General features: G+C 43.7%; 1 protein-coding gene across 2 annotated transcripts; it reads right to left on the bottom strand.

Moving 5' to 3' along the window:
• Positions 1-57,248: 57,248 nt before the first annotated feature.
• Positions 57,249-65,827, bottom strand: TFAP2C (transcription factor AP-2 gamma). Of its 2 annotated transcripts, none has more exons than XM_075438620.1 (7): positions 65,778-65,827; positions 63,886-64,390; positions 63,454-63,505; positions 61,796-62,018; positions 61,006-61,124; positions 59,467-59,608; positions 57,249-57,618 (listed from the first exon to the last, which is right to left on the bottom strand). In XM_075438620.1, exons 1-7 carry the CDS (start codon positions 65,825-65,827, stop codon positions 57,333-57,335), a joined length of 1,377 nt encoding a protein of 458 aa, XP_075294735.1. In that variant the 3' UTR covers positions 57,249-57,332. The 2 variants fall into 2 exon arrangements, with proteins under 2 accessions (XP_075294735.1, XP_075294736.1); XM_075438621.1 differs by having other exon boundaries at positions 63,886-64,362; positions 65,780-65,827.
• Between the last annotated feature and the right edge of the window lie 6,262 nt (positions 65,828-72,089).

Genomic DNA, 72,089 nt, shown 5'->3' with positions numbered 1-72,089 from the left:
TACATTGGTTCCTCTAGCACTGAAATGTGTTTGTGTTACAAAAGCATGTTCTGATTTCTGTGATATGAAGAAATTTATCCATAAGAAATAAATGTAGTTCAGAACACACTTCCATACTACATTTATTTCTGCAAATTTTAAGATATTACAGCTCTTCACTGACTTGATAGCTTAGTAATCTCAGAAGTGTCTCTGTTGAACTGTCTACACTGTTAGGGAATCTTCAGGAGCAAATGTAAGGGATAATATTAAATTGCAGTAAGCACTGAAGGGCTTGTACTTTAGCCCATGTAGAGTCATGTGTGGGAATGAATGTGCTCAACTTTTCAGCTCTTTGATGCATTGTGTGAAAGATACCCACAAAACTTAACCAAAAGTTTCCTACATTGAAAGCACAGCCAAGCAGAGGAGTCTGGTCTTCCGGCTGTGGAGTTTTGCCTGAATATATCCCCATGTGAATACACTGCTTTGAATGATGTAACATGAAAGGACTGTCTGCATTGTGCAGAAATTTGATGTTTTCCATTACTCATACTTCTAAACGTATCTGTTTTACAGCTCCCTAAGAAGCGAGCAAGTCTTTGCATCAGAAATATTCCTAACACATTTTTAGGCAAAACAAAGCCAGCGAGTCATTCCATGGTATTAAGTAATTCTTTCACACTTCGCAAAGGCTCACAATCCTATAGAACATTTGGATGCATATATGCAATTCCCTAGATTCCCCACACAGGCACAATTAGCTTTTTTCCCACTCTGATGCTTTTCCCTGGAAGCTCCATAAACTCTGCTGCTGACAGCAGTACAGTAGTGGAAACAGAGACATGCAAGTGCCTCAGATGCTGGAACAAGAAAGAGGTATTTCCAGCATTTAGCACCTGGGACTCCTGCTTAGCAAATAATCCACACCCCAGCTGTGGTATGGAAAAATTGCAATCTTTTTACATCTTTTACAAATTATAAACGACGAACAAATTTAAAAATTAATATATATTAAAAATAAAAAACAAGCAAAAAGGAATTGTACTAAGGTGTAACTTAGTTCTTAGACTCAGGTTTGACCTCAGACCAGTATCACTGTTGCCTGCAGAAGATTTTGATCTGATTGAGAGATTACTGTAGGATCCCTGCTCTGATCACATCTCAGGAGCTACAGCTTGGGTGAAGAAATACTATGCACCGTATTTTGCCAAAGACCATTAAAAAAAAACAAAACTGCATGGCCCTGTGTGTAAGTTCATGTTTATAATAGCAGTTTTCGCTAGCTGAGGATGTGAAACAGAAGGTGGTGATTTTTACATGACATTTTTATGCTTATTAAAATACCGTATGCACTTTTAACAGTAACAAAGCTACACCAGCCACAGAAACAGCCTTGTCTTGGACCTGATCTACTTCAAATATAGCTTTTAAAGAGAATTATAAGGAAGGAGTTATAGTGGCAAATCTTGAAATTACTATAGACTAAGCAATTCTTCCTAAATGGCTTCCTTTGGGTCTTTCTGCTGAAAGGAACAAGACTCTAGAAAGCTTCAGCGATCTGGTATCCTGCAGACTGGCCACCGCCTTTCTTCCTCTCAAAGCTGACAGGAACCAGCAAAAAAGGCAGTGACAAAGACATTCCCCAACAATGAGGTGTCCCTTAGACACACATACACAGGATCCAGAATGCAAATGTGGTGTGGCAATCTGGAAAAATCTAACCACAAGGCAGCAATTTCTACGCTTGACAAAAGATTTCAACACCAAATCCATATAAGCAAGGAAAGACAAATCTTCAACCTCCTCTCCTTTGCAATGGATCTGTACTGAAACCTCTAGATGTGATGCCAGATTCCCTTTTATAAGCATGGGATTCCACTTGCACCCTGCAGTACCTCACATGCATAGGATTGTGTTTCCTTTTTTATCCATAGGAAAGTGTAAAGACTCCACCCTTATCATCCTGTCCACTCTTTATCTTGCCAACGCTCATGCCCCTCAGCAACTGGGCAAAAACTCTCTACTTTCTTGACCAGTAAAGCAGTATCTGCTGTTTCCTGCCTGTGAGACTTTGCTATTTTGGAGCAGTTCCTGATTTCTCCTGCAACAGCTTACCTTCTTGTTGTCCTTCGGGGTTCAGACTCAAAACTATTTGTAATGAATCCTAGTAAACGGCTCCAGCTGCTTGTGATGATATAAATCAATAAGGGAAGCACAGTTTAAGGTGAAGTTTCATAAGGAAGCATGATACCTGTATTTCTGCCCTATCCCATCTCACATCAATCAAAAGAAAATTCCCCTTCACTCCATTGCTTTGCCAGCAGTGGTAAGGTTCTTTTCCATATAATGCAGCTTCCTAGACTTCATCAGCCAAACAAGGGGAAGAAAAGGAGTCCTAAGCTCTGCAAGGCTGCCTTAAGGGGTAACGCACTGCCAGCAGTTATCACCCATACCACGGACATCTTTCTCCTCTCTGCAGAGATCTCAGCATTGCAAGGCTGAAGGGGAACAGCGAATACCCGGTGAAATTAGGGAGTGCTGGACTGGCAAGCCCTCAAGAATTGAACCTTGCACTCATCCCCATAAGCAGCACAGCCTGGGAGTGGCTCCCAGGGAGCCTTAGTGTGAATACACCTCTCCCGGCATGCATCGCTGTGTGCAGATGGATCAGTCATTCTCCATACATGACTCACTGCAAGACCTACACTGAGCATCTGTTACCTCTGCCAGTAGATTGATGAAGACAGAGGCAAACTGTAACCCACCAACAGGCCTTCCAGAGAAAAAGCTGAACATATAGACTCTAGTAGCTACCTGGGTCGTCTGCCCTTACACCAGAAATTAAAAGCTGTACATCTCACAGCATAATCTCATTTGTTAATAACCTGGAAAGCTACAGCATATCATGGAAAACAAAGTTAAAATAAGCCTTGGTGACCTTTAAGTCTCATTTTCACCATAAATAATATTAGAAGAGTGAAGAGAACTGCATAAAGGAAGTATGCCCAATGAGAGGAAAAACATCTTAAAAAGCCAAGAACACCAGTCTTCTGACTATCAAAGATGGTGTGCAGCTTCTCCTGTTAATGCAGTTTAAAAGGACACGTTCTGTTTGGTTTCTAGGACCAAATACAGTCACAGAGCCTGTAATACAGTCACAGACCCTTTAATACATTTAGATCTGAATGGCATCAAGATCAATGAAACCTAAATACTGGAATAAAACAAAAAGATGTGTCATTTCTCCCATACTGCCCTTGCTAATTAGTACACCATCTCTTAAGTTTGTCTGCTGAATTTGATATTCTATGTACTTTTCCAATTTTCTTCCTTGTCACTACTTTTCAGTAGCAGTGGCTTACCATGAAACACTGCTCACAACAGGGGCTGACAACTGTTTCGAGCTTGGTTTGATCTATGTTTTCTATAGCAGTTGTGTTTTTATTTTAAATGGAAGCCATAAGATAGTTGTAACTGGCACATCCACAGTAAAAGGGGGTCACACTAAACATGCCAGACCTGTCTGGGCAGGTCTAATTTAAACACCAGCCTTTTAAGAATGGGACTGTCTTTGAATGAGATTTCTTTGTACTTCTGAAGACAGCACACGCCCTTTTCCTGCTGCTTGATTAAACAGCACTTGCCCAATGAATAGATCTTGATCAGGAACAGAAAATGCATGGAGCTGTCCTGGGGAAAATGTGCTCGATCCTTTCCCAGACTCACCTGTGGGAAGACACGTACAGTGATACTGAACACACTGACCTTTCAAATCAGTCCTCTCACATATGGACCTCGGCTCTGTCAAATGTCTGTGAATTTAAAGTATTTATTTTATGCATTTGAATACAATTAAACATTCATGGCAGCAGAAGCCTCTCACAGGAAAGCTGTACTTTTAGATTTGGCTTTGCCCTGTGTCTGTTCTGAAGGGCAAGCACAAATCGATACATGTAGTGTCTCATGAGCTATTGCAGCCCAAGATCCACCATTACAATCACAGCAGAAGTCCTGAAGTGTGTATGTATATCACTAGTCTGTCTTGCAGAAATGGATCCTTCCTTGCTAAAAATAACCTTGTCTTTGCTGCATGAATAATCATCCCCCATCTTGTTCCCACTCACCCATAAGGGCACCAGTCAAAGACAGTAAGGCAGGCAAGTGCTAAGGAGGAGCTGATTTTCAAAAAAAAGGTGAATATTGAAATCATAGGTTGTAAAACACTTGAGCACATCAGTTATGCATGTGCTTGTACGTACTATCCATGGGCAATAGCTAGGTCAGGCTGGCCCCCATCTCCAGGGTGACTCATTTCCAGGACAAGGTGCTTGCATTCATTTGGAAGGACAACAAGGCATGACTCAGTGGATCAAAGCAATTTATCAGTACTGAAATCAGCACCTAATGTTAAATTCTGAAGTCCTTTCTGCCAGTTCATTTACATATTAGAGCTTGACATGGCTAGTATTAGCTGAAACTAGACCCGCTTGACAGCCAGAATAGTTAATTAAGTAATTACGAAATATCTGCAGTTGCTCTGTTAAACATTCTACAAAATGGAAGTTGTTTTTAGAACTAATTCCTTTTTTATTTTGTAGTGAATTTATATTCTCTATTTTTGGAAGGCCTAAAGAGATAACTTTGGGAGGATGGGAGGCACTCTTCCACAGTGCTCTCTTCAGCCAGGCACTCAGCTCTCTAGGGAGTAGGGGACAGAAAGGTTGACCATGCTGTAAGAGAAAGGATTTTAACTAGTCCTCATAAATTTATATCCTGCTATATAGGCATCTGCCTGCCTCTTCGGATGGCAAATATGGATTGTTCTGCAAAAAGAATTCTTTAGCGCACTTTATCCAGCTAGGCCCTTGTCTCCTGGTGCTTAGACAAACACTTTTCGGTTTATGTAAATAGTTGGTGGATCATATTTCCCCAGCTGCCACACCCAGCCAGCCTGAATCACCCAGAGAAACATACAGAGAGTCAATCTATATGCATTGCTTTTTTACCAAAGTACACAAGAGTTGCTACGTTACCCTTTTCCCACCAGCAAACAGATTTTTCATTCTGAAAGAATTTTTCTGTGTATCAATCCCCTGCATAATGTTTGTTGAAGTCTGATCTGATTAAGAGGAGGAGTGGTGGGTGTGAGACAAAGCAAAATACACGCTCCAAGTGTGCCTTTACTTCTGGACTTCATGTTTGTTGCTCTTCTCAAGGAGCCAAGCTCTTACCACCAAGCACTTCAGGGGCACCTGCTCTTCCTGCAATGGCCTTGCACACCCTAAGTGCAGGACAGGAGGACTAAGCCAGATACTTGCATGGGCAAACATAAAGATCATTCAGAAAATCTGTATGAATCCCATGAGTTCGTCTACATGTACTTGCTGTCTGTCATTATCTGCATTTGATTTTCTAGAAAGATCAATACAAGGCAAGGCCAACTAGATCAATTTTACTTACACCTCTACAGTGAATAATTATGGAACAAAACGCAGCCCTATGGCCCCTCTCTATCCATGCTATCACTGGCCTGCGCTCCAAGCCCCTGACAACACTGTTATTGGTACAACACAGCCTAACATGCGTGGTGTTTGGCACCAACTCTGCCCTATATGCTTCCCTCCTCCAGGAGCCAAGAGACCTGTCCTGCTGCTTGTTTTACGCTAGAGGAAAACTCCCTCCCAAGGCTGATGGTCACAGTTGCAGTCCTGGCGATGCAAGGATACAAACACAGCAAGGCTTCGGAGGAGATGCAAATCTTCTGTTTGGCCAGCTGGTACCCTGGGAAATCCAGAAACAATTTCTAAAGCAAAACCCTGTTTTCAGGCTCAAAGCAGAAACTAGAAGGAGAGATGATTTTGGATGTTTCTTTCAGCATTGTGATGTCTCAAAAAGCCTCAGTTCTAGTCTTAATAATTGTTTATTAGCCTCTATGCACTCAGACTAGCATAAAACTACTTTTAGCTACTGACAAGCAAATCCAGACTAAGACGAGAAGTGTTCCAAGAGATCACCATTCTCTGGCTCAGTTCATCTGGACCCTTGCCCACACCCCAAACGTACCCTTAATCCTACCCCCAGCCCAACCTCCGCTGCGCAGCTGCTGTAGGAATTCAAAAGGACTCTGAAAAACAAAGCACCAAGGTCTGAATTCTCTATGGAAACCTGAACCCAATCCCTGTTATGTCAGTAATTTACCTAAAGTTTCCAACTTTCACATCCATAAAACTCAAGGAGTAAAACCCAGCTATCAGTTTCATTGATGAGACGGAGGGAAATTTTACTGGTAGCGTTAGTCCTACTTATGGGCCATTAGAAATAAAGTGATGTACATTAATTATTTTGTAAGGGTTTGATTTATTGCAGGTGATCGATTTATTGTTGAGACAGCTTACTTCTTACCACAGTGTATATACTGAAATATTTTCTGTTTGTTTAAACTCTTTATAGAAATTCTTACATAGCTTTAAATAGTTGTGGTTAAACAGTTGTAAATGCATATGCATTTCCAACTGTGTTACTCTCTCTTTTTCATTGCTCTTCTAATATTTTGGGTGACCTTTACTAATGATTTTTTTAACTCTAAGTATTATATGAATTTGTCTCAAGATGTCTCTGAAATTTTTGTTTCATACGTTTTCTTGTTATATTACTAACACTGGTTTTCACCATGTCATAGTGCTCATGAGCAATGAAGAGTATAAAAATGTGTTGTGTGGATCATAAATCACTGCAGCATGGATTTTAGTGTTCATTGAAGGTACAAACCCCAGCTTTTTCTACATGATTTCTAGAAGAGAATGTATTATGAATATATAAATAAATAGAATATTATGCTTTGAAACATTGCAATGAGCAGAAAACAACGCTTCTAAATCTCAACAAATTAAAAAAAAAGAAGAAAAGCAAGGTATTCGGTCATTGTCTTTTCTTCATGTGAAGGACCACGCTCATTAAAGAGCTTAGATCTCAATTTCACAAAGTAGTAGCCACAACTAAAACATCTAGGAAGCTTTTTTTTTTTTCCTGCTTTTTATTTTGTGCTTTTTAAGACTACTTCAGTTTTTGTGAAATGTGCTTAAGACAACAAAGACTTCTACAGGTGGCACCTAAATACACTTGCCAAATGTTTTTTAAATGGACAACATATTTCAGGAAGCAGCACCACAGTGAAACATCATATACAGATTAAAGTCAGAAAGTCATAGCAACAGCCATACTTTAGGATAGGCAAAAGGTTGTGGCAGTGTATAAGTCTTTCGGCTATCGCCCTCTTTAGAGAAAGAGGCATGAACTCCTTCAAAAACAAAGACAAGAAACCAAAACAAAAAAGAAGAAAACATCTCCAGGTAGATCCTGACTACAAAGCCAATGGTGACCCATGCCTGGAATCACCTGGACTTTGCGGTATGCTTTGCAGCATTTTGGGTAGCAGGAAGCTGACCTTCTCTGAGACTCTTTCCTTGCTGCACGTTGAGAAATCAGGGAAGTAATCGGGGAAAGAGCAATAAAAGGGAAGGGTGTGCCGGGGGAAGAGGAGACGTGCAAAGAGAGAAGTGTAAACAGAGCAGAGAGTGTAAGGTGGGCAGGGGCCTGGACGAGCGCACATGGCTGCTGGGAAGCTCATGATGGAGGCTGCCGGTGTGGTGCACGCTATGGGAGTGGGCACAGGCTGTAAATTAACTAATGTGATACATAAATCCCCAGCAAAAATTGACTGAACACACCCAGCTGAAAAATGTAAGTAAACAATAATTCCTGTCCTTTTTATATCTATTACTTCAAGCTCAAGCATGCTTTAATCCTTCATTTTATTTGATATCATTTACCTTATCCAACACATATAAAAGGATATGTCTTCTCCTTAGACTGACTTCTAAACTAGCTTCCTAAACTAGCTTTAAGGAGTAGGCCAATATTTGTATAGCAGATAATACCTAAAAGGAGGCTCCCCTGTCTAGATAGGCAGAGAAAAATCCCATTTTAGGCCTTCAGTATAGAATTAAACATTGTATGCTTAGAGACGCACAGTCTGGCTTCAGCCATGTATTTTATATTCCTTGCATGTGTCCCTTGTGTCTGAAAACTAAGGACTACATGCCAAAAGTCATTCACTTTTCAGATGTGACATGTCTAGAAACGCCCCCATCTTTGAACAAAAACAATCAGGAGTATTGCACTTTTGTAGAGCTTTCAAACAGTTGTAAGAAATACAGGGTTATAAAGTCCCCTATACTTCAAACAAGAATAGAGGGACTGACAGGGAACAGAAAAGAGGTGGAAAACAGGAAAATCAGTTAAACAAACAAGCCTGGAGAACTGGGTTCTGTTCCTGACTCCACCTCAGGTGCTTTGTTTGGCCTTTGGCAAGTTATTTATCTTTTCTGTCTCTGTTTCCTTAATGTTTTTAAGGAAAACTCAAAGATAAAATGATGAGCTTATAGAAGTTGGAGACCAGCACTGAGTGTAGTAAAAGCATCTTTGGGTTACAGTTTTTTTCTTTCTTCTGAGAAAGAAAAGTGGTGAATGGAATGATGGTATAGACATTTAATGAGGGAAGTTTCAGCTCTTGCTCCTAGCATTTGACATTGCTCCTTTATTGCAAAGTCATCAAAAGAAGCCTATATCACTTTGCCTCTAAAGGCCTTATTTTATCTTCTCACCTGCTCTTCTGTGAGTAACACTTCCAGTCTCATAAGCTTGCATAATAGTGCATAATGGCAATCAAAGTACGACACACTGCTAACTGGCACCTTTGCCCCTCTATCCAGTTATCACCATATTATCTCAACATGTCCCTAATTTTCTGGTTTTACTTCCTGCAGGCTGAGTTGGGAGTGTGGACTGCATGTGTTTTAAATGAATATCTCTCTACCGACTATCTGACTATTGTTATTTTACAGCTCTTTGTGCTGCATTTCAAGGTTCATTTCTGATTATGGTCTTTGTTAGCAATAGTGTTATATATATTCAAATGAAGCTTACATGTATAGCTAGAAGATGCACAGTAGATGTTTTAAGTACTTTAAGCCCCTTAATAAATTCATACTTCATAAATATTTTCATGCCCCAGAATGGATCTGTAATATGTGCTTTCTTTCATCACAGCAGTATTCAAGTTTCTGAAATAGTCACAGTTGCTTACTTTTTCGTCCCATCTTATAAAACCAGAAATATTTGTAATACACTATAAAAAACAGTTGCCTGTGGAATGGAAGACTGTAGACTTGAGCCAGCCTACTTTAATATGACATAAAATCCCAATGCAAATGACATTACAAAGATTTCCATTTTAATGAAAGAAGCTATCTCCGTGAATTAGTGTTGTCTACACAGCTGGAAAGCTATGCTGCCTCCTGGGCAGATATACTGGAGAAATAACTTTTAAAGTTAATTCCTGCAAAGGATCCAGTAGTCTGCTTGACTGAATTCTGGGAGGTATTACTCTAACTTCTCAGCATTCATTTGCCCAATACTCCTAACCCTGCAAGGAAGCAGAATTCCTAATATCTTTGCAGTGTTTCTAATGGTAGTACTGAAGGATCATTTGGTGGAAAAAAAGAAAAAAAAAGTCCTAATTAAATTTAAAACAACATTTTCTAGAGAAAACTCACATGGTGCAGTACCTTCAAGATCAGAATACTGAACAGAATGACCATGATGCCCCTGCTGACGTCCAGTGTGCAGATCTGACAAAATACGTTCTACCTTGTAACTAATTGCTTTAAATTTAAAAGCAGCAAGTCCTGATGCAGGAAAATACAGACTAGAGCTAAAGAAACGTATTATCAGACATGTGAAGATGTAGCCAAATTCTCTTTCTTCACCTGAACACTAAGCCTCCTACACCAGTGTCTGACTTCCCAGTAACATCTAACTCCTTGTTCTCCTATTTATGCTGAGTAGTGGAGCACAGATGGTAGTAAGTACCAGAAATAACAATTAATGAAAAGCAGGAAAGTGCTTTCTGACGCCTAAAGCTCAAATGCTTATCAAAACTACCTTCATATGATCTAAACCCCATGTTTCCTGAGGTTACCCAGACAACACTGTTCTGGCCATAGAAAGTATAGGAGGGAGATAACAAGAGAGAAATACCTTTCTGAAGACGAGACACCAACAATTACAAATTAAGCTTTAATACGTGGACTAAGACCACTCATAGCTGTCCAAAATGGTACCACAACCCTGCATTTTTATAACTACATCCAGTGAAAAGAATATACTATCTTTTACAGGCGTTAACAGTGATTTGTAGAACCCTGGTGTGCAGGTAGGCATTGCTATCCTCGTTTTACAGATGGGGTCTTTTTTTTTATGACCTGTACTGGAGCTAGGCCATGGGTCCTTGTTTGTGTTTCAAGCATAGGGCAGCTCACCCACCTTTAAGAGCTTTTGCACACAGCTTCCTGCCCTTAGTATAGGTGAGATACTTAAAGGTATTTACTACACAAATTTCTGTATCATATTGAGATGGGGTGAAAAGTCTGTTTGGTGGGAAATCCTATTATTCAGTGCTGGAATTGGGCAAGGTACGGGCACAGGCACTGGAACATTCTTGGTGTTCATCTCAGCAGTATGGAGAGCAAACAATTTGCTACAGGAGCATTTTATGCTCTCTAACAATGTTTGCGTGTGTCTGCATATATAAAATAACCCCACTTCATACTGCTGCTGAATGACTTTTTTTCTCCCTCCCTATTTGGATTAGCTCCAAAGCCAGGATTCTAACTGCTCTTTGCTAAGCAACACATATTAACTATTGCTACTTCACCAAAATACTGCACCAATGCATTTAACCAGTTTATCAGGCAAGATGACCATATTTTCATATTTGCTAGCCTGGAGCTTCACTAAAATTAAGATAAACTGAATAAAACTATAACAATTATCAATTTTCATTCCTGGATAACAGCTTGAAATTGCCTTCAGGAAAATGGAGGGTCCTTTGCTTGGGATGAAAAAAAAAATTAGATATAAAATTAACTACTCTCTCTTCCTCAGGCTAAACATGTGGTTAAGCTCACTAAAATTATTCAACAACTTTACAGGACGCATCCCTATTTGCTTTAGCTTTTAGGTTGATAAATTACTAAGTAAAAAAAAAGCTGTCAGGTACATTAAAGGGCATTCTCAGCCTGCACTTCTACTTATCCTATATTAAATCACTTCCTGCAGCCAAATGAAACTGTACTGAATGGCGGAAATTTGAAGCACCTCTGAAAAAAAGCCTTCAAAACTCCTGAGGGCAGTGTCACCCACTGGATATAATACATTTTGAATCCTGATGTAAGCACGCTGTTGGTCACAGTGGAGGATCCTCTTTGTCAAAGTAGTTTAATGTTAATTGAGGAGACACCAGTTTTACTTAAACAACATGATAAAGGCAGAACTATTATAGTATCCTTTGCTGAATGCTTGGTGATCACAGAAATTAAGAGTTTGATCACATGAAATTACTGGCAAACTGAGAAGTCTCCTACAAGCTTCTGGACTCTGTTTCTTTAGATGGGCCTGACAAATGTCAAGAAGCTCTGGTGGCTTCATCCCTCAGCAAACTTCTGGCTGGGCATTTTCGTGATTCTTCAAGAAAACAGAAGAAAGCTTTTTGTGTATTTTTTTTAAGAGCACTCCCAAAGGCAAAGAAAATTAGCTATGTAAGCAGTCAAAATAGAGGAGTAAACAAACAATAGAATTGTCCCTTTTTCCTCCCCTCTTTCTTCTACTTTTTTTTCTGCTGAAAAATGACAGATCATTTATTTATTTCAACACAAAATGAGGTTTCTTATGTCACTGGAGAAAACAACAGGGTTTTTTTAAAAACTTATTTTTCTTTTTAAAGATTTTTCCATTGAACACATACATACCATTTTTTAATGGATCCTGCCAACCACAGTGAAGTAAACACATGCAACCCCGTACTGAAGTAATGTCGTCTCTGGATTGCTTAAAGCTGTACAAAGATTAAAGCACCCCAGTTCCACCTTGCTCAATCTGCAAGATTGCAAACTCCTACTTTAAGGCACGTGTGGTGCTGCGTTGCATGGGACTGCGTATCCCAGGAAAAGGTCAAAGGGACTGATATCCTGTCAAGCAACATTTTCTACGACCGAGACAAATGGAGCATCAGATCAGAAGGGAGTAGGTTTAGTAAAGGATCACTTGCTATCAATTTGAAGGCAGAAGAAAGACAAAGCAATTTTGTCAAGAAAAATTAACCCATGTAGATAAGAGATAGATGGTGAAACTGTTTCAAGATACATTGATAAAACTACTCCATCAAAGTGGTAAATTGTCTATAAAATTAAATCTCTTAGTGGATTTAGACAACTTTTTTTCCCAGTGAAAACATTTTCACAATGAAGTCTACTGTGTCTAATTTCCAGACCTAAACATTTACAGATTTTTATGTTTGTAACAGATTTTCTTTCTGAAGTTTTTTTAACTGAGTTTGAAACAGTTTAAATTGAAACAATATCTTAAAGCATTTTAATTATGTCAAAATAACTGCTTTCAGGGTTTTCGTTTTTAACCATTTCACATTTCCACTTTTCCACCAATTTAAAAAAAAAACCAGAACCACCACCTAATTTAATTGTCTTCTACTGTCTTGCACACTGCACTAATGCACAGACATTGCAGGCAGGCATGACCATTTCTATTTTACCTCTGTGCCTATGGAAGAGACCAATGTGCACCTCTAAAGAACCTAACAGAAAAGCAGAAAGCTTTCTTAAAGGCTGGGGTGCCCCATGTCAGCAACTGCATGAATCTGTGCCCCAAGTTTTCAGCTTACGTGGTTGAAAAATGAGATTTTCTACAATTTGGAGGTGGGAGACAACTTAAAATCAAAAACTCCAGTTCTTTCTGATACTAAATTCTGGATACAGACAGCAACCAAAGGAGTTGTCTAGATCTACAGACCTAACTGTTTATTTATCTTGGCAGCTACGCCCCTGCTAGTGGCAGAGAGCAGTTTCCTTCCCAACAATATGCCAAATGCACTTCTTGCTGATTAAGCTGCATGGGTGAGAATAATTCCACCATGCTCCACTAGAAGAATGAGTGGCACCTCCGAGAAGATTATTCATAAGGGTAGCTGTTAAGCTGTAGCCCAGCAGGGCTTTCCCTCCCCTATTTCGCTTTAATCAAGAGTACAGGGCAGCAATTAGAGGCACCCTCAACAGCTGCTCCCGTACCATTGAGAAGCCACCATCCTGCTGGGGCTCTGAAACACAGCTCTCCGATTGCAATTAACACACCGCTAACAGCTCTCTTCTAGACCAACAAGCTATGACCATACTCAGAAAAAGACACTGGCCAGGTTCATTTTCAGTCACAAGGAGAAGTTGCAGCAAGCCAAAGCAACAGTGTGCTTGGCAGAGAATTTCTTGGGAATCTGTCTTTAAGGACAAGGATACCACTTTTGCCTTCATGTGTCCCCACTGGTAGTTCGCTAAAGTTTAGCAGTGCTGACATTAAGGAACCATCTGGATAAAACTCTGGAAGTCATTACACCTGTTATGGTATACCTGACGGAACGATAAGATGTTCAGATACTAAATAATCCACGATTCATTCCCTTGCTGGGGCAAAGTTGGCCTATTCTGCAGATGAGTTAGTAAGAGGTAATACGCACCCATTCATCAATACCTTATTTAAGACTCTCCTCTCCAATTTTAGTAGGAATCAATCAACTGAATGTTCAGCTACTGTGGACACCTTGACCATGGGAGATCCGGGCATAACAACTAAAATGCATTCTACAAAGGAGTGCCTTTACATGACAGTAGTTTCCCAGGAACTTTCAAACTTTTATTTTGTCCTCAAGTCATCTGTGTCTGGAAACACAGACACACTCAAACTTTTGTAGATTAATGTAAACAGTGTACAAAATTGAGCACAGTATTAGGATTCAGGCCCCTCTAGCTACCTGCAAATGTACAGGAAGTTCAGGATTACTAGCACATAATTGTGGAGTTGGGGGAGCCAGCCCAACGTTTGACTTTTCCCTTGGTTCAGATTTCCCTGTATATAGAAAGAGTGGGTGGATATGGCAAGACATACAGTATTTATATATCAGCTGATGTCACATCTGAATGCAATTCTAGATTTACTATTACAACTCTTCCTTCATCTAGGCAATAACCACCTGCCTGCTAAAAGGCATCAGATTCTTTTATTGTTAAAATGAAACCGGACCTGGTACCCTGGGGCAACTGATTTCAATCTCCAAGTTCATATGGTTTTTCTTGCTGACAAGACTGGTTTGAAGGAGAGCCAAAATGCCAGCAGCAGTTGCCCTTGCTAAGAAGAACCTTGAAAGACGTTATGATGATTGTTAATAGAGTACGCACACACATGCACACAATTTTCTACAATAAACTGACAGATTATAACTGGTTCCCCCAATACCGCACATGGGAATGATGTGAGGAGGATACAGGAGACAGTTTGTGTCCTATTGTGGAGGAGACAAGAAATCTTGAGTTTACAAGAAGTCTAAGCGTCTCCCAGGTGTCGCACTGCACTGCCAACTGATCATCCCTCAAACGTAGGAGGTGCCAACTGGTCATTTACAGGTACAAATACCAGGTTTTTCCTGTGGTCAAAGGGCTCTCTTACCCAAAAACAATAGTAACTTTGTGCGCCTTGCTGGTGTACGTGCCGTTGGCTGACCAGTCTTTTGAATATCAGGCCTGATGCTTTAAGGATAGAAAGCATGCAAGAAAGTCATCCATTCTAAAGTGACTGAAAAGCTGGAAACTGTGTTATTCAATACTTTTAGGAAATTTCAGAATAGCAGTATTGCACTGTTGGTGTTCCTATAGATGTTTCCACACACTTGTGCTACATTGCTGTGTAACGTGCTATAATAACACAAACACCTAACTCTGCTATACAGGGTATGATTATAAATTTTCCAGACAACATATGTGATCCTGGAGGAGTATCTTTCTTAGCTAGTCTCCTCTGCTTTCCCTGCATTTAATGGAATTGTGTTCTCTATGGGTCTCTGCAGTTTTCATAAAGAAACTGCATACCATGTTTACCTTAAATCAGGCTTGTATTATATTACAGGGAGGATTACAGTTATTAAAAAAAATAATTTTTTCTCACAATTCAATTGTTACATTTGGAGCGCTTTCTAGGCAGAGGTTTAATATGGTAGGTTTGTCTATGCTAAGCAGTTGCTCTGAATAATTGCACAAAACAGTTCCAGTTTTTCTGGACCAACTGCATTTTTTTGACATTTTGCAAACACTTTAGAAAAAAAGAAAAAGAAAAGCAGTGACAGCTACTGAAACCCTTAGGCTGCTGGGCAGCTCAAGGAGGTCCTGGCCCATGGCATCTACCAGGGGCCTATGTGTCTGCATAATTGTCTCTGTCCACTCTAAAACTATTCACCCAGTATCCCCTTCTGCCGGGGCCAGAGAATCACACAGACGCAACTCCTTGGCCACCCAAAGCAGTTACTATGCTTAGCTGAAAGAAATTTCAACCATTTTGACTCCAGAATGAAACTACGCTTAGGAAAACTTAAGCTGACTCCATTGGTTTTCATTCATAACTTCTGCTACGCTGGTGCACGTGTGCGTGTGCAGACTAGTCTCCGCCAGGCAGAGGGACTCTGTCCAAACTAGCAGTAGGAGGCAGGGAGGCCAGCACAGTGCACGGCAGCTTGTGGCTCTCCCTGGCCCTGATCCAACGCTGCAGCCCATAACGCTGCAGGAGTGTTGGGGCACGCTGCATGGGCAGAGTGGGGCCTGGGCTCTGCATCCAAGCACTCACTGAGGCAAGGGAAAACCACTGAGGACAACGTCACCATTGCAAATGGAACCAGCATCAGCTGCAGTTCCAGAAGTGTTTTGTCCTGTGTGAGCGAAAGGCTACAGTCATGGCTGCAGTCATATTCCTGGCCACAAGGTCCCAAGAGCTCTCCAACAACTTATTGCAATAAGAAGTCACTGTTCCCCAGTCAGCTAACTGGATACAAATTTTGGTTCAAGGGTACCCACATATACTGCAGCATATTCCTTGGAAGTCTCCATACCCACTTCCAGAACTCAGTTCAACAGCATATTTATTGTTATTGTTTTTTTCCTTTAAAATAGACTATGATTTTTGATACTGAAGCTTAGATCTACAAGATTTTGTCACTTGAATGAAATACTAAGTTAGCTGCTTAGGAGTGAATGATGTAAAAGAAAGGACCAAAGCAAGAGGAAGATCACCCTTACCCCCTTTTACCATATCTAGAGAAAAAAGTTCCATGTGATCGTTCCACAGATACAGCTTTTGGTTCTTGATTTTGACTTGTAACTGAGTATGTTTACTTTCCCCAACATTATTAAACCACTGTAAAATGGATGTCTGGGAACTGTTAGCAGTGCGCGTAACAGATAGGGACCGCATGTCACTTCTGACTTCTCTTTTATTTCACTGTATTTTGTTCTAGCACTTCCTAGACAGAAGAAATTAAGAGCCTTCCAGATATGCTCTGTATAAGATGCAGACACCAGATGTGAGACAACATACCTACCAACAGCAGACAATACCAGAGAAAGGCGATAGTCACAAGCATTCCCTGCACATTAGCAGGTTTTTTGTGTTTCTGGATGATCAGGTTAAACATTTTGGCTGAATGGTGTTTCTTAGGCAGTCTTAGTTTCTTCAGCAGTCTTAGAAGAACAAATACAGCTTTTGTGCCTACTCTCACTAGAATTCATACATCTTCTCACTCTATTGTTCCATAAACAAGACAAAACCCCAGTCTGTTAGATTCAGAGATTTAATGCAGTCTGTTCCAGCCCAGCATATGATTCTTTGCCTGCTAACCACACTTTCGTAACAAACTCCCTTGGAGTTCCCGACCTGTGGAATATCTGCCCACCGAGTCAGTGCAAACCTGGAGTTTAGTCCTCCTAGCTCACCACAGAGCCTCTTTTCACCTTTCATTATGAGGATCTGGGAGGAGGAAAGAGCTGCTAAGCAATGTGGGATTCAGACAGAAAAGACAATTCTTATTACCAGAGTATTTTGGATCTGCATATATATAAATAGTCTCCTAATAGATAGCAACAAAGGGCTCTTAACAACGGCATAAGTATAGCAAGTCTTATTTGATCTGATTTGTGGTGGTTGATGAAGCCATTTGTTTACGAGTGCATTTTTTAAATAGGACCATCCGCAGTGCCCAGAGCACTGTCTGGGTGCTCTTTTATTACAGTTTGTAGAACTCCAAATAAAAATAGGAGGCGAGGTGATCATTTTTGGAGCTTTGTCTGTGCAACAATAGGGCTCTGGTTGCATCACCAAGTATTCAAAACAAAGCAAAAAAATCAAAATAGCAAGTTTTCACAGCTATGAATTTGAAATTGTGCTCATCCACATACAAAGATGACACAGCTTGCATGTGTTTTCACTACTTTTGTTCACTTAACTGAGGGTAAAGTGACAAGTAGGCAACTAAGAGGATGCACTTGGAGACACGCCTTTTGGAGTAGTCTCACACTGTTACACCCACCTTCCTCTCAAGTACATTAAGATAATGACAAAAAAAGTCAGAGTTTTATATGTGCTGGCAACCCTAGATGGCCTTATCTTACCTATTACTCTCACCAGAACAGGATCATAAATAAGCAGTAAATTTGTAATAGAACATTTTGAAAGAGGTGGAAGACCATCAGTGGATGTCAAGGCTTCTTTCTCACAGCAGTCCAAAACTATGTGGAACTGATTTACAATTCTGACCTGTAAATTCCTCCCTCATTTCTCCAATTACTTACTGCATTTGTAAGAGTCAGGCAGAAGCAGATCCTCCTGTGTTGTTGGCCCCATATACACATGCACAGTCATTCCTTCCGCTAACAGTTGTCACTACCACACACACGCTGAGACACTGCCCCAGGGCACAGTATAACTATCTTACTTCTAACAGGCGCAGACAGAGCAGACAGAGCAACTTGTATACCCCCCAATACAAATACGATAAACACAACACCCACAACAGTGGTTTGTGGAGCAAAGCAAGAGGATGAAGAACTAGTCTGGACCACACTGGCAGTCAGATATTGGTATATATGCTCCTCTGAAGATTAAAACAGATATTAAACACAATTATAGCACAGGTAGACTTGCAAAAACAGCCTTCCTTCCCTACCGTATGCAACATTTTAATCTAAATGCTACTAAGAGCGTATACATGCAGACAGCATGGGCACCCCCACTCACAGACTCCATTACTGAAGCTACCATATGCAGTTAGCTTTGCAAGGTAAGACTTTGCATGCACTGAAGACAGTTGTGCAAACAAATGAAAGCAGAGTCACTGCAGCTGGAGGGGACATAGTCACAGCAGCCTCAGACTGAGTTTAGCTGCTTAGTTTTGTTGGCATCTCAAGAACGTTTAGCAACACTGTTCTCCCTCTGTCAGCAGCACTGTGGGAGCAGCCCAACACAGCTCCCTCCCAGCCTCTGTGAGGGTGTGCTCCAAGCTACCAACTTTCTCACAATTTGTTCATTAAATCTAGCATGACTGAAATAAGAAATTAAAAAAAAATCAGGGACCACAGTACTCTAAACAGTCCCTTGGATTTTCTGTTTACCAGCTATCGTGAAAATATGTCAGCCAAGAGTTTGGTCATCCCATCAACTTTCAAATGATTTCTGCTTCAAAATATGTCCTTAATCCTTTTTTAAGGTTTGCTGTGATCTAAATTTCCATTTAATGAAGACTTGCAGAAAGAAAAGAGAAACCTGTAACTTCCCAGCATGGGAAGGAAACAAACCAACCTATCCTCGTTTTTCTCAGAGGAGGAGATTACAGCAGAGTGCATTTGTGCTGCAGCGTGGTCAGCTGATGGAGGAAGCTCTCCCAGACTTACTTGGCACATTTAGAAGAGAACAACCTGTTCAAGAAAATTCACTCCTTTCTTCACATATCTCTCAGCATCTTTTGGTTTAAAATGTTCTCATTTACAGCATGCAGGATAGGCTGGTTGGTTGACACATCATGTACGTACTTCAGTTTCGGTCAAAGTGTTGAGTGGTGCTCTGACTTCCTAATTTGAAATTTTCAAAGAAGTTTTCTTTTGGAATAGTTTATTTTTAAAGAAAAAAAAAATTACCTTGCTTGCTTTATTTCTTTAAAGAAAAAGAGACAAGAAACTAAAAGGAAACTGTGTGGAAAGTTTTTTAAAAATAAGCTTTCGAGTGACAGAAAAGGGCCTAAGAAGCTTGAAAACAAACTGAAACGAGACTTTGCCTTGTAATTTCAAAAACAATGATACTTGCATTTCTTCCCTACATTTTTAACACTGCAAATTTTGTCCAGTGAAATACTGAAAACATTGTTCCTCATCAAGAATTTTCTTTCCCACATCTGTGCAGCTGAGGGCAGAACAGCAGAACACATCAGCCAGCCCACTTCTGAATGGTATATCTGGCTTGCTTTTAGTTGGATTTCACATAGAAACCAGGTTCGTGAATACGTGGGGTGTATGTGTGAGCTCTCCTTGCTGCCTCAACATCATCTGAATCTGTTGACCAAGTTTAACTTGGAGAGAAAAAACAAAGTGCGATCTCACTCTTTAAAATGTACCAGAAAATCAGCAGGGAGAGGGACACCTGATATATGTTCGGCCACAAGAGAGCATCAGCTAGACCTTTCACCTTCTCCATCACCAAAGCTCATCAGCCATAGCACCCCCGTGGAGCCAAACTTTATTAGTGGCACAGAGGTATTTGTTTTTACCAAAAAAAACACAAAGTTTTTGTCTGGCTGTAGGATTGATTTACAGGAAAATACAGGAAGATTGAAGTAGGAAAATGCTGAGCCTTCACACCGCACACTCTACAGCTTAAAAGAAACAGTAAAAATATTTATCCTCTTCTTCAAACAGTGAAAATTTAACTAAAATTGAGAAAAGGAAATATTCATCCTCTTTAAGTTAATCCAGAAGCTACGAAAGCCCAATCAGCAGCCTTGCAACACTCATGAACTCAAGCCCATTCCAAATGTCCTAACTTCAGTGCTACAAATAAACTCTTGTTCTTCACTCACTTTAAAGAAAGACTGAACCACGGCTTCAGCGGCTCTCCAGCTTACTGCTCTCCCCTTAGTGCACTTTTCTGATTATCCTTCAGAGTAACAGACACATCTCGGAGACATCTCTCCCCCATTTCAGCCCTGCACTTTTCATAGGCAACACCAGAACAACTGCGTGGACCACTCCATGCTCTGCTCCTTCAGAGCTATCTGTCCTTGGTGCAGTGACATTGACAGCTGTATTTCAGATGCCAATGGGGATGGATGTCCCCTTACAGCAAGACAAATTGGAAGTGGCATGTGGAGGATGATTGACACAACATGTAAGTTCTTATTCTGTCAAAGCTTTACAATGTTGTTAGTTGTCAAACCCAACCACCCTGCCATTGCTTTGCTACAATCCTACGTGATGCCCCATGTCTACCATGCTTTTCATCTGCTCACAACAACGTTTGAAAATTCCTTTCTCAGGGTTGTACATCTACCTTCTGCATAGCCTAAAGTCATGCAGTCTTGTGAAGGTTCATTTGCTTTGTAGAGGATGCCGTAAAAATATTTTTGCTTGCTAGACTTCTAAAAAAGAGATTCTTTTATATTCGGGTGGAGTTAAACTAAAAAAAATAAAGAACAGATGTAGGGCAAAAATTGCTCATGCACTACCAAACTCTGTGTTTAATGGCTGAGACTAGGGTGAAAAAAGTATTTTAAAAAATTAAAAATTCAGACTTGGAATTCTCCCTTTGCAGTGTTCAGCAAATTCACCTCAAAGTTTAGCCAACACAGGAACTGCCAGACCAGTTCAGCTGATGATAGCAACAGTCCTGCATCCTGACACCCACACAGCCCAACTCTGGCTAAGCACAGAAAGACACCTCACAGTACTTAGCTACAGAATCACCTCTCTGCAATGGGTCGGGGGTGGGGGTAGGGGGGTGGGGGGGGTGAGAATCTCTTTCATTCATCGGTTAAGCAAAGTTTTACTTCTGGCCTGGAGCAGAAAGATTTCCATTCTTCCACAAAACCAACTGGTTTTTTAGGGGGAGGTTCCCTTTTTTGGTTAATTTTTAATGTGACAAATTTGAATGCTTACATTATCCAGAGAACCATTGCAGAGATAAGGACTGAAGCATATTGGCAATTCTCTGGCTTGCAAAAAAAATTTCTTTATGATCTTGCAAGGTTTGTTTCATGCTCATTGAGCCAGCTCCTACCATCACTGCTGACTTCAACACTCTTGTGAATTCAGTAAGTTGTCAGACGTTATTTCCAATAGTGAAAATCTACAGAGCCAGAAACTGCTAGGTACCCAAATCACTGATGAACTCACTAAAATTTTGTATGCCAGATTATCGTACAATGATACAAAACAAAAACTAACAAACACAGAAATGACACACCTGTATTGGAATATCTTGTCAATGAGCACTTTCCTGCTCATTTTTTTTTGTACCACATTGTCAGGAAACCATTTCAAACAATTTTAAGCAAGAGAATTTTAAGATATTCAGAGATTTATCTAACTCAAAGAAACACGGAATGTGGCTGTTACTTTAGATCTGAGAATTTGTTCAGGTATTAAAATGCAAAACAAATAAAAAAACCAAAACTACAATATACCATGTACAGCAGTATAAGAGCAAATGTAGCTCAATGGAGATTCAATTCCTTCCTTGGACTACTAGCGTGTTTACAGTTCCTGTCATGCCCATTATGCTGGGATGCACCTCCCTGTCCTCACTGAGGGCTCAGTCTCAGGCGTTTGACAGGAGTTTAATTTCTAATCACGTTTCCAGCCATCACGTACTGCAGAGCAAAACTTTCTTCAGAGAAACAAGAAAGATCTTTTTCTACCGAAAGAGTCAGCTGAATCCTCATGATCTTCTCAGGTCTGCAACGTTGAAAGAAGCATGTTTCATACCTCAGATGCCCTTTGCTTATGGTTTTTCCTGTGAAATTCAGTTTAGGTTACAGAATCACAGAATAGTAGGGGTTGGAAGGGACCTCTGTGGGTCATCTAGTCCAACCCCCCTGCCGAAGCAGGGTCACCTACAGTAGGCTGCACAGGATCTTGTCCAGGCGGGTCTTGAATATCTCCAGAGAAGGAGACTCCACAACCTCCCTGGGCAGCCTGTTCCGGTGCTCCGTCACCCTCAGAGGGAAGAAGTTCCTCCTCATGTTCAGACAGAACTTCCTGTGCCTCAGTTTGTGCCCATTGCCCCTTGTCCTGTCACTGGGCACCACTGAAAAGAGCTTGGCCCCATCCTCCTGACACCCACCCTTCAGATATTTGTAGGCATTTATAAGGTCCCCTCGCAGCCTTCTCTTCTTCAGGCTGAACAAGCCCAGTTCCCTCAACCTCTCCTCGTAGGGGAGATGCTCCCGTCCCCTCACCATCCTTGTAGCCCTCCGCTGGACTCTCTCCAGTAGCTCTTCATCCTTCTTGAACTGGGGAGCCCAGAACTGGACACAGTACTCTAGATGAGGCCTCACCAGGGCAGTGTAGAGGGGAAGGAGAACCTCCCTTGTCCTGCTGGCCACACTCTTCTTGATGCACCCCAGGATCCCATTGACTTTCTTGGCAGCCAGGGCACACTGCTGGTTCATGGTTAACCTGTCGTCCACCAGGACACCCAGGTCCCTCTCCGCAGAGCTGCTCTCCAGCAGGTCCACCCCAAGCCTGTACTGGTGCATGAGGTTGTTCCTCCCCAGGTGCAGGACCCTGCACTTGCCCTTGTTGAACCTCATCAGGTTCCTCTCTGCCCAGCTTTCCAGCCTGTCCAGGTCACGCTGAATGGCAGCACAGCCTTCTGGTGTATCTACCACACCTCCCAGTTTGGTGTCATCAGCAAACTTGCTGAGGGTACATTCTAACTCTTCATCCAGGTCGTTGATGAAGAAGTTGAACAAGACTGGGCCCAGTACTGACCCCTGAGGGACACCACTTGTCACCAGCCTCCAACTAGACTCAGCGCCGCTGATGACAACCCTCTGAGTTCTGCCATTCAGCCAGTTCTCTATCCACTTCACCGACCACTCATCCAGCCCACACAGTTGAGGGTAGAAGAGGGAGAACAGAGCCTTGGAGAGGCATTGACAGAGGAGATCTCCTGTATCGAGTTTTCTCTTCTGGAATCAAAATGCACGTCTAGCAGGCTGTCACTCAAAAGGTGACTCCTTTGTATGACAGCATGAACTGAACCATGCCTGTTCCGTGCTTGCTGTACAGTAAATGTTATGTAAACACCACGGATGTCTTCATGCATGGATTAGGAGAAGGATTGCACAAGTTTAAGGTGCTATGTTGCTTAGTTTGGGAGAACTCATCATGACGCAGGGCAAGCTGCATGTGGTACTCCCTTGCCAGTATCTGCTAAACCGTGAGATATCGAGTGATATCGCGGGGTTGGGCATTTATCCACACCCCATTCACAACTGCACCCATCTAGCTTCCAGTGTAGCAGCAAAGAAAAACAAACAAACCATGGCCATCACATTACGCGGGTTGGAGGAATGTGTTTTGACTGATGGAGCAATTCCTAAAGAATCACAGGGTATTTAGCGGATGATATTTCAAACTTGAGTAGCATTTTTCTGCCTTTGGAACAGTCAATCACTTCAGACATAGTAGCACAGTACTACATACCGACAAACCAGCTCAGGTGAGGACTAACAGTTCAGATACAGTCTACATTTTTACCTGCAGAAAGACCAGGCTGGACTGCTGCTGGGTCCAGTTAGTTCAACTGTGTCTCTGCCTGGTACCACTCACAGAGTACAGGCAAAACTGGGGGTTTCCTTTCCCTGGGCCATTGAAACACTCTGTTGCAAAGGTTTGCATATGATTTTTCTTTTTTGTTTTTTAATTATAGTAACTCTATTAAGAAGGATCAGAAGAACAAAAATAAAGTGAACGCAGAAGTCTTATCATTAGCAAAAGATTTCATCAGAAAAACACCTACAAGTCAGGGCAGGAACTACACCTTCCTTTGCATTTGGAACATAGCTTGAGCTTCCTCAGTACTATCACAGTGCAAATATTTTAGTTAGTTACTGAAAGAGGAAATATATTATGTTCTATGGTTGCATAATCAGGACTCCAGAAGCTTGGAGATGCTTGAATTAATAATTTTTTAATTTTAAGAAGCTTGACATGAAGAAATTCAACCCACTACCACTTCAATACTGTTATTTTGTCCCCATGGGACCTCACTGCTCAGTGCATGGGGCAGACAGAGCTTGTGGAACAGGAATCCTCTCCATACATGGGATGCCCCAAGCCTTATTTACCACCTGTCATTAAAAAAAAAAAAAAAAAAAAAAAAAGAAAAATTGGCAGAACAGATTTCAACAAATTTATCTTTACTACACCTTGATAAGATGAGCTGCTTTTTGGGTTTGTGGGTTTTGTTTTTGGGTTGTTGGTGGTTTTTTTTTGTTCTGGGGTCTTTTTGGTGTGTTTTTTTTCTGTATTAGCTGGAATACAAAGAAAAAGACTAAAATTCTCAAGGATAAGCTACTTCTGGATGCCCTGTTGGAAATGCCCAAGACCTAATTCACTTAAAGGAGCATTCACTGTTTTTTATGGCATATAATACATCGAATGAGTAATTCCCCAGGCTTCACTCAGAGCCGTGGTTACGCAGTAGTTCCCAAATGAGAAGCCAAGACCTCAAATGAGGTATTCAGAAACACATACTTCTGGGTTAAACAAGAAGGGAAGATACTTGGTATGGGAAATTCATCCCAAAGATTTAAACCTGCTAAAATTATGAGCCATGGAATTTTTGGCCAGAAATTTTTTCCTAACCTTCACACAGTATCATAAGAAACAGCAGATCAAATGGATCAAGAAATATATCTTACAACATGTCTCCCTAATAGACAGACCAGGTGTCACAAATTTATCTATTAAAGATGTGATTTATCATTTTCATTGATCTGACACTAAAAATTGTGGGGTTTTACCAGTAAACCTTCACTCTACATCCGTTTGACAAGTTCTGGTGGGTGATGAGACTAGGCTAGAAATGAAACACAGACTATTTAATGTCAAAAATCATTTTGACTTTGAAATTATTTAGTACCTCCATCCCATCTAATAAAATACAAAGGCATTAACAACTGTTACACAAGCTTCTATGCAGGACCTTTCTGTACCTGGCCAATTCAGGACCAAATTAAATTGCACTAGCCAATGGCAGAAAACTCAGCACTCCTTCACCCCATCTGGCTGCAGTGCTCTGAACAGTGAAGAATAATATCAGGATAATTTTCATGCTACCCAGAACCGTGCAAAAGGTAATCAGAGTTTTCACATAGCTGGTTCATTAGCAATGGCAGACAATATGATTCAGTCAAAGCTTTATTTCCCATGACCTGAGAATTTACTACTCCCAACACGCATTAGCTGCAGACCCAATTACTAATCCTCTAGGCTAACAGGATCTGCATTCCTAATAAGGACAGATTCTCCCAAATAAGCATTCTTCTAGCTGGGCACCAAATACCAGTCACACAAACATCTCTGTGTGGCCCATATCAGTTTTAAGGATTTATATTATCCCTGTCGGTGTTGTATATGTGATGTATTTAAACACCCCTGCACGAGAGAAGACAAGGAGAAAGGCCAAGGGGAAGAGCTATTCCCATCAACAGCTCCAAGTGTCTAACTTCAGCGACATCAGAGCAACAGTTGGTGCAGAGAGTCACTCCCCAGGAACACAATTTTAGCACTTAACCTAGATACCCAAGGGACACGGCATGAATAGCCCCACCTGCAAGCAAAATGCCCCCGGTTACCCAGCTTGTGTGGAGCAAGCCAAGAAACCAAACCCCAATTTCCCCACACTCCTAATTAGCATTTTCCTTGCTGGATGGGCCTTCCCTCACCAGACTTTTTGCGTGGAATGCTTTTACTTGCTGAGCAGGGGTAGATTTCAAGAACCACAGTTCACTGCAGTATTTTCTTCCCTCCTCCCTCACCCCATGAGCAATGCTGTCTTGAACTAAAGCAAAAACTTGCTTCAGGATTTGTTTGAGCAGGAAAATAATCTGCTTCTCTCCTTCAACAAGGGTCAAGATAGATGTCATTAGTTCTCTTTTTACTTTCAACTGAAACTTCTTTTTTTGGACAAAAAAAATGCTGGCATTTTTTCTACTGTAACCATGCGCATCCTTCCTTCAGTGTTAGAAGAGGAAGAAAATAGTATTTTATGCTTTTAAAAACAAGACAAAACCAAGGAGAATTACAGAAGTTGCAGCTGCACTGTGATATATTGTGTAGTCATAAAAAACACAGCATTTACTGAGATCCTTTTTCTTATTATTTTCAGAAAAATAAATCAGTATATGCAGAAGTATCCCTTGCAGTACCTGTCTGAGGTTGAAATCAGACAGTATTTAATCCTTCCTTGCCTCTGCAAATAGACAGCCAAATCCAAGAGATGCTGAACACTTACTGCAGTGCAGGTGGAGTCAGACTCCCACTTCCCAAGACTTTAGCAATTCCCTTTGCTCCCACTAGCCAGTACCATTGATGTATCTTTTCCTTGCTATTTGTCCATTTCCCCCTGGATTCTGACAAGTGAGCTACAGGAAATAACACCTGCAAGGAAGGAAAATCCTAAATAGCTCAGTCTCCTATGCCAGGTCAGGATCTTTCTTCTCTTGGCCTGTTGGATATCTTCAGGTTAAATTTCCAGCCAAACACAACAAAACAAAACTCAATGGTTTTCACTGTGCTGTCCTCCATTTGTGACAATTTTACCGATTTGCCAGTAAATCCTACTCTTCAGAGTTGTAGTGATGACTAATCACTAATAGACATGTAGTCACAGCTGCTCAGATATTTATTTCTTGTCTAAACCCAACTCTGAATAACTTAAGCACCTTAATAAAAGTAGAGTAATAAATACAGTCCAAATATAGGCAGCAATCCAACACAACCATCACAGCTCTCTTAAATCCCCCATCTTTCAACAGTCCTCACTGCACTAGCTCTTACTATTGTATAACAAGAATGTAACTGAAAAGCAGACTAGGAGAGACTGCCATAGTTACCATATTTACCGTTTTCACCTAGGTTTTTGTTTGTTTTTTTTTTATTTAAACTGATCACATTCAGGATTGTTGCAGATTCTTTCCCCATACAAAGCAACAACCTCCCTCTGCTCTAACAGACTTGGGCAGAGATAAACCAAACCTGTGCCAGTCTGCTGGACAGGATGGGGGAAGGGAAACTCTACTGATGATCTGGGCTTAGGTTTCACCTCACTTTGAACAGGAGGAGAATTCCAGCCATGACTGCATCACTCCAGTTCGGAGATACTATCCAAGGTTTCCCAGGTGAGACAGAGCCTCACCGATGAGCTCCATAGAACCAAAAGGCCTTGGAGCCAAGTAGTTGCCCAAGGAACAGCCAGTACGGGCACCTGGGCTTCCTATTCCCAAGGGAACTGCAACAGGATTAGGGGGCGGGGGGAACAGCTGTTAAACTAACAGCTTTTGTTTAATTGGCAGGGTGACAGCTTCATTAACGACAACCCCAAGCATCAAAACTAAATCTTAGTTGAGTGTTCTGAGAATCCCATGAATTACCCACAGGGAAATGAAAACAAAGATGATATATTCTTAAGCTACCTTTTGACATTTCTTATAGGCTTTTTCCATGTACTTAGTTTGATTTTTTTCCCTGCAACTACAACATACATAAACTCTTTTGAATCAAAACTTCTTTTTACAGAGTCATGTGATTACAGCTTTACAAAGACGAAAATCTACAGAATTTCAATCTCCCAGTAAAAATCAAACAAGTTGGCAGGCCACTGATTTTATTTTATATAGCACCACAATTATTTTGCTTAGGTTGAGTTTGAAAAGAATAAAGTCAACAGAAACTAAATTGTTTTGTCTCAATAGCAACACATATGTAGCAATTCTAGTGGCTATCACTGCTTTAAAATTTGACTTCACAAGGGTAGGGAATGTCAAAATGCAGAGCAGCACTTAAGTAATATTTGCAGACTTTGTGGGGAAAAAATGCTTGTACATACCATTGTACACTCAGAGACATATAGCTATACATCAGTTCTGATTTCATTTAGAAGTTCGGTATGAACTAAAAAAATCTGTCATTTACGGTTTTCCCACTCTTCAATTTACTTTGACAGACAAAACCCTTCGTTCTTGACCTGGTTTCTGTCATAAAGGTTGGCTCTTCTTGCTCAGACATACAGTGAAGGTAAATCCTGCTGTTGCAGTCCATCAAATAAGTTTCTGTCTCCTGTAACCTATAATTGAGGTTGTAACAGATGGCTTTGCATTTGGCAAGACCAAAGGTTGTGCAATAGCAACAGCTTTATTTAAAGCAAAATATTTATCAGAGCACAGAGTAAGGCATGAGTTTGTGGAAGATGAAAGAATTTCTCACTTTGAAGGAAGACTCAGTGGTACCGCATTTGAAAGCTCGTCTGCCTCTGTCTTCTCCATTCTTGTTAGTGCTTTTAGTGGAAATTATAAAACATCCATGCATCCCCGTGTGACCTACAACTTCCATCATCTAATGTAATATTCTCAACATCTCTGCTGCCAATGCCACAGGCTTTATTGTACTAAGGTCAGGTGGAAGGGCTGTGCAACCACTAGCGGTGAGGCCTGCTCTGATATCGTCTCAAAACTTGGCCAGGAGAAACAACATTTTGTGGGTGATGCTCCTGGCTTGTGCAGATTCTTTGTACAGGAGCACAAAAGCAGAAGACAAATACTTGGAGGCAAAGCAACAGGAGGGCTCAGTGAGAGAGCCTCCAATGAACACCACTCAGTCTGGTAGAAAACCCAGTCTTTAGGTCACAGAGCTCCTGCTAACCAATGACAACCTGCGCTTTCCAGAGGGATCTCAGCTGTCAGTAGGCTCAAGCCCAACTATATTGGGATCACACCCAACAATTTGTCTGAGGACAGCTTCCTGAACCGGTCATTTGCCAAGGTTTTGTTTGTTTGGTAACAGGGATGGGCATGAGTCCCTTATGGCCCTAAGAGAGGTTATTTCAGTGCTGCACCTGGGCACGTCTCAGAGCGGCTCTGCTGTATCACTCATCCAGAGCGTTTCTCCCTGTTTTACATAGCTCCCTTGTTTTAAGCCTGTTAAGTGAGTCCAGCCCCCCAGGCAGAAGGGTGGTACCTTCCAACTTCCTAGCTTGCCATGGTCTGTTTATCAGATCTAATGAAGACATTTATGGGTTGATGGTCTGACAGATGCTCAATTTTCTGACTGGATGAGGAAGTCAAACTGTTATACAAGAAGCCAATAAGTACCATTCATTCCTAAAGCAATAAAAACACTGCCACATTTCCAAGTTAATTGGCACAACTAAGCCAGTTTGCTGGGGGTGTATCTAATCAAATTTAATCTTTAGTTAGGGGCTTCTGTAGCACCCTGCACTATACTATCTGAGAATCTGGAATAGTAATGACTGCTAATACAATGCACTGTTTTCCGTAGCTGTATCCAGGATCAAAACATATTGCTAACACAGCGAATCATTCTTGGAGACTTTTACACCTTTCGCCATTTGCGTACTTGGTGGGGGTTAACACAAAGGTTTCTTGGCAAGTTCAAGTTCAGAAGGCTGGTCCTATCCTTTACCCAGAACACTCTGGTGTTCTTAAAAATTCTGAACGTAGTTGAAGATCTCCCTATTAAAAATAATCCATCTCTTATTAAGGTTTTCTGCGCACCAGCAGTCCTCAGTGTTCACTAGAGGCACTCCTTTGCCATCCACCATGCATTAAATTCAGGAGCTTTTTGTGCTAAAGCACTAAGGCTTGATGGGGCATGTTTTATGGGTTCTTTACAGTGTGCCTCTGGAGTACTGCAAGGCATGAGACCAAAGGCTACATCACATTGGCTGCTCAAGTTCTTTATTAGTGGCCCCATTAAACACTCCCTCAAGCTTTCGATTGCACTTCTCCCGTTTTCTTCCAAATTATTTTTTTCCTTTTCGCTTATGCTTCCACAGCTGAAGAGTATCCTCATGGAAGCACAGCGAGGCACCCAGGTCTGGCACCTGAAAACCCAGCACCTTGATGTGGAAGTGTCAGGCCCTCTGTGGGGCTGGAGGCCTCCTCCCATCTGCCCTCCTGCCTCCATCCCGGGGTGCACCAGCCACAAGAGGGGGACAGAGGCTCACCCTGCCCTGCACAGACACAGCGTGGGGGTCAGGTGAGGCACAGCTAGGCCACCCTCCTCCTTCCAGAGCTCCAAAGTATCTCCCTTCAATGACTAATAAGCCTCCTTTTCTCTTGCTTAGCATCAGCATTCATAGTCCCATGCACAGCAGGAATAAAGCATTGTTATTAATTGCTTTAAATAAGTGTATAGGAAATCCAGTTCAGGAGTAATTCACCTTTCTTACTGCCATGAAACCAGTGATGCTGTGAGATGCATTGACAACGAGCCATACAAACTCCATCATGTTGACCTTCAAGTAGCACCTTCCCCTCCAGAAGATTTCCATCCTCTCTACCACTGGATTAATTGCATTCAACAGACAAGAATTAATCGCAGTACTAAGCTTTGTGCTACCTCAGGAGATAAACACCACTACTCAGAAGTGACAGAATAAAGGGAAAGCTCAGACCCCTAAATCACTCCCCCATCATTTATCCTGTTGCTACTGTATTGGGAAATGTTAAGCTGCATCTTTAAGAGCGGACCTGTCTCTGCAGCAAAAGCACAGAAAGCTGGCAGTTGAGAAAGCAGAACGGATGACAGTTTTTGGCAGCAGTTTCAGCTGTCTTGTTGGGTTTTTCAGATTAATCAGCCCCTTTGGAACACTGAACAGATCATCAGGACAATCCCTCAATCCGAGGGATTTTTTTGCAGTGGAAAAAGAGCCATAAACTGGGACAGCAGCAGAACAGAGGCAGCTTTCTGAAAGGGACTCGGTCTTGTCTCTGAGAAAGCTCCTTATCAAGACATTGTCTAAAGCCAATGGCATGCCTGCACCATCATCCCTCTGGATGTGCTCACACATGGTGTGGTTTTCTTTCAGCGTGATTGTTCAGAAAGTCATGAGCTGAAAAAAAGCTTCTCCCCATGCCCCCCAAGCCCACCACCTCAAACTTTGTTAAATATATCTTGTTTCTATTAGATGCCAAAAATATCGACTATTTTCTTTCAAGGAAAAATCTTCCTTCCCCAATATCTAAGGCTACGTGCGCATGCTCAACAGAATTTGTTTGAAACGTTCAGGTTTACTTTAAATTGGAGACAAACAATCAAGAACCTTGTATTCTCTTAAAAATCCATCCACAACAGTAAGTTTATTGAATCCTAGTTTTCCCCATGAATTCTGAAATCAAGATCCTTACTTATATAACCCCCTCAAAAAAATTTAATTGGTGTTAGGAGTTACTTTCCCCGTTTCACATTTTTTCTTCTTCAGCACTGCTGTTGCTGTTTAAACAGATTTCAGCTCTCCTCTCTCTTCAAAGGCATCTGCATTTCAAATGAGGAGCGTATATTGGCCTTAGTCCTACTATCTACTTGTGCAAGTAGTCCTTTGCACCTGGACGAATATCTACCAAAGTCAGTGGGTGTTAAGAGCTGCCTGTTCTAACCTGGATGCAGAACAAGGTCTACATTTTATGGATCAGAAAAAGTATATGCAATTAATAATCACATAAGCTTTTTATTAGATCATGCAACCAATATTTTCTTATTGCCTTTGTTGGCAGGAAGAGAATTCTGTAGCATAAGAGCAGCAGAGTTTATTATATCAGTTTAACCACTTGATAACCTGGTGTAGCTTTTTATAGCACTTAATAGTGTTGGCCCACAGTATGTGAAATTTAGGCAAAAAAAAAAATATAATATGCAACTTTGCCAAGGAGCTTCACCCTACCTGCATTACACAACGAACTAACAATTAGTTGTTATGCAATTTTCTGCTCACCATGAAGTGAGCACTGCTTTGTTTGCCTAAGACAGCAAGCATGCAGGAGGCAAAACTGAAATTACATTAATACATCGTGCTCTACCTAAAGACTGAGCTCCCTGTACTGATCACCATTGCTTTCAATGAGGATTTAGTATCATCTATGAAACTGCTTTACATCCGAAGATAACACTTCACTTTACCTCTGCATCTCTCTGTGGCTTTCACTTGCACATCACACCAACCAAGTGCTTTAACATTCAGAGCGGAGATGGCCAGGTTTGAGCCGTGACAGCTCCAGCAGCCTCTGCCTGCACCCTGGCCCTGCTCTACTGCTCACTGGGATAAGGGCACTCAGGGCCAAATCCCCAGCCACTCTCAAATCACGCTGGCATGCCACCTATAGAGCTGCTTATCCCTCAGAAATGTGTCCCCAAACACAACTATATTCAAGCTCTTTCACTAGAACAAGGGGCTTATTTCCAGTAGGAATGGGCACAACTGACTTAAGGGTCAGCCCAATGACCCAGAACTACCAAACTGCCATGTGCTCCATCAGGCTTCCACGGTGTGGCTATAACATCATTGCTCCCAACAGTTCCATCCAAACGTGCTCTCCATCAAGCGCCCCAGTCCCTGCCCAGCACAGCAGCTCACCAGCAGCAGGTTAAGCCACATAGATGCTATTCCTATGCTAGTACAATTCTGCCATCTCCATCTAATCTGCATGAGCTGGCCTGCATACACCTCCCCTGCCAACCCAAGGTGGTGGCTTGGCTCCTGCTTTTGCCTGATGAACCTATTCTCTACGTCCAGTCACCCACCTGTAGTCTGTGACGAGCTGTGGTCATTGCCAGGAAGCTCAGTGGTTCAAATAGGACATGCCAGGGTGGAAAAACACATTACCAGGGAGATGTCCTTATCACAAGCAGTTTTTACAGCTATAGCCCTGAGAAATTCCATCAGAGAAGAGATGACTCAGTCTCGTACAGACACTTTGCACATCCAGACATTCTTGCATATGAGAATATACTGCATATAAAAAATAACCTCTGACTTTTTGTGCCTCTCCTCTACAGTCATAAACAAGAATATCATTTCAAGAGATGCTGTCAACTTATATTTAGCCCATTTTTCTATTTTGTTCAAAAATAGAAGCCTTCCATAGAGCGTAAGAAGAATAAAATTAAGAAAACAATTCTTTAAAACAAAACAAAAAATTGTGCTGTTGCCTTTCAAACCCTTACCCTGTAGCACTGAAAACTTGGAATTGTCCACAAACGAATATGAGACTGACATGATATTTATTATCCAAGCTTAAAATAGCACAGAACAAACAGAATACAAATCATGGCAAGTAAAAATTAATTTTAAAATTCAATTTAATAATCTAACAGTTTAGGGGCAATATGTGGTTTATATTGGCAGTGGCCTTTTAATCTTGCAAATCATGTAATTAAGGAAGCTTAATTAGTAAAAGCAGTGTTTGAATATTAGAGCTGTGAAAATATCTCAGAAAAATTTGCAAGTATTGGCTTGAACTTTTTTTAAGCCTCAGTTGTGTGTCTGCATGCACTTGCATTAATATAAATAAAAGGCTGGAATAAACAAATGGCAGAAGTATTCAGGAAATTGTGAAGTTAGAATATTCACAAAAAACAAAATTGTAACTGCTTGCACAAGGGCCCAAGGCAGAGCCCAGCAACAAGAAGCAGCAGCACAGTGTGTCCTGCTTCTCCATGAAATCTCCCCATCACAACCAGGCCAGCAATGAGAACAGATGACTCCCTGAGTGAGCACAGGCCTCCTCTCTCCTCTGCTCCCACCACCCGTCTCAGAAAGCACACAAACTACTCAGCCACGAAGAGAAACTAAATAAAATAAAAACAGCTGCCCGATTAAGAAAAGTTGCACGCATGTTTGTTTGGAGAGAGCCCTAACTTGTTTCGTACACCCAAAGGAGGAGAACAATTAAAGAAAAAAAAAAAAAAAAAAGGTTTTTGGGAATTTTGAATCTTGGAAACTCAAGTTAGCTTCAGACCTGCATCCAAGTTAAAAGTCACCAACGTGCCATCATGTCTCCCTCTCAGGAGGGATGCGGGAGATTCTTATAAGCTGCAAGTCCTCAGAGCCAAGACATTTATCGCAAGACCAGTCAGCTTTTAAAAACACAAAAACTGTTAAACTCACATTTCCTTTCAGCCAGGTAGTCAAGGAGAATCTATAAGACATGTAAACTCCAAAGACTTTGTGCACGCAAACGATACAGGCACTGAAATAATGACATCCACAGGCAACAGTCACACTACCTTGCAGCTTTAGACAGAAGAGGAAAAAAAAAAAATCATAATGCTGTTAAGTGCCACAACACACTCATCTATAAAATCCCAGGGAGACATTTCGTTGCCTCAAAACCAGAAGTCTGGTTCACTTACTACCGGGCCACCCTAACACTGCAGAAAAGTTACAGTTTGCAGCAAACCATCTTAAACTGATAGAGGGCTTGGCTGCATTTAAAGTTTCTTTTGCAATATTTGCTCAAGAGAGCTTTTATTGTTGCTGTTCTGCTTTGGGACATGTCCTGTATTTTTCTAAAGAGGCGATTTATCATTGCCTTCAAAACACAAAAAAATCTTTGTTGTTATTCTTAAAATGATACAATTACTTTGTTTCTGGGGGACAATTCAGCGATTTTCATTTGCTTTATGGACAATTTCCAGTACGGGAATTAAGTTAGGAACCCAAAGCAGATCCAAATTTTCCCCAACAAGCCTCAGGATCTTCGAGTGTTTGAAGTCTCTCTTCTACCCTTCAAGCTGTATCATACTTAACTCGCACAGAACAAGGGCCCTCAACACCCACATGTAATGCAGGACTTCACCCTGCATCTACCCTTTACCATCATAGTTCTTTTTATCCTGCACCTTTGGAAGGAAATCAGCAGCAACTACAATAAACTGGGTTTTTTTGGAAAAAAATAAAGACACAGATTAGTGTTCTTGGAGCCCTGATTTTTGTTCTTGTAAAACACAGCTCATTCCAAGTAAACATAACAGAGACAGATGCCTTCTGCTGTAAGTCACACCACTAGATTATTAATCATAGCAGAAATGAAGAGTGACTGCTAGGTACCATTAGATGCGTTCACTGTACAAGTCACGTGGCATTTTGAGGTCTCCAACAGTTGCGGGATGTTGCAGAGCACCACCAGCACGGAGAAATCCTTCGCTTTCCCACTCACTCAGCCCCCAAGTCCCTTCAAAGCATGGGTGTCTGTCAGGGCTTTCCCATGTATCTTAAAACCCTCCTGTACAGGGAGCCAACGGGCAGCAGTCATTCTGTATGTCAAACGTCTTTTCAACGAGCTCCTTTTTTTGACTCATTATCTGAATAGTGCGGTGGTGCTTGGCAGTTGATATCCATCCCGAAATAATGACATATTAAAGGTTTTAATCTCCTGTAAATGGGAAAGGTTTCCAAAGAAAATAGCACCTCCCCATCTTGAATGTATATTACCCAAACAGATGTCACCAAGCTAATCCAAGCCAGCCAATCCATTCTGCAGTCAGAAAGCAGGGCAAAGTTGTCTGCTTCCCAGACAGACCCCGCGCTCTCTACGCAGACATCTGTGCTAAGAGTCTATCCTGTTCGTTTAAGCTGCTTCTCTTCCTACAAGTGCACCACATTTTACAAAGCAAACAAAATGAAAGATCTAGATAGTTTTTAGTCTTTGCACAGAAGCAAATTGTCCCAGTATTAGCTGAAGTCTGAATGCCAGGTATATGCACAAATCTAGTAAGAATTAATAGTGGATTTACTGTCTCAGCTGCAAAACTACGATCATGCCAGAGAACACCAAAGAAAGCAGAAACAAAGATCTGGTCCTTATTTATACCTGTCAGAGGACTCAAGGAAAAAGGCTGACCAACCAAGAAAATTAACATTTGTTTCTGACAGGGATTTATGCAAAGGAACAGGGTTTTAATTTAGGGCTCTTTTCATCAGAATGATAACAGCTGTCATCTACTGTGTGAGTGCAGTAATTACTGAATCTCAGATGTGGAAAATCATGTTTCATTTACACCATATCTGAATCAGCAGTCCCAGAGACAGCCAGTGACATTCCCACGGAACAGCTAACTTATACCCCACCTCTAAATTTCTGCACTTTTACAGCCAGCTCCCCCCAAATCCTCAATAGTTCTCATGTTCCTTCTGACAAAGAGCAAGAGTCTGTGATAATATTTATCACCCTAAAGTTTCAAAATCCAGCATGATTTGTCCTGTTCTTTCATAGGCTACTTGAAATCATTGAAGTTTTATGAAGTAGCATGAATATCATCTCACCTGCAATTTTAACTTATTATTTCTAGTCTTACCTGCCACACACGTGGAAAAGAGATTTTTGGTTCCATTCACCATTACCACACCAGCCCAGGAAAATAAATACGAAGACACAGACTCAGGATTCAGACATATTTTTGTTTTGTTTTAAACAGAAATATTTGTGTACACTTATCAGACTGTAACTGAGTTGAAAACAGAGTTTGGTTATAGATCTAATTTCTCTGAAGTTGAGGAACTTTTTTAAGTAAGGAGTTCTGATCCAGTTTCTTAACAGAAACAGAATTGGATTTGAAAGCTAAGCAGCCTGATGAAAGAATGCAAGGCTTTTTCTTACTAATAGAACACTCTATTTAGTGTCATTATGGGAATGAAACTAATTTAAAAAAAAGTATTTCCATGAAAGCACATGTAATTGCACATTAGAGATCAGTTTAAAAATATATGTTTCCTGATTGTTGATAACAAGTGATGTAAAATTATATGTTTTGCAGAACTGCTTGTACCAGCCTGGGCTGTATTATGAGGCAGGGGGCCAAGGGCTAAGTGCTTCCAACCACCGAAAAGTACCAGTAATTCCTGTATAACCTCACACCTTGGAGAGCAAAATGGTTTCAGTGTATTGTATTTTTTTCATCAATTGAAGAGGATGTGGAAAATAACTTTGGATTAGATAAATCACTTGGAAATCTATTTTAATCAATCATTTCCCCCTTTCTAGCCATGCCCTGGAGATGTTTTGCCTACAACTGGTTTGCATTCAAATGAGTAAGCATGTATGCCTTTTGCATACACTGCCATGCAGCAGCATGCTTCAATTTGACAAAAGGTCTCTACCACTCCAAAATGCCTTCATACAACTGCTTTCCTGCTTAAAGCTATCATGTAGCCATTTCTAATTTTAGAATTTGATTAATTGTCAACACAAAAGCAGGGAAGTGGAAGACTAAATGATCTTGTTTTGATAAAATTGAATGAGTTTTGTGTTAGACAGCAGATAGATATGAAGTGCCTAATTTGTCTAAATATTTTAAGGCATGTGCTTAAATCCTATCAATTCCAATGCCTTTTCAACCAGCTCTTGATTGTCTCGATTAACATACAGCCTGGGTTTTCAGAAAAAGCAAAGGAATTGGGGCATGCATATCATTCAGAAATCAAATGAAGCCTGGATGTGCAGAAAAAAGGGTTTCTATGAAGAACAGTCAAAAGTCAGCCTGAAGGAAATGCTTGAAACAAGACATGGCCAGAAACAGGTTTTCTATTTGCAAAATAAAGTCAAGATTGAGTGAGAGCGAGTGAGAGGCAGCCAGTAAGATTCATTTCTATATCAGCATAATTCAAGATTATTTTTTTTTCTCTCCGTCATGACAGTATGTTCTGTTAAACATTTTTTGTTTCATCATTAGGTGGTTTTCTGGAGAAGTTGGCAGGGAACTGCCAAATAATTTCTTGACCATGTTTCATTTAAAGGAACACTCTTCTCTAGAAGATAATGTTGTGATCTGGGATAGGAAAATTAATATGACAGTTGTGCTTAGAGTAAGGAATGATTTTTCAGTAACTGAAGTTACGACGTTTTAAAATTATTCTAACTCATGGTGCAAGAATGCTTACAGTGGTTATTAAAAAAATCTATAATAATAAAATCAGAAAAACAGGGCTAGAAGGGATCTCCAGCAATCTTCCAGCTATTCCATTTCTCATGCTAGACTGATGCTTGTCTAATTTTTTCCTCAGCCGAAACTCATAATCTATTACAAATATCTTCTTACTGCTAAAAATGTTTTTCTCATATTTCATTATATATTCAAGAAATTGCTTCTCATGGATGAATGGATACAGAGAACAAATTCTCTTCCTTCTTTTTGAAGGTTTGTAATGTCTTCCTAGCCATGACTGCAAGTAAAGCAACCCCAAGTTCAACCTCCTTTTGTAAACTCCTTTTCCCAAGTTTCTCATTTTTTTTCCTTCCTCTCCAGACACACTTCATCCAGTCCATACCTTTCCCAAGGTGCAGTACCTAAATCTGGATATAGTCTTCCTACTAATGCTTTACCAGTATCAAGAACAGTGGAATATTATCTCTGATCTCTTCTGCAAGGTTTAGTCCATTTATAAAGTTTACCTTTTTCTTTTGATAAGAGGATAACTTCAATTCATGTTCAGCAGATGCACGTACAGCCACTGCATCCCTCAAAACAGACACAGACAGGTTTTCCTGCTGGGATCCCCTAAGAATAAGATTTGTACTTCAGAAAGCCTTGTCTCCAAATATTTAGTTTAGAATATGAATGGATGGTGAATATCTTTACTAATAAATGTAAAACAATGCATCTGCACTTAGAAGATGGTTTCCAAGCGTTCTGTAGAGATTCAGTTGAGGGGGTTGGTTTGTTTTAAGTATAGCACATAACTATTAACATTTTGTTCCTTATTATCTGGTAGTTGCTCACTTTGAGTAAAACACATGGTCAGAGGGCTACTAAGTCATCAGCCACTGCTCATTGATTTAAGTCTGCAGCTGGGTCTCAAACTGAAAAAAACACAGTAATGCAAGTGAGATGATTTTCTAGATTAATTTTCAATGTTATAAACAATATCCTTGCTATTACAAAACAGTGATTTAAGCAACTAAACTAAATTTAGATCACCAACTATGTGCAATTTTGCTTCTGAAATCACACCTTAAATACTAGTCATCCTTCAATTTGGAGACTCAAAGAACTATTTCATCAGCAAAATTTTTGTTAGGAGCATCACTGAGTAATTGCAGGGCCTTCATGACACTGTGCTGTGACACTTGTATCTCGGCATGCAATTTAATATTATACCTAGGTGGTCTTTGAGACGGACATCTCAAAAGCAGAACTTCTGTCCTTTCTACAGCTATGGTCAACATCGTCAATTCTCTCTTGTTCTCTCAAGATGCGAGATCAGGATGACAGATGGTAAAGAGCATAGAGTAAGCAGAACAAATAAGCATGTTTGTCAGCTATGTAAGGAGTTATATACTCCATTTACTATTTTGAAACTCAAGACAAAGGGTGTCTGTACACTGCTGCATGCATGCTACGCAACTCCAAAGCCTAAAGTTAAGTTTAAACATGAAAAAAATTTTACTTACAAGGTCACATAAACGTTAATAGCAAGTAGCGAGTGTTTTAAACAGAGTTACTCCTTCAGCTCTCCAAAACAGGAATTTTCATCAATGCAGATTCCTGAAGTTTTAAAAAAAATGACACAGCCCTGCTTTGACACCTGTCCTCCCACACTACCAGTCACAGTACAGCACATAAGGGACATTCCCATGTCCTGTTGCCAAATCCACCACTGCCAACATATCTACAAGCAAAATATTTTCAAAATAAAACACAGTGAATGTCACGTTGGTTCATTTGCTTAGGAAATGTCAATTTTCCCATTTGACATACAGCAGAGGAGTGATCCCACTTGCAAAGGGAACGCAATTGCTCAACTGAGCACGCATTGTGGTAATTTTTGCATAATTAGCAGAATACATTTAGTCTTAACCTTCTTCTGATGAATTCAGTCACACCTGTTTATGTGAAATCAATTAAGAGAACTTAATCTTCTTAGACAGTTTCCAGCACTCCATCCACAGGTTCAGGCCTGTTTCTTGTATTGCGAAGCTTAAATTATATTAAAAAAGAAACAATTATCCTATAAACATGAAGACCTAAATTAAGCCTTAATAATTAAAACCAGTTACATGTTTAGTCTGCAGCTTTTTGGTGGCCAGCCACATATCATACAGTGCTGTCCACTTTGACTCTGATGAGTGGAGGAGTGAGCAGAATAACCCCAAAGCAAGGTCAGCATGAACATGTCTATGTGCCTGTCTCATGCAGGCGCGTGCCAGAACACACATCTCTGTGCCCAGATCTGCTGAGGACTTGTGGGGTGATGCAAGGGTAAAGCCTGGTAACAGAGGCATCCAAGGAAAGGGTGCTCAGACTGCCTCCCCACAGCATCCAAAATCCCCCTTCTTACAGAATAATTTTTGGGGAAGGACTTAATTTCACCTTACTGTAGGCACATCCCTAAAATGCACATTGACAGCAAGTCAGACAAATCATACTTCAGAAGTGCCTGTATTCCCTCACTACGAATGGAGCCTCCACAAACAGCTTGGGTTGGACATTTAGAGTTTGAGACAAGTCCCACCATTATTGGGGGTGTACAAACAGCATTGTCATTAGTGAAAGAACAAGGTGTCTGAATTCCTGCTCACCTGTGAAGTCAGAAGCTACCTGACTAGTTGAAGCTAAAAAAAGAATAGCGTTACTCGTCTCCATTGGGCATAGTTTGTGGTTTATAGCATGAAGAGTCCTGGCAAAGTTTTATGCCAAAGGAGAATTTAAATCCTCACATCTGTGTTTGTTTCTTGGATCTACTATGCTGGCAAGTGAGTCATCCTAAGAAACCTTAAATTACTTTTCGTCATACATCTAACATTATAAAAAGCATTGAATTAATGTCCAGAAATAGTTCAAACTGAAGTAGAAGTCCTCGCGAGACTATCTAATGGGACATACATGAAAGATGCTTGGAGTACCTTGAAGATTTTGTAATCAAACTTCTGTTTAACCTACAGAGCTATATAAGACTGCATTGAGGTGAAACCAAAGCAATGAAAATCGATGGAGGATTAACTGAAGAAACACTGCCATTTAGTATTGACCTACTCCACTAGGCCTCCTCAGAAGCAGTGGCATACACGCCATCTTTCAACCCACGTTTTTACACTATCTCTAGAAGGTGGATGAAATAAAGGGGGAAGAAGGGGAAAAAGAAGAAAAAAAGAAAAAAAAAAACCAATTTTTTCCCCACAACCTCTAGAAAGGGAAAATACCAAGTAGCAGCTAAAATCTGTTTGAGATCAACTTTTGTTTTATAAACTTTGGGTTTCATTCTAATTGTTAGGGAGACAAATAATAACTGGCTTTAACATAATTTTCTTTGGACTATCTCCCCAAAGCCACAATTAATGTAAATACCAGTGTCTTGTTAGTAATTTCCTTTCATCGGTAAACGCTGAAATGCGATGATCTGACCACAAATCACAAAGCAAATAAGCTTGCAGTGCTGTTCAAGCTGTTTGTACATGAGAGAGTTGATAAGGGAGATGTTTTGTGAGCAAGAGAATTCTATGACTACTTGGAAGAGTTTCATTACATGAGAAAGGAGTAAGTCTCATATCCTTCCAAGCAATGGAGACAGCAGCTTCTAGGGGCACTTACGGGTAAACCAGCTTGAAGGGGTAAAAGCAGAGTCAGGTCTCAGGAAGTCAAGAGAAACCTGGTGAAGACGTGGGATCAGAGATCAGACTACAGTTTCTCTTCTCTGTTCACAAGCCTGAAGGGATTTACTCTCACTCATGCATTTTCTTCGGTTGCTTTTGAGGGGCCTCTAGTAATTGGTGACATACAGCCACAGCAGGAGATGACTACCAGTTTCTCAGCCTCTCTTCTGTGGGCTAGGAGACCAATGGTGGAGGACGAAGGGCCTTCAGCATGCACAAGTCTCAGTCTTTCTAGTCTTGCTATCACTACACATCTTGCGTTTTAGCATTCACTTGCCGGTACACAAAAATACAGGTATTTTAATGCAATGTTTTCACTTTATAACTGGATAGATGTGTAACAGCCAAACATACACATCTCCAGTCAAACAAACAAAAGATTTAACATCCAAATAACTGAAGCGGATTTCAGTCTCCCATCAGCCAAGATCCCTCTTCGCCAAATCACCTTTTCTCTGCCAAACACTCAGTCCGAGAGATTCTGCTAAAATATGTAACAGTAGAAGACACTTTCCACGAAATAAATTAAAATCTTTGCCTGAAACACAATTGACACACTCTGAGCAAAACAAAACCTGACTCTGTCACCGGACCGCCTTACTTCGTGTAGCTGCAATATACACCAAGGACACGTTTCCAACACAGTGTTGCCCTCGTACAACTGCAGCCTTTATCATCACTCTGACCAAGTAGAAAGCTCTGTTTTTAACTTAGCATTTTATAAAGGAACAGTTCTGTCCCTGTTCTTCCATGCTGCTCTAGCAATTATTCTCTCAAGAGTGGCTACAGAGCTGTCACTTACCGGCAGGGCAGAGCTGTCCTTCTCCCAATGGCCTCAGCAGTCTGTTCCCAGGCAGAAAAAGCTGTCACCAAGAGCTGTGAAGAAGATGGAGAAGATTAATTAAATTAATCCCTTTGCAAGCAACATCCTTACATATCTGAGCATCTTGCAGGTCAGAGTCTACCTTTCCTCAGGGTAAGCATGCAGAATAGGCATGATACCTTGTTTTCGGTGATAAGAAGGGTACGCACCAAGAGAAATCATTTGCTTGTGGCCATGCAAGGCATTTGGACATGAGGAAATGAGGTGCACAGCTGTACTGTAGGCTACAGTTTTCTGTCAAGTTGCTTTCTGGACTCTCCGGCATTGATCTCTGCATGGGTTACCTTACTCTGCTGGTGGAAGGGAAATTTACTTCCCATACCCTAAAGTACAGAGGTAGGTTATTCTGCCAGATAAGCTAGTCACAACCAGCTCAGGTATCTCTGTGCTGCATTATAGTCTGCAGCATAGACATTCATCACATCTTCTCAGGTCAGAGATTAGCACCTAATCCCTTTGCCACATTTCTCTGTAGGAACTTCACAGTACTAGAGCTTTGCTCATCTCTACAACTGATGGTTTTGCAAGGCCCAAACTGCTTTGCAAGGATTGCAAAACATGTTTGAACTTGTATATTTTCCCAGTCACAAAGGGTTGCTCAGCCCCTCCTCTGGTCCCACAGCACATTGGCACAAGGGCTGGAAAATAAGCCAAAAAAACATCCCACACCATCTTGGAAACCAATAGTGCCTTAAAAACTGATCAGATATGTGTGGACACTGATGTACAGAACACGAATTTATCCCCTGTGCCTATTCTTACATTCCCTTTCCCCTGTTATTTTTCCTTTAGACTATTTCTACATTCTAACTCCAGCTCTAATTTCTACTCTGTCTGCGTTTTCATTTTGCTCCTAGTGTAAGAGCTACACATCCCTTTCCATCTTGTTCTTGCCACGTAGTTAGAAGCACCTACAGATGATTTGCAAAGACTTACGATCTCACTACAGTACATTTCTCAACATTAAGCTCCTCCATCTCCCTGTTGATCCAAATCACTCTGAGTTTTATTACCTGCCTTTGTATTGCCTGACTCCCTGACCTAGTGGTTTATGGTTAGCCCAACCCTGGCGTTTCCATCAGAAGACACTTCTCAACTAACATAAGACTCAAGCCATTTAGAGCTGCTGATACAAGAGAAATCCCTAAGAAATCCTGAAGGGTGGAACTGGGGATATTAACAGCACAGGAGAAATAAGCTTGCTTCCTAGCAAGCACGATCAAAATGATGGATCTTGCCAAAAGTGTCAGTTGCCCAATTTTTGTTCTTACCAAAGCTATAGGGTTTCCTTCACACCCTTTAATTACTCAAACCTTACTTAAGGAACGTGGTTCAAACAAACAAACATAAAAAAAAAAGTTACAACAACGTACCATGATCTTGACTTACAAGATGTCAGAACCATTATAAACCCCTTTATTCCAGAATGATGTCTTTTGTGCTTAGAGGCATGCTTGCTATTCATAGATCTACTGCTCAGCTGTTCCAGTTTTTAGTTCTGCATAAATGCCCACTCATTATGTCCAGAGGGTTTTGCCTGTAGCTTTGTGTTTGTAGCCTTGAGGCAAATGTCTTGATGGCTTAGGGAACTCGTAGCGAATGACCAAATAACATCGGATTTTCCACAGCAACGAAGCCATTATAGGACAGCATTTCTATGTAACAGCACCCTTCAGTGTGCAATCATTATAACTAAGGATTTAACCAGGCTCTGGGGACATAACAATATCACTTTGAAGCCAAAAAATCCACAGTGAAATCTTAAGCATTAGATTTCTGAAATGTTTCTCAGAACTGCTTAAGTCAGGCAGCTTTGTCAGTTACAGTAAAACCAAGCGAAGAGGAAGGAGTTTTATGCACATTCTAAGAATGAATCCAAGTATTCAGACCTGTGCATGCGGCACAGGTTTTTGAGGTTGCATATGGAGCCATCATAAGCACACACACAAGCCCTAGCTAACACTAATATTTTAAAGCACAGAATTTTAGCTATTGCTAAAATTTCTAGGTATGTTGCTCAAAATTTTGAGGAAAACCTGTAAGTAGGCTGTAGAAGATTACAACGAGCCTTTATAATCCTCACAGCCCAGGGAATCCAGAACCCAAAACATGGCCCATTTCAGCTGTGATACTCCCCGTTGACTGACTGAGGAATTGATCCGGTGGGTTCCTGCTGAAATAGCGATGTGTGCAGATCAGGTTTACAACAGAGAAAAAAGGAAAGTTTATGATACAAAGAATCAAGGATATAGCAGAAGTGCTGGGTGAAAACAGTGTCATGCAAGTGTGGCGGGCTGACCTTGGACTCCAGGCAGCCAGCCACCCACCCACCCGCTCTCTCATCCCTCTCCTCAGCAGGGGAGAAGATAAGATGAAAGAGGGTCAAGATAAAAAACAGGAAAATCCTTTGCCAATTACTGTCACGAGCAAAACAGACTTGATTTGGGGAAAAATAATTTAGTGTATTGCCAATTCAGATAAATTTGGATGGCGAGAAAGAAAGACGAAATTAAAATGCTACCTCACTCCCCCCTTCCTCCCAGGCTCAAGCTCGCTCCTTTGGTCCCAGACCCTCCACCTCCCACTGACCGCCCCGGCAGCAGGAGGGCCTGGGGAGCAGGGCCTGCTCCCTACACCTCCTTCCCCCTCACGCTTCGCCCCTGCTCCAGCCCGAGTCCTCCATCACCACAGGACATCTCTGCTCCAGCAACTCATGCACCTCCTCAGGGATGGCAGGGCAGTTTCTCACACTTTTTCCCTCAGTCCTGGGCAGCATTTTGCCCTTCTTTACACCCGTTTTCACGGGGACATCCCCAGTGTCACTGGCAGGCTCGGCTGTGGCTGCTGTGGGGCGCTGAGGAACCGGCGGGAACCGGTGCGGGGCAGCTCCTCACCTCTCCTCAGAGGCCCCGCAGCCCGCCACCAGCACCAGGGCACAGACACCCCACACACCAAGCAAAATACAGACTCTGAGAAGCCATGAAGGAAGCCTGGGTCTCTTCAATGAGGGAATCTCTCAAACTGTAAGGGAAATTACAGTCGAAACCTATCAAAGCTTCCTCCCTGCTCTTCGCTTTCTGAGGGCCAGACCGCACTTACACGGCTGTACACATGCGCAGGCTTGGCACAAGAGTCCCCCCGCACCCATCCTGACTGCCTTCGGTGCCGAGAGCTGGAAGAGCAGCTCATGCAGAAAGAATGGCTGTTTTGATGAGGAGAGCGTGGAAATAATCACACACAGAGCAATCTGTGCAAGGCAGCCCCCAGCCCTCGTCTGCAGGCCTCATGCGGGGCTGTTGTTAATGAGCTCTCAGTTGTGGCACATGAGAAACTCCACCGGTGCTTCGAGGAGAGGAGACAGGACACCTGCCTGCTGCACATACGACCACCTTCTCCCAACAAAGGCAGGGAATGAAATCCAGCCGAGAACAGAATATGGAGTGGTGTGGTTCAGAGAGCACAGTGTCCCAGTTCCACCATTACTTGGGAGAGCAAGAATAAGACACAAGCTTCCATCTGGTTCCTTCCACCCCTTAACACAAAGCACCCCCAAAAAGCCAGCGTTTTACCCAGCACTCATCTCCGAGGATGAGAAGCTGTGCTTTGGTCAATCTGCAGAGATGCTAAGGGCTGGATAAGGGCTGCATTGATGAGGCAGGAAGTTGAAGCATGGATCAGAAATGCATGACTGCATGGAAAAATCAGAGGTGTACTGAGACAAGTGACCCTCTTGTATAATGAGGTGATGTGGTCCAGTTCTGGAATGCGAAGGGAAAGGGGGTCCTAGTCACATCCCTCCCCGGTTTGTAGCCCTTGCACAGAAGGGCTGTCATATTTTGACATGACTCAGAATAGATAACTACAGACCAGGGATTAATCTGACTGCGCATCTCCCCTCAGATACAGCAGGATTTTTGCATCTCCAAGCAGGCTGGAATAGTAGCAGCAGCCAGCAACATCACTGTCACGACAAGTTAGTGCTGCTAAGAGAAGTAACAGGAAGAATAACCTCTATGCTACAGAGGCTTACAAAACGATTCAAGCCGGCACCATCACTAGACAGTGTTTTAGCCCAGCAGTGACTCACCATAAATGCTCACGTGCTCCTCATGTGCTAGAAAACCCTGTGGAAGTCTCCCCTCGGCAACTCCTGCAACAGCCCTGCTGCAGCTGGCACAGCCTGGAAGAGCAGCTGTGCATTTTACCCTCAGCTTCTTCCCTCCCCAGGGATGCAATTTCCTACCTGCCCTGGTGACACTGGATTTTAACCCTGGTGGAAGAAGGAGTCCGGGCCTTGGGCTTTTTTTAAGGTATGTATTTTTGAGAAGAGTGTACATACTTTGACACCTTTCCTTTGCATTGTAAAGGTCAGCTAACACATGCCAGAGGGAGCACTCTCCTCTCATAGTGATTAAAAACAACAACAAAAAAAAAAAAGGAAAGACGTTTAGTTCTTTCTATTAGTTTCTATTAGCCTAGTTCAGACTTCATATGTTTTCAAGTTTCTTCCTTAGACACAAGCACCTTCTTTCCTTCAAACTGCTCTTTCGGATAAACTGGGAGCCACAACTTTCAGTGTCTACAAAGTACTTGGGACATAGTCCCAAAGCTGCCTGCATATGATGGTCTTCAGGCTTCAAAAATAAGTACAGGACACAAGAGTCAACTAAAGAGATTTTCAGCAGCCAGACATCAAGTCACCAGCTCCAGGAATCAACTCTCACACCCAGCAGCACAGACTGGTTTGCTTGACTTGTCCTTGTAATGTGACTCATTAAACTCCAAAGAGAGGATATTCCACAACATCCTGGCTCCAGCGCATCACCTAATAACTATTTCCACCTTGCAGAGTCAAGGCGTGTTGACACTCCTAAACACACACTGATCCAGGTCATATTTAGGGTTCAGGGAACGGCATGTAGGAACTACAAGAAGAGTCAGCTTTGCTTGTGTCATCCTGATAACAGCAGTACAATCACACAGCCCATCCTGGATCCGTGCAGGGATACATTTTAAAAGGCAGGGATACACTTTAAAAGGCAGGGATACAAACCACAGGGGAGAAGGGAAGGAAGAATGGGAGGCAAGAAGTAGAAAAAAAGAGGTACAGAGTGTTACAAGCTAAATGAGCCATATTAGCACAGATGTGGAGCTTTCCTCCATGCAATCTTCTCTTTTGACATATTTGTGTATTTCCTTTTTTTCACTGTTTTTAAATTTGCACCCTGGTACAAGGCAGATTTCCTCCTCTCTGACTAGTAATTTTATGAGGTTTGTTTCATAAGAGATGGGAAAGGGCAGGGGGGAGGAGAAGAAACACAAAAATTTTTAAAAGTTAATATTTTTTACCAGACATAAGTCCAGTTCCTTCTACGACCACTTTATAATGGCCAGGCTGACAGTATAGATTTCCTGTCCGTGGCACTTCTCAGCCCAGGACCACAGTGCAGGCCCATTCATACCCCTCACAACTCTCCTATGGCAAGCAGCTATTTGCCTTTTTAGACATGTTTTCTCAATCTACAGAGTGCTTAGAGACTTCACTGCTGTTTATTTCGGTGACAGTTAGGGGCCCTAAATATGTGCCTGCTCTGACCATAGACACATCAGATGTAGCTCACTGTAAGGAGACACAAATTTACATCTCCTGCATCCAGAGCAAGCAGCTGCTGCTACACTTCCCTTTGCACAAATAGATGAAAACACCCGTGTATATGGGCATAGCCATAGACACCATTACCAAGTCCTGGGGAAAGCTGAAGACCACAACTTTGGGAGTCCTGCAGGGAGTGGTTGAGCGAGAGGTTAGCAAGCCAAACCCTGCTGAAGCAAAGCCTCTCAGGAAATCCCATACTGCCTCTCATTCAAGTCTCTTCATCACCTACAAGTACAGGGCTGTGCTGGAAGCAGTTTGGTTGGTTCAGTTAAACCAGCTATTAAAATCATATCCAGTTCCTTAAACAACAGCTGAAGATAACTTCCAGCCAGCTCTGCTGCCCAGACTGCCCACCCCGTTCACAGAGAGGGAGTGGGGCGGCTGCCCTACCACAGCCCAGGAACCCCACGTACCCCCATGTTCCACACTTTTAGGTGAGCAGATGACTGAATTTCCAAGCCCACATTTACATCCAGCCAGCAGGGATATTTTTTGCCTTCTGCCCTCCCCAAAGTGGCAAATATATCTGCTTTTTTATTTGGATGCAGCAGCTGTAGCTAATGAGGTCCACGGCCATTACTGCAGTCTGGGATATTTATCAGAATTTCAGAAGCACCAGTCACAGCAGAGACAACATCCGAGCTTTGCCATTTCCTGAAATTTTTTCCCCTCACCTCCACATATTATTCTACCAAAGAACTCGTGCAGGATTAGCGCCTATGGTGAGCAGTAAGCTCAGCGCAAAAGGCATGAACAGCCAAGCAACAGGTCATCAGCAGACTGATCCACGCGGAGGCCTTTGCATGAGATCCACCCGCTCCCAGCGAGCCAGCACTGACCAAGTCTGAGAGTAAAGTGCATTTCTGGAGATCACAGGCCGTTTACTGACCTCTGCATTAGCATCCGAGTCACCCACAGTAATTAAACAAAGCAAGAATGCCTTGGTTTTGTGACTCGGCAAGCTTTGGCAACCCTCTCTACGCCACAGCCGTGCTGTGGAAGGAGATTTTGCTCCTACGTGCAGCATCCAACAGGTTTGGAGAAAAAGCTCCTTCAAAAAGGATGAGTTTCCCCATCACTGGTCCAATATTCGCTTTCCATTTATAGTCCTGCTGTTGTCCCAACGCAATCTCTGGGTTGTTGTTTTCCCCAAGTACACTGTGACAGATTTCCAAATGAGACTCTTACCTCTGAAATCATTTCAAGCCCAATTACTGACGCTGTCATTTTGGAAACCACAGGTTTCTGATACCCCATTTTGTAAAGCGTTTTCACATATTTTCTTCCCTTTTATGCAAAAAGGGAGAAGAAAAAAAAAAAAGGTTTCCTCAGTTTTAATCTTGTAAAACACATTATGCAAATTCATGGGTTTTATGTAAGACGATGGCCTGCGGCCATATCACCCCTGGCCCCAGCTGTGATCTCGTTACATCTCCCAGCCCGAGCAGGCTGGGGCCTGCTCAGCGCTGGCTGCGAGACCTCCGGGGCGAGCCAGGTGCTGCCGGGCGGTGGTTGGGGAGGTGGCCCCCACCGCGGTGAGTCAGCACCCACGGGGTGCCCCAGCACGACCCACCCGTGGCACCGCACGCAGGGGCCGAGGTACAGCCCAGGTCCCCAGGCTCAGAGGCTTTGGAGCACCCCCGCGTCCATCACTGCCCGAGCATCGCAGCTCAGAGGGCGGAGCACGTCCAAGGCGAAGACCTCGAGGTTTTCAAGCAAGTGGCAAGGGAGAATGTTTGCCGTGTGCTGACGAGCCCAGGCAAACAGTGCTGTCTGAAGCAACCCGGACCGCTGGTCCTGGTTTCCTGCCCCCCCATATCTTGAGCTACCCGAGAAAACTCAATGGAAAGGAAATCCCGTAATTGATTTAACACGTTTCTCTCACCTTTTTAGCTAGCGCCCAATGACTCATTGTCATCTTTACCTTTCTGATGCAATTCGCTACCCTGTATCTTACCAGTAAATATAAAAAAAAAAAAAAGACTGGTTTTAGCTACATTTCTGCTGCTTTTTAACACCAGAATCACACAAGTCCTAACAAACTCCAAGCAGAGATCATTTTTACTTTAAACATTCACAAAGACCACTGATCACTCTAAATCCTTCTCCCAGTCTAGCAGTTTTTCTGGAGTGAATCCCTGGAAACCCTCTCTACAGGGAAGTTAACAGGAGTGCCTCAAAACAGCCTTACCAGGATCTTATCAACTTCTATCTTCCACCAGACAAAGCCACTAAGTACAAGCGTTTATTTGCCAGACAATAGAAAGATTTCCTACTATTGGAGCTAGAAAACAGTACTTGAGGCTCTGAAGGGGAGACCTCATCGTTTACCTAGAAGCATGCATAGTTTTTCTCCTCCTTTAACGTCTTCACAACGACCTCATACACATGCAGATGTACCCTGTCTACAGCACTGTACACGCTGTTAGCAGACATCCACAACAGACGAAGGAGAAGCCTTACCTTGGCTGAAGCAAAGGTGCTAGCAAGTCCTGGGGAAGGACCTCAACCCAACTGTGCTCAGAAAGAAGAGTTTCAGGCTCATGTCCGTTGCACTGCTGAAGTCAATCAGCCCCAAACCCAGCTGATCCCCCCTACTTAATCAGATGACCTCATAGCCTAATTCCTAAATGTGCTGTAGCCTAGGCTTCTAGGAACTTGTGTGCGAGGTCTGGAGAAGAGTAACCTCTTAAGTAAGGCAAAAATGGTAGCTCTAAGTAATTCCTCTGTCCACATTACATCTTTGCCGGAGTCACATTAACTGATTACAGCCTAGTTAAAAACTATAAATTTTTAACTTAATACAGTAAGACCTCAACTGTGAAAGGGCTTTTTCCTCTTACGAGGGCAGGTCCAGAACCCATCTGCACTGATGTTTTCAATAATATTCCCCCTGAGTTTTCTTGTTCAGGGCTGTAAAGAAGCAGAGCCTCATCCAATGTGCTTCTGGTGTAGAAAATACCCAGATATGGGCTTAAATCCCAAAGGTTACTTGACTTTGGGTTTCCAATGTAAAAAAACCCTGTTGAGGGGTTTGGTAGTCATTGCTTTCTTAGGACACCCAAGCGTATATGTCCAAGCACAGGAGAGTGGCTTTGGGCAGTTTAGGACCTGCCCTAGGTCTCACTGACACGTTGAGCCACCTGGCTTCCTCTACACCTGTGTGCACCTTGGTCTCTGAAAATGCACAGTTTCCTGGCATCTCTAGCTCTGAACATCCTCCAGCTTCTCTCATGTTTTCTCTGGATTTCACCACACCTTAGCCTTAAATATAGAGCACCATTTTTTGGTAATTAGGGATTCTTAATTAATTAGAGTTATAGATTTAAGGATTCAAAGCTTGACAAATGAGCTCAGGTAAATTTTGCTGCAAGAGTTGGAGAAAATTACTGGTCCCAGGTACCTGCCCTACCCCTCTGCTGTAGGTTAATTACTGCTTCTCTTGCACTGTCAAACCCACGTGTACCTCCATCCAGATGCTCCAGCTAACAGTCCAGCACCCAGCTCCTCCAGCATCGTCCGGCAGCAAAACTGCACTCTGCCTCTGTTCTCCAGCAGACACCGCAGAGAACAGCCCGGTACCTTCAGCCCAGCAGCAGGGCTCGTGGCTGCAGGTCTTTTCCTTAATCCCTTGTAGCCTTTTCAAGTCTGTGGTCTTCCAGCAACAAGCGGAGGTGCGACAGCCTGACACAACGTAAAGGGAATCTTACTACCTTACAAAGGCAAAATAATTCCTTCCACTTGATATACCTCAAAACCTGCACTGTTCATGTGGTCTGGGTTTGGCTTTTATTTTCTCAGTGGATTTGATATGATGCAAAGGAAGACGGACAGGATGAGGACCTGGCAGAAGTGCTTTCTTCTCCCAGATAGACACCGTCCTACCAGAGGGCTGCAACTGATCATTTTCTCTTCTCTCTGCTTTAGCATCCCTGTCTGTAACAAGGGAACTGGCATAATTTTAGACCACCTTCTGTTGTTGTTAAAGAACTCTTTCAATTAACTATTTTTTTATTGCAGCGATCAGCTGAAGAACACTACCTTTCAGATCCTCTTAAACTGCTACTTTTCACTGTTTGACACCAATTGACCTCAACATATAAGCTCTAAACCTCATCTAAAAGATTACTTGTTGTTTTGTTCATTGTAGATCTCTGAACTTTCTGCTATATTCAAGTATTTGAGCTCCACAGCAGAGAGAGCAAGCGTCTGTATGATTACGTGTTTTTATTTTTAAATCATGGGTAAAACTTTAGATCAAATGGAATATTCAGCGAATGTGCCATGGAATAGTAGTAGCCTGTGCACAAGGCTTTCACAAGAACCAGTTCAAAAGGGCTGTTTAGCCAAAAGAGAGGAAAAATGGAATATTTGTGGCCAGTCCTTAGACAACAATGGCCCATGGAAACCAGCTGGAACATCCGTCTAAGAGATGCATGAATATCTGATGAATGCAAAATGGCATCTGAAACTTGGAGAAAGCTTATATATAGTCCTGTGAAAGTGAAAACGAAAGAAGGAGAAGGCAACAAGTGATACAGGACAGGATTTAACAATTTGTTAAAAATCTGGTTCCAGCGTATGCTGTGTGTAATTTCAACAGAGTGGTCCTCCATACAGCTACGTGGCTAATGTGACGTTCGGCAACAGGCAGCAGGAATAGCCAGGCACCATGGAAATGTTGTGACAGACCACAACTGGTCTGGATAACGCACAGATTTTACAAAGACACGGTGTGTCTGGCTGTGGCCAGGGTTTAGGAACAATTTCTCATCGGCATGGTTCCATATGCGCTTCCTATGGCTGACCACCAGGCCTTGGGTCACGATCCCAAGGGACCTCAGAGCGCTCGACAAAACTGGCTCCAGGTTCCCTGCACAAAAACCTGCAAACATCAGTGAACAGAAACACATCATACTATCGAGATTTCTTTTAGAGGGAAGCATCTTTGTCCCTAACATCATGTTCTTTTAGTGCAATAACTGTTTTGGGACAAGATCTTAACTCTACTTTTTTTTGCTTATAAAAACCCACAAAATAAACCAAAATTTTTTTTAAAATCAAGATCTTATTACAGAATGTGTCCCAGAAGCCAGCCCAAACCCACTGCCAGGACCGAGGCTGCACACCATTAGGCCAAAATAACAACAAGGATGTAAATAAACATCACATGCAGGGAAAAAATAGATAAGAAAGGGCTACAACAAATAATCACAGCAGGCTCTCACAGCAAGTTAGACCCATTTCAAGAGGCATTGCTGGGTTTATTCGTATGGCAAAAGTCTGAGGGAGCAAAGGAACAGACAGCAGTAGGACTGCAGCCAAAAGAGACAGGGTGAGACAAACCCTGTCTGTAAATAACAGAAATAAGAAAAACAGAGAGTCAAAAATGGAAGTTAACTGAAATCAGTTGCTTAAGACTAATTTTCATTCTTCTTCCTTGCTTTCTTATGTTACTAATTTTGCATCGTTATTTTTCTCTGAAGCTGTGAACACTAGGAAAAAAAAAATTCTAAGCTGAAAGCAACACTGCCATGAAGTCATATGATTTCTTGAGCAAGGGCTTTGAATAACCACCAGATTTGCAATTAATAATCTGTAACAATCAGGTTGCATGTCAGGTGATAGGGTTGCGAAGGCCATGCCCTCAGTGCTGCCTGCCATGGCTCTGGGCAGACCCCAGCATCCTCTGATGTCCAGCTGCTGCCAACGGCCAAGCAAGAGATGGTTGAAAATTCTTCTTTTTCCACAAGCCATTTTTATACCGAGTGATACAAATTCAACTATTTTGTGGGTATCAAATAACAATTTTGCAGAAAGGTAATACTTTAAATGGTCCATTTCAACTTCAGAATTTTTACTTTTAAATCCTAATAGTTTAAAGTAATTTTCCCTTATATAAGTGCCAAACACATGTTTTTTCTGGGAAAAGGACAAGGGACAAGATTGGATGGAATCATCTGAATATTCCATTTTCAAAGGAAATGAAAAGTGGAACTTCAGAGGCATCTTACATTAGCACTCATTTTTCTTTTAGCCAGCCTGGGAATAACCTATGTAAAAAGCATGAAATTTTGAGGATCAGGAAAAAGCAAACAAATAACTTCCTGTGTGTTCAGATAACTCTGTGCTTTTTAGATTTCCCAAGAAGCTACTAAGATATTATATTTTCCTCAAGATTAATAATTTTGGATTACTTAAGTTCAGGTCAGAGTTTAACTGTTCTCTTCAGTGAATGGAGCAGAGGACGTTGTACTTGTTTCATATTACTGGCTTGTAAGGTAGTTGAGCCTCCAAATAATGTACCATCTAAAACGTACAGTAGAGGAAAAATATCAAGGTAATGGAAACTCAACATTTCTAATGTTCTAAACATATAAATAGAACTGCAGTCAGTACATTAAACAATTGACTGGTTTTGCTTGAATGTACGCAGGAATAAATGGAAACATCCTTATTTCCTATCCCAAGGGGCAATTATTTCAGAGCCTGGTTTTGTGCATTAATAAAAAGCAAGATTCCATTGTCTGGTAGCTAAAATATCTTATTATATATGCTGTATAAGCAGTCCAGCGGCAGAAACAGAGATTCTGTAAACAAGCTCTTACCATATCTAGCATATTTCTGTGTATAAAAAAATCAACAAAAATACATTATCAGAATGGTACATTGTATATTTTAGAAGTTGTAATCACTTATCCTGGCTGCAGCTTGTGTCTGCAGATGGTCCAAAATGCTGATTTCTCAAATGCTGCTAAGACTGGAATTTCACACCTCTTTAGGAGAGCACAGGACTGGATTGCAACTCAACAACCAGCTTTTTCCCAGATCACCACTGATATTTTCATTCATTTCTTTGAGCTTCCCTTTCCATTCTTCTCCCTGCACACTTTCAGTAGTTTGCCTTTATCCTCTAAATAGTCAGAAGTTGTACATATTACCTTTTCTCCATATCTGTGAAAGAAACACACTGCCATGACGAGACCCAAATTCTCGCTTGCAGTGAATTGTCCACTGTCACCATTCATGCCTGCCCTAGCCACATGCCCGATGGATCGATCAGGTGTTGAAATGAAAAGGACAGACTAAAGCCCAGATTTGTGTTGTTCCTTTTTCAGGAAGTACTGAAAAAAAGTTTCTCTTCAGGAAGGTTTGTTTGGCTATTTCTCATATGAGACACTGAATGCCGCCAACAGCCTCCGATCCTGCCTCGCCACTACCGCACAGACTACTTCAGGGACTTTCTAGAAAGTGCTGTAAACTTCCTCAAATCAGCAAAATTAGGCTGAAACCAGATGTGAGACCTATCAAATTTCACACGCCAGGATTTTGCAAATATTTATTAGAATAATCTGTCTCTAACGGCAAAGTCAGATTCACTAGAAGACAAAGCTGGTAGGATTGATTTTTATTTAGAGGAAGCCTCACAGTTTGTGTTTAAGCTGCCTATTTAAATAGGCAGCTAGCATGATAATAACATCTTGGGAAGAAAAAAATTCTTGGAGATACATGTTTAATTGAAACCATTAGTTTTACTGGCAAACAGCTTCGTAGTTCTGTTCTGTTAATCCGAACAAAGTGCTGCAATTATGACTCAATACATAATGTCCTCTAGTGCTACTCGCCCCACATTCCCGAAGTATAGAAAGAAAACAGAACTGCTTTCAGTTAACAAAACATTCCATGCTTCTATCCAGAATACTTTTATTATATGGTTATCATATACATCAGAGTTATATTGGGAACATTTACAAATATTTAAAGATAGTTCACAACCTCCATTATTCACATACACCCTACCTCACACACTCATTTTGCATGTCTAGTCAGTTATCAGGTGAATGATGCACAAAATTATTGCTTTGTGAACATACATCTCAGATTAGATTTAATCTTCAGTGGCAAGAATTGAGATATTTAAAAAAAACAAGTCTTAAATACCCTGTGTAACATACCTGTGCATAAACCTAAAGATATGCTTAGCTTACCCATTACCATTGAAATACTTACCAAAATTAAAATTTGAAACCCATTTATAAAAAAAAAGTATTAAAAAGTTCACCACTATTTACAAATCCGATTAAATTACACATAAATAAATATTTACATTCAACACACTGCTTCCCTTAATACACATAAAGCCTCCCTGGAAATATTTTTATCCTTAGTAGGCAAAAATAATATATTTTTTTTTAAAAAAAAAAGGTTATGTGCCTATTCTTTCAAGTTTACCCCCAATTTCAAAACAAGACTATATAAATATGTGAATAAAGCTGCAATATCCTTAGACACAGAAAGTGAATTTTCTGAAAGCATTTTCATCCTGAACTATTCCTTGTTAAAAAAATGTCAAGATAGTATCAACTGCAGCAAATATTACTGCATATTTTAAAAGCCTGAATATTTCCATAAATATAAGCATGTCAAATGCCATCAGATAACTAGCAGGATTTTAGTACTCTCCTATGGTAATCTGAAAATAGAGGAAAAAAAGGAAAAACACCAAAATAAAACAAAATAAAAAACAACCCACAGAATAATCTTACCATTTTTGGGTGTTTATAAAAAAATTTTAATGTACATAAATCTATATACCATTGTTTAATACTGCTTTATTGTTACTGTTGCATTTAGAGATAATAAAACCCTGAAATTTTATCAGATAACAAATAGGCTTCCATCTAAAATCTGTATCTTCCAAACTATACACAAAGCTGGTCACCACTAGATAGTTGGAGGTGGAAAAGAAGTCTAAATATATCTCTTGGTATATTTCCATCAAAACCCCTTTTTATAGCACCACTTTTACAGCAAAGGACTTCAATATGCTTGTACCAAGTATTTATCTTCTGGTAATTGCTTCCACAGATAAGGGATACTGCAGCTTTTAGAAAGATGTCTCATGGATCCAGGGGGAGTGAAGATCCTGAATAAGATGATTTTTTTTTCCTTTTTTCCCCTCCTTTCTTTAAAAAAAACAAAACACAAAACACACACACACACACAAAAAAAAAACAAACAAAAAAAAAAAACACAAAAGAAAAAAAAAAAAAAAAAACCAAAAAAAACCAAAACACACCTCTATGTTTTCCCCGGGGCAACAAGTTCCCAGTCTGTGTTTAGGAGGAAGAGTTTAAAGTCTGGTTTCTCTCCTTTTACTTCCTGTGCTTATCCATTTTATCAATGGTTTTGTTGGTTTCTGCAGGGCTCTGGTCACCAGCGTTCATGTATGTTTTGTCTGCTATTTTTAATGCTTCATTTAGGTAGTTCTGGACGGATGTCATGGCAGCGCAGATGGCAGCACTCCCAAAGCCATGCGTGATTAGGCTAAAATGAGTCAAACAGCCCTGGATGCCAGGGTCCAAGATGGGACTGGGTCTCGTGTTTCCAAGCGGAGTTCTGTCCTGAGTGAGGAGGTCTGTGAATTCCTTACAAATCTGCCTGCAAGACACAAAGTGATCACACTTTACACCATGGTGGGAATTTATGCGAAAGCAAATAAATAAAAACAGAGAAGGTCCGTATCAAATATTTGGCAGTTATGCAGGAATTAAGAGTTTTCAGAAATTCATTACTACATCAGCAGCAGTGTCTAAAATTAAAGCCTATTTTCTTTATTAGCACCAGTTTCTGATGAACCTTCTGTTATATCCGTATCACAAGAACACATACACACTCTGCAAAATAATTTCTCCGCCTCTTGTGCCTGGCTGGCTCTGCATCATTTGCTGTAGGTTTTAAGGGGGGAGTGGGAATTTCGGGCTAGTTTCTATGAGAACTTCCACAGCTGCAGTTAAGTGATTTAGAAAGACTAAAGCAGCTGAACAGGAGATTCAATTTAGTTGTGCATATTATATGTATGCGGCCTCTGCAAGACAGACCTAGGCCCTGATCCTGCAAACACTAACACATACGCCTGGCAAAACATGAATGGTTAATAATGCTCAAGCATATGTTGTTTGCTGCTTGTAAATCTGTCCTCTTGACGGGATTTCACAGGAGCTGAGCAATCTTAACAGGATCATCACTTTATCAGAATTTCTCAATCACAAACATCTTCCAAAAGATGATTGCTAGTAGTGCCAATAACAACAATGAACATACTGAAGAGCTGAAGGAGTACTGCTCAGTAAAAAGCATAAGGTTCAAGCTATAGGAAACAGAGGGAGACTATTTCTAAATTTCGAAGACATACATTCATGTAAAAGAAGGTTTCTTTTTTGGGAAGGTTGGGTTAATTCAGCAACAAGAGGACTGAGTGTGGCACGCCTGATCCAAGGCCAAAGTCAAGGCAACTCTTCTCAAGCAGTTTAAGCAGGCTTTTCTCGGATCCTCTGCAGATCAAGGGCACTTTCAAAAGCAAGGAATTACATTGACCCCAAATCAGAGAACATCTCAGACCAGAACGGATCATGAACTGAAGGCTTGGGTGAACCTCAGCCTGGGAAGGCTGGGGACAGCGAGCACTCCAGCCACCGGTTTAAGGTAAGCATAACTCAACCCAGGTATTTCCTATCAGAGACCTGTTCAGTACGTGGTTTATTTACAGGTACAAACGTCTGCCGAACAGCCATAACAAAGCCTCTCTCCTTTACCCTTCCTTCCCCATTCAACAAGGTTTGTAATCAGAATTTAGTTAAGTACAGGGACTTCTCACATCTGCCAAGGTTGGCTTTCACCAAACTATGCAAATCTTCAGCCCTAATTGTGAAAAGGGACACTACCCACAGTTCTTGACTCCTACTGTCCCATGGAAGAAAACTGTCAGAAGCAGGTACAAGGACACAGCGGCCAAGCTTCCCTTGCACCCAGCACGCCCACCAGCAACTCTCCTTGGAGATGTCCCTCTGGGCTGCACGTACGCAGAGGTGGGTGAACCATCTCTGGCTACCAGTCCTGACACTAGTTCACGTTCCCAGGCAACAATTGCTGTCCAGGTCTCCAACCCTGTCAGACCTAGGGGTATCTTTTTCTTAGAGATATAGCTGTCCTGGTATAGGACTTTTTCTGAAGTTTTTACTACAGTTAAAAGAAAAAAGAACAGAAACAGTCCAAACTTGTTTAGAGTTATTGTACAGGATTGTTATTATTATTATTGGTTCAGGCTAAAACTACTACTGCCATAGTTTAATTCAGAACAAAACCAAATAAAAAGAATTGCTTCATCTCCCCGATTAAAATTACACATGAAAATGTACCAAACTGTCCCCAGTCACAGACACTCATGGACAGACAAAAGCATCTTTAAAACGAAGAAGAAAAAAATAAATACCCAAGCCCAAAACTTACTTTGCAGCAAGAAGCATATTCTTCCTGTTTGCCATTTCATTGCGGCCCATGTGTGGTCTAGTTAAATATTCGGCCACTGCTTTGGAAGGAAATTCTGTCTCACATACATAACCGAAGTCACGAGCAAGATGTACAGCTTCACCTGGCACAGGTAATAGGAAATGCTTATTAAATGTAGTAACATCTATTGATTATAAGGAGATGAGGGAAATTAAGGAAAGTGCTATGTATTTTTGAAGTGTATTCCTGTTTTAGAAGAGACACTACTATGTTACCACTATACCACTTATTGTCCTTTTTTAGTTGATAGATCAGTATTTCTTTGTAAGTTTGCATGAAGAAAAAAAAAAACACTGTATGGTGACTGCTACAAAAAATAACTGTCTTGCTTTTATACTAGAAAGAAAAACTCCCACTTCTATCCAGATTAACTGTGCAAAGACTAGAATTCAGTTCAGATCAAATTGTCCATCGATATTTAAAAAAATGGCAACAAGATTCCACTTATATAGGAAAGGGTTTATCAGTTTAGTATATTTTCTAAGTACTTTCTAAAAAGCATTTTTATGGAGAAAATAAAATTGTAAGGTGTATAACTAGGCCACTTTTTTTTCTTTAAGGCAATTTATCAGGTTTAAACAAAATGGATTGGCATGACCAGCGTGTTACTTGTAATGTGCATGTGCACACACATAACCTCTCTTAAACCCAACTTCCAGAGGAAGGTTTCAAATGGAAGTTGGTGTATTATTTGAGCTGGTGTAGAAGTGAAATAGCAGTAAGATAGTATTAGATCATTTTCACTTCAGTTGCTGCTTCTGTTCCTACTAAATTGTACCACTACCAGGAGCCGCTTTAAACAGAAACACAAAACCTAACCACACACATACATATATATACATACACCCTTCAAGTCGGATTAACTGATAGAGGGTCCACATAACATGTTACAGATTAAAGGGGCTCCAGTTTCCTATCAGGAAGTCAAAAGCTATAAATCTCACTTTATATGCTTGTTTATTAGAAAAGCTTCTGAGGATACCGCAGAGGTAGGGCCAAGCATTGGAGTCAGCTGCCCCAGACCTTTAAGGTTTCCCAGTGAGGCACCAAACCCACTAATGTGACGAGTTTCACTGCTTTTCCCTTCCCTGCACACAACCTCACAAAACCCAAACCAACCCACCCCCCTCAGGAAGCCCAGGCCAGACAAGCATGCGTTTTGAACATCTTGGCATGTAGGCGCTACTGCATCCCTGCATGCAGCTGTGAGGAAGAGGAGTACGAGCTGGGTTTGTGCAGGTAGGGCTCTGAGGCCAAGGGCTTAGAAACCAGATCTGGAGCGGAAAAGAAGAGGAGAGGAGCCCCCCAAAGACAACGCAGCTGCTTAGTTGCTGCAATGTTCCCATCATGCTCACCTTAAAATAAAAACCTCTCTATTAACGTTCATCAACTTTCTACCCTTTCCATGCTTTGCCTAGAGAAGAAAAGCTGTACACAAGGGGAAAAAAGTTTGTTTATGAAGACATGTTCAAGACTGACCTTCCACCAATGATGTCAATAGTGTCACATTTGCAGCTTTCCTCCTACCAGCGGGAAGATTCAAGCCAATTTTATCTAGTTTTTCCCTTAACGATCTGCCACCATTTTTAGATTTGGCTCTGTAATTAAAGAGAGAAAAAATGACTTTATCTTCAGGGAACACTTCTTTTTAAAGATGAGAAATTCCAGTTACTGACATTCAATAGAGTTCTACTTGAGGGGGGAAGATAAAAACCAGGCTCTTTTCCAGTGACCTACTTTTTAAATGCTCTACTACAAACTGGCCAGGATGAAACACAGCAGAGGTCAAAATCAAAATGTTTCAAACTGCACCATGGAAATCAACAGCTGTAGAATGATCATGAGACGAATGAAGTGTATGCAAAAAAGGGACATATAAAGCTTCCTTGTAATGATTAATCAAGACCATGACATTTAATCCAAAAATCGCTCCATGTGGAAGACAGTTTTTCGCAGGAATAACAAAGCTCCAGGAGCTGTTTTTGAGATGAAAATCTAGCTTTAAACAGAGAATGAGAATTGCTGTCAGAGCTGTTAATAGCACTTTTTGAGAAGTAGCAGAAGTGCAAAGAAGTTTTATTTCCAAAGCCTATTAGCATTCAGTGTTGCTGGGCTTCTTAAAAAACAGAAATTTGCTGAAAGGCTTTCTTAGCTCCTCGCTGCGCTAACCGGGCTGCTCACACACACACAAGCAAAGGGGAAAAAAAAGAAAAATCACAAACAATAGACACGGTGGGGGTGGTTGTGAGGGGAGGGAGCCGCAGCCTACCTTCGGAGCACTCCTCCCAGCAAAGAGGCATTGAGACACTCGGGGGGCGAGAGCCGCCTCTGCACCTCTGCTACCGTCACTTTGTATTTCGATGTGGAGCTGAGGAGGGAAAGTCTCCCCGGAACAGAACAAAAAACTTCATTGGGGTTTATGACCACTCCGATTAATCCGTCCTTTTGGCAGGGGAGACTCAGAGCGCTGTTTTTCGTTAAGGAAATGGGACCTGCGGGAGGAGGAGGGAAAGCAGGTATTTCATAAAAATGGAAAAATAAATAGGAAGCGGCAAGTGAATTTCCTTTCTACAAAAAAAGACCAGGAGGCAGGATTTCATTCTGCGCTAAATGGTCGCACCACTGACCCCGGACACCAGCATCTGTCTGCAGCACAGGGCTCGGCTGCGACCAAAAGGTTCCCCACAACCGTTCCTGAACAGCTGTGCCACGCTGTATTTCAAGGATCTGCCGAACCCAACTAAGAATACTTTAAAAAAAAACCGCCCGAAGAACACATCTCTGAAGCGGCATGCTGCAAGTTAGCAGATCCATGCTTATAAAAAGCCCAATACAACAAATTGTCATCCTCCAGCTACTGCCAAAAACCCTTTCCGAGCCGGGGCAGGGAGCAGCCTCCCAGCTCCCGCTGGGATTCATCTTCCACCTCGCACACGTGGATTTAAGAAACCGCCTTTGGAGTTTAATCCCAACAAATTCATAACAGGCAGTACGACAGGGAGAGGGATGCAGCCCAGAAGCGCACTGAAAGTAAAACGTCGCTCGTTAGTGGCTTCAGCCTTTAGGTGAGGAGGGACAACACAGGCTTTGCAAGGAGCAAACCACAGCTCCAGCTTTTCCATCCCCTTGGAATCCACCCAGTTAACCCCCACGGTGTGCCGCGGGCCCTCGGCACCGGTCGGAAGGGGTTAAAGAGCCGAGCTCGGCCCCGTTCCCCGGAGGGGGAGAGATTTTTCAGCGATGCATCTGACAGCGAAATTATTCTCCCGTGAGCTAAAGGCAGCAATCAGCGCTCTCACAAACACTTCTGCTTTTCCTCAGCTAGGTATTTGTTTGAAGTCCTCGGAGGAAACTTCCACTGATTTTTTTCTTTAAAGCGTTAATTTGTTTAAAAACAAAAGCGGGGGGGGGGGGGGGGGGGGAAACACCAAAAACCTCCGTGACTGTAAATTAAGTCAATACGTCTTTCTCCTTCCTTGAAACCATTTCGATTAAGATAAAACCGAGCAGGCTTATTCCATTGAGCTCGTTCTTTACAAGCGCTGAAGAGGGGGAAACCAAACCAAACCCCGAACTGCCTCCGAGCGCTGGCAGCAACAAAAAAACAGTCAAACGAAAAATCCCAGCAACTACAAGAAGAGCAGCCCGGTGTCACTTCACCCGGACGGGCTCCGAGGCAGGAGCACTAGGTAGGCCCAGGGTCCCGGAGCCGCAGACACCGGAGCGGGGCCGGCCGGGAGCAGCTCCCCACCGGGGCAGCCCCGGGGAAACCCGGCGACGGCGAGAGGGTCGCACACCCCCCCGCCCTCCCCGATCCGAGACGATCTGCCCTTTTTTAAAAAATGTAGTAAGGCGTCAAGTCACCGGTGCGTCATTAAATTTTAACTATTAACAAGGGAAAGCAAACTGAAGGGCCACCTTACCGACCTTTTCTAATGACTGTCTGGTCGTGCATTAGTAAGTGTTGATCTTCCACATTCTGAAAAGATAAAGAGGAGAGAGTTTCGCACCTTGAAAAGCTGAGAGGGAACGAGCCGGGGGAGCTTTTGGGAACCCCACCCCCGCCCCGCACGTCCCCGCTTTAAGGGCAGAAGGGGACAAAACGCGAGTTTCCCCCCAAAGAAAGGGGGCAAGCAGAGCCGGGGGGCCTTTGGGAACCCCAACCCCGCCCAGCGCGTCCCCGCTTTAAGGGCAGAAAAGGGACAAAAGGCGAGTTTTGTGCAAGGAGGGGGCAAGCAGAGCCGGGATGCGCAAAGAGGACGGTGCCCGGCTCCGCAGCGGAGCCCTCGGCCATGGCGGGCAGCCGGGCAGCGCCTGTCCCCGCGGGGTGGGGTCCGACGGGGAGCAGGAGCACCCTACCTGCACCTCCTCCATCTGGTGGGCCATGTCGTGCAGGCCCAGGTTATCGGCCAGCGCGGAGGCGTCCAGGCCGTGCCCGTGGGGCAGGAGCAGCTCGGAGCGCCGGTACGTCTCCCTGCGGCCGCCGGCCGAGCCGCTCTCCAGCGCCGAGAGGTGGGGGACGAGGCCGGGGCGGGCGTGGGGGGCGAGGCCGGCCGGGTCCTGGCTCTGCCGGCTGGGCCAGGCGCTCTGCTGCTGGCTGGGGGGAGGCGGAGGCGGCTGGTGGAGCGGGTTGATGGAGAAGGGGTCCCCGAGGTGGGAGTAGGGGTCGCTGGACTGGGAGTAAGGCAGCGGCTGGTACGGGGGGGGGAAGTAAGGGGGCTGGAAGTCGGAGGCGCCCGAGTGGGAGAGCGGCGGAGCCGGGCTGTAGAGGTGCTGGCTGACGGCCGAGAGGTGGGGGAGCCGCGGGTTCCCGTTGCTGCTCCCATCGTGTCGGTCCTGGAAAGCAGAGAGCGTGGGGAGAAGGGAGGGGGCGGTCAGCGGGGCAGCCCGGGCTCGGGGGGGATCGCCGGGCGCTCGCCGGCACCGCGGGAGAGAAGAGGCGAGGGGAGGGGAGGGGAGAGCCGCCCCGCTCCTGCTCGGGGAGCCTGCCCTGGTCACGCTCCTCGCCTAGGAGAGCAGCCCCGCTCCCAGGGAAGCGATTACAAACCAGTGCGCGCCGCTCCCTGCATCGCGATTGCACAGACTGACCCTCACGCTCGTGCGAGTCGTGGGGAGAAACATTAAAACAAGAAAAAATCAAATCACCGCCGCAGCCCGGTTTCCGCCGCGCTCCCCGGCTGGGGGGGAGGGGAGAGGGTCCGAGGCGGGGGGCTGCGGACCCGCTGCCCTTGGAGGTAAGAAGAGCCCTGGGCAGAGCAGGCCGGAGGCCCCAGCGCCCCGTGTGTGTGTGCCCCCCCCGCCCCGGGAGCCGTCCGGGGAGCGCAGCCCTGCCCCGACGGCTGCTGGCGCGGCAGGGGCGGACGGCGCTGCTCCCTCCATTTCAAACCTCGGCAGTCAGAGCTTAAAAGTCTACGTGGAGCTGATCCAGGGATTTAGCAGCTTCTGGCTTCACGGTCATTAAAATAACAGGGCTAGTTAATAAGAGGTGAATGGGGCTCTCAATGGAGCGTGAAGCGGGGACTGCAGCTAATCTGCAGGAGCCAAGCAGCCGGACCGCGGCCAGCGGAGCCGGGGCGGGGGGGGGGACGGGACACACGGGGGGGGCACAGCCGCTTTCGAGATCAACACCCGGGAGCACCTCACGGGTGGGAGACCCTCCCGCGGAGGAGGGGAGGGTGGGAAGGGAGATGCCCGGCTCAGCCCCGGGGGAGCGGCTACCTGCGGGCCGGCTCCCAGCGCCTGCCGCCCGCAGCCCGGACCGGTCCGACAGGCCGGGGCACTCGCTGCCGGGGGGTGCCCGCTTCTGCCTTCGGCCCCGGCTGCTGCTTCTCCAACCCCCGCGGCGGGGGACACCCCGCTCCCGCACGACGCGGCTCCACCGGGCGGGAGGGACGGCGGCGCCGGGCGTGGGCTCGTTTCTCCCAGCCGAAGCTTTCACCCACGGGTTTGGGGTTTTTGGTTTTTTTTAAGAGTTTGATGCCGTGAAAAGCCGGAATTGAAGACTCAAGTCCAAAAGACTCGGGGAAAAGCATTAAAAATTCGCACCTCCAAAGTAAAACAAACAAAAAAAAACCACAAAGCAACGCCGGGGCTTGGGGAAGGGGCGAACCCCGCCGGGCGCCGGCTGGGAGGGAGCGGGGAGGGTGGGCAGCGCGGCTCGGGGGGGCGGTGGAGCTGCGCGCTGCCCCATGCCGGACCCCCCCCCCCCCCCCCCGCCCCTTCCCCACTCCCGACCCCTCCCCGCGCTTCTCACCTCGCAGTCCTCTTCGTACTTGACATTATCTGCTAGTTTCCACAACATGGCGTCCAGCGTCCGAACCAGGTGCGCGGTGCCGAAAACGGACGAGAGCTCAGGCACCCCCCCACGGGCGGTAAATCCACGTCGGCGCTGGGGAAGAGGAGCTGTCCCCCAGACGGAGCTCAGATGGCGGGCATGAAGGCGGATGACGGATTAAACCCCGGCGCTAATGGTCACTCGGGTTTTTTTCCCCTGCCCAGACGCCCTTAATGGCAATGGGATTATCATAACTCCTCCCCAGGGACGGCGCGGGAGCCGCGGCCCGCAGCCACTCAGGAGGGAGCGCGCAGCCCCAAGCCACTCCTTCCGCGCTCCGCTCCGCGCCCGGAGCGCGCAGCCGGACCCCCCACCCCTCAGTGCGCTGGGGAGGGGGGCAGTCCTGGCCCGCGGGGAAGGGGTCACGCGTGGACAGCCCGCCCGCACCCACGCCGCAACTGGGCTGCCCCAGAAAGCCCCCCCCACGTGTTGGTTTTTTTTTTTTGGGGGGGGGGCTGTGTAGGGTGTTCCTCCCCCCCATGCGTGGAAGGACTTTGCGGAACTCCGCGTGGGGAGGCGCAGAGCCGGTGTCCCCACGTTCGGCGGGTCCGGCCGCTTCGGGGCGAAATCGGCTGGGGAAAAAAGTCCTCGCTGCGAGAGCGAGAAAGTCCGAGCGCCAGCCCGAGCACCATTTGCATAATTGTCAAGAGTTTGAATTACTGATTACGACTTGTAAGCTACCGATGTTTAAGGTATAATTTACTTAATTATCCGACAAGATTATTGCAGTTGCGTGGAATCCCTGGTAGGTAAAGCAGCACTGATTCGGCGTCCCTGGTGCGGGGCTGTGTGAATTGTCCCACCGGTTCCTCGCATCATTACTGGCTTTATTTTCTTTAACGAAATTCCCGCCCGTCTCGGCTTTTCGCGCAAACTCGGGGCTGGAGAAGCAGGTGGGAGGCGAGACAGGCATTTTCGGACGCCGTGAGCACACTTTCATCTAAGGTTAGGAAATACTCCCCTGCCAAATTACTACCTTTCTGCAGCCATTTCATCTACGCAGTTCTGTGTGTCAGACGAAATGAACAGCGTTCTCGACAGCAACGACTTCTCGCAGTGTTTTAAGGTGCATCCGGATCACTGCTCATTTACATGAGAGGAGCAAGTGTTTGTTTATTGTGGCGGGGACAAAAGATGACCCCGGACAGTGCTGGCTGCGGGGATGAAGGCTATCTGGGTGCCCGGCGACCAGCCGCCCCGGAGCTGTTATTAAAGGCCCGAGATTTAAACCAGCTAGCACTTCCCTCACTTTTTTTTTCCTCCCACTAAGCATCAGGGAAGAAAAATAACAAGAACAATAGTTCAAAAAAAAAAAAGCCATACAAAAAACCCCACCTTCATCCAACCAAACGAATGATCTAAAAATAAAAGGGAGGAGGACGGGGGTGCTGGGGGCGACTGGCGGAGGTGTTATCTGCCCGAGCTGGCACGCAGGTGCGGATCTGCAGCGGTTGCGTTCAGCCCAGCAGCAGGGACTCCGTATTATCATTTTTGGTGGAGTCTATTTATTTTTTTTTTTTAAACGACGGTGTTTTTCTTCCAGGGATGTTTCTTTGAAATGCAGTTGGCGACGATTATTAGCGAGTGTGCTTGCGCTGCTCCTGGCGTCATTAAGACTAGGAATCTAAATAATAAAAGACAGGGGGAGCTTAAAGTTCATTTGTATTAAAGGGACAAGATGGATTTAGAAAGAAACGAGGAAGGGAACCGTCGAGTTTCCCAGGTTTGAGATCAGCTCTTTTTCCTTCCGAAGACACCCCGCACGGCAGCAGCTGCTGTCGTTTTTATCATAACCTCAGCAGCCAGGTTTTCTTTCTGCTCAGAAATGTCACTGTGAGAGGCGACCGCGATTTTCTCATTCTTTAGAATCGTCAAGGTCTGAACACCTCCGTTTTGTTCCTTTTGCTGGCCGAAATCACGAAGATGAACTCAGTGTCTTATTATTTGTTGTGTATCCATACATAATATTTATAAATAGAGGCGTGGAAGAAGATGAGGGAATTCGAAGACATTACCTAAACACGGCGACCGAAACAAGCACTCGGCTTCCTAGAAAACCGACCGAGAAAGCAGCGGAGAGGCGAAACGCGGGGCAGCTTGCGGCGAACTTTCCCCGCGCACCCGCCCGGCTCCTGGGGCTCTGCTCGGGGCTGCTGCCGGGGACCGGGGGCGGACGGCCGGGGGGGGTAACGGGGCCGCTCCTGGGGGGCACGGCGGGGGGATAACGCTTTTTGAGACGCTCCCCCTTTCCGCCACCCTCCCCCGTTTACAGGCAAACCGAGAGAGGAGAGGGCGGGCCGGGGCCACCTGCCCGGCTCGGCTCGGCCCGGCTCACCGGCGGCAGCGCCCGGCCCTGCCCTCCCAGCCCGGTGAAACGCTCCCTTTGCGGGGAACTCCCGGACACAGCAGCCAGGGCTGCTCCGAGGGCACGGCACCTCCCGGACACTCCCTTCGGGACCCTGGGCAGAGCCGGGCAGGACCCGAGGAGCCCGGGGGGAGGTGGTTCCTGGCAGGTGGCAGCGTTATTTACTTATTAAAAAAAAATTAAAAATATTTAAACTCGCTGCCCTTACTTTGGGGGCATCCTGTTTCCAAGGAGAAGGGGTTTCCCGCTTCCCGGGGGCTCATCTCCCCGCACAGCCCCCTTTTGACGGGGATGCTGTTTCCCACGGGGGACCATAAAGCACCCCCAGATGTGAACACGGGGGGGACCAGCGCCCGCTGCCCGGCCTCTGCCACACGCGGTAGTTTTCCTACTCGGCAGCAATTAAAAGAGAGCGTGAGGATGCTAATTAGTTACATCCCCCTCTTCCTCTCAAAATTATTTAAACGCTGACGTATCGGTGTTATTCGCGAGGCTGCAGCAACCTGTCCGGGTTTGTCGCCTCGGCTCCAGCAGAGCTTCGCACCGGGAGCTGCTGCCCCGCAGCAAAGTTGCTCTCCGCGTAACTTCCACGCCGACTCCGCCGGGAGGGGCGGGAAAAGCAGGGCGTCCCTTGTACCCCCCCCTTCCCCCTCCCTCCGGCAGCCCCAAGGGGAAGGATCCGCCACCTTCCCCCCCCCCCCCAAACCCAAAGCTGGGGGGGTACAGCCGCCCCCCCGCTGCGGCCGGGCTCCTGCTGGGGCGGGACGGCTCCCGGCGGGCTGGGGGGGGTGGGGAGGGGTGGTGTCCCGGGGTGGGGGGGGACAGGAGAAGTGCGGGGTGTACGTACTTGCCAGTCGCTCCTCCCTAGCAGAGCCATGGGCCGTGCGGCGCGGCAGCTCCTCCGTGTCCGCGGACACCTGGGCGCGGAGCAACGCGCCTGCGCACCCCCCCCCCCGCCCCGGGGGGGGACACGGAGAGGGGGTCCCCCCGCCGTGCTTTATTCCCGGTGGCTGCCTCGCAGGGTCGCTCCCCGCTGCCGGACGGGTCCCCCCCGACCGGGGTTTGCCCCCTCCTAGCAGAGAAGGCGATGGGGAACAGGGGGAGGACTCATCCCCTGCCCCACTCCCTGCCTCAGCTTCCAGCGCCCGCTTCTGCAGGAGGTGAGAAGAAAGCATGCCCACACCGCGGCTAGTTTTTTCCCAACCTATTAATTTGCTTCATAAACACGATTCCAGCTATGTTTTCTTCCTGCTCCTTCCTGACGGAGCTGGAGGAGCAGAGTCCCCTGGCCATAGCGTGCCGAGAGCCTGCAGCGGAGAGGATGTGTGTGGCAATTCACGGGCAGAAGTGACAGACTCTGACGCCAGGTGCTTTTGGGCCCTAGGTTAGATGCTGCATGGCATGTGGCAGAGGTTCAGCAGCGATGCGCAGCTGCCTCGGGCTCCTGCAAGGAGTTTCTCCGGCTTTTGTACAGGAGAAGTTTTGTTAAGCTGGATGGTTTGTGGCAGAAGACAGATACCTGGGAGGCAGGGAACTGACACGAGCCAGCCTGCAGCCACAGCATGGGACGGGGTGAGGAAGACCCAAGTTCCCAGCCTGTCCTTGTCCTTGAGGCAGGGGATGACCACAAACGTAACTGCAGCTGCATTTAGCTCGGTCTCCTCGTTCACAAGGTAGTAATAACGCCAGTGCTGGCGAGGACTGGGTTCTTATCAGGTGGGACCAAGGGAGAAGTGGGAGCCGTGGTGCCCAAGACACTTGCATCGCTGCCCAGTGATCCTGAGGTACCTCCCCAGGGCTCCCACATTTTGCCTGCAGTAGCGTGATCACTGCTTGCTGGAGAGATACTCCAATTTCCCTCCTCCCCCCCAGTCTATGTCCGTTAGGAGCAGCAGTGGCATGAACTCCATTGCTGTTAGCCAGAGTGTTGCTCCAGTTGTTGTTGCCGGACTGTATGTAACTGAACTCTGTTCGTTAGTGCAGGAAGCAGACTGCACATCAAAAAAAAACCCAAGATCAAAAACCAAAAACAGTCAAAACACCGCAGTGCTAAATGTGAAATCAGGATTCATATATTTAGTTAGGCTCTTTTCTGAAAGCAAAAAGATAAATGGGCTCTTTGCACAATATACATCATTTATACTTTAAAAAATAAAGCCTTGGCGGATCATACATTCCTGCAGCTAATTGCTTATACCACAATAAGGAAGAAAAAGACCCAGTACCACAAAAAGAAAGAATGCCATAAACTAAAACAGCAGAAAAGCAAGTATTTCAAATGCAGAAACAGAAATGAGCTGAAAAAACATTGCTCAGCCAAATTCAGGCTGTAACTAATACAAATCCTTCAACATGAGCCTTCCACCCCTTCTGCCTGTTTAGAAAAAGGAGCGGGCACTGCCTCTGAGCTGTACGCACACTGTAAGAACGTCTGCCATGAGATGCTCTCTTCATCCGTTCCTCTGCTTTCAGGGTGTGCACAGCCCACGTGATACACTACATGATGCACCATGTTTTAAGCCAACAGCTGCTGGGGCACAACGGCGGTGGTTTGGGGAAGGTTCCTCCACTGGCAGAGACAGGCACCGGGCACAAGAGGTCTTTGTCGTCCCCGGCTTTGGGGAGTCCTGCAGCCTGTGCACCTTCAGGGAATCTATCACGTGTATCAAGTGTGTTTTTTAAAATATCTCCTTCTCCATGTACACACACATAGACATGCACAAGTTTAAAATCCTAATAGGTCAATAAACACTGTCAAAGATTATTCTGAGCACAACATAAAGCAGTTCAGCAGAGACGCAGACAGTACCCGTACAGTAGGAAAGGAATTTACAGAACAGTCAGATGCCTTCTTTCTAGTTACCTTTCACTCTTCAGTCATCTTAAAGGGGTGATGAAATCAGTAAACTGACCTCAGTGTCAGGGAAATGGGTCATGCGGGTTGACACTGAGGATTCTCCCTGTAGGCAATTTAAAGAAGTAAAGAAAACAAATCCAGTTACTCTTTTACTTCCATAGTCCACTTTCTTGAAAGGTCCTAATCCCTCTAAATAGCCAGTCTTCCACGGAGTCCTCCATCAAAGCTCGGCTAGACAAAAATCTGAAACGTATCACATACAGGGGAAAGGCTCAGAGGGACAAAAAATTTAGAGACAAATCCAAAGCTCCCAAACTCTTTGGCCTTTTTGTCCCCTAACAGCAAGGAAGCGCACAAGGACACACTCTGCCCTTCCACCTCCCTGTTAATAAGACTGCCAGAGGTGTTTGCTTAATTGCACTGCATTAGAAGATGCTGAGGGTTTGGTGGCACCACGTTCCCTCCCTTGTGGTGTTTCTCCATTGCTGATATGCTGGTGAGCTGCGGCTCTGTTACATGGCAAGGTGAAGCAGAGCTGAGCGGGGAAAAAAAATTGAACTGCTGGCAAAAATTACATCAGTCAAAACTCCACACCTGATGCACTCTGTCATTTATAATCATTCTAATAAGGCACCAGTGAAGGGCTATCAGCATTACAAAATATCAGGTGCCAGCAAATGCCTCCAAATTCTTCCAAACCTGCTCCTAGCTGCATTCTCAAGGACTTCATTTTGCAGGTGTATTTGGAGATACAGGAGTCCAGGAAGATGTTGCATGGTTACTGTAGCACATTTATGCAGGGTCTGTTTTTTTTTAAATTAATTTACTTTTTCCATGCAAAACTTCATGCAGCACTACTGCTGCAAAGGCACAAAGGAGATAGTCCAAGGTGAAAGAATTCACACTACTCAGAAACCTCTTATCTACGTTTGGCTAACTGCATGCAGGTATGATTGCAGAAGGCTGCAGACTTGGGATGTCCTGACGATTTTTCTTGTACTAAAGCC

The sequence above is a fragment of the Opisthocomus hoazin genome, chromosome 18 (assembly GCF_030867145.1).
Source record: "Opisthocomus hoazin isolate bOpiHoa1 chromosome 18, bOpiHoa1.hap1, whole genome shotgun sequence".
NCBI classification, from domain to species: Eukaryota; Metazoa; Chordata; class Aves; order Opisthocomiformes; family Opisthocomidae; genus Opisthocomus; species Opisthocomus hoazin.
Note: the sequence above shows the minus strand (reverse complement) of the source record. Positions and strands in the feature narration are given on the sequence as shown.

Excerpts from the sequence above, each read along its gene's own strand:
- TFAP2C (XM_075438620.1), bottom strand. The coding sequence starts at position 65,827 with ATGTTGTGGAAACTAGCAGATAATGTCAAGTACGAAGAGGACTGCGAG. Across the intron at positions 64,391-65,777 it reads TACGAAGAGGACTGCGAGGT|CCTTCTCCCCACGCTCTCTG; the intron begins GAGAAGCGCGGG and ends GACCGCCCCCTC. Across the intron at positions 61,125-61,795 it reads CTGGGAGGAGTGCTCCGAAG|AGCCAAATCTAAAAATGGTG; the intron begins GTAGGCTGCGGC and ends CTTTAATTACAG.